At 38.1% G+C, this 72,089-nt stretch overlaps 1 protein-coding gene across 1 annotated transcript; it reads right to left on the bottom strand.

The window, feature by feature from the left end:
• Positions 1 to 33,203: 33,203 nt before the first annotated feature.
• On the bottom strand, positions 33,204 to 70,157 carry MACC1 (MET transcriptional regulator MACC1). Its single transcript, XM_042043914.1, has 5 exons — positions 69,988 to 70,157; positions 50,265 to 50,379; positions 46,162 to 48,200; positions 43,524 to 43,712; positions 33,204 to 38,081 (listed from the first exon to the last, which is right to left on the bottom strand). Exons 1-5 carry the CDS (start codon positions 69,988 to 69,990, stop codon positions 37,869 to 37,871), a joined length of 2,559 nt encoding a protein of 852 aa, XP_041899848.1. The 5' UTR covers positions 69,991 to 70,157; the 3' UTR covers positions 33,204 to 37,868.
• Between the last annotated feature and the right edge of the window lie 1,932 nt (positions 70,158 to 72,089).

Raw genomic sequence — 72,089 nt, 5'->3', positions numbered from 1 at the left:
CTTGTCCTCAGACCTCCCTATATGCTACATGCTACAGGAAAGAGGGTAGCATATGGGAATCTACATCATTTATATATAGAAGCAGACTGTCTGAAAGTCATACAGGTGCTATTAACGAATAGCATGAAAAGGTAGGTGGGTAAGATGGCGTCATCTGCCTTCTCCATGAGAAATCCAACAGCAGATTTGTAACTCCAGACTGGTTCCATAGTGGTCGGGGATCCAGGCGTCATTCTGGCACTGCTCCTGCCCTGGAGGATGAAACTGTGGGGTGTGGTGTGAGCTCACACTATAGCACAGATACCAGTTTCTCACCAGGACCTCTAATGCAGACATTTTTTTAATCTTGAAGCTCATTCCTTCTTGCTAAACATCCGATGTCAAGGAGGTTGGTACTAGATGATCTGGAAGGTCCCTTCCAACCCACATATTCTATGATTCCATGACCAGCTTCAGTGACTAGTATCCAAACTGGAAGAGACTAACTCTTACTACAGGTTTAAGACCTAGGGAGAGGATTATGGGGGAAAACTCTGAGATTTTTAAAAGCAATTTTTTACTGCCTATGCTCTAAAAATGCGTAGCTTCTAATTGTCATTTCTTATGCATAAGGAAAGTTGTTACTTCCTCACTTCTCACATATGCACACTCACACACTCTGCCACCCTGCTCCAATTCTTCAGGGAAATCTACAGTTAAAGTTGTCCCTGTGAGGAGCTGGACTAGGATGAAAAAGGAGAAATGTATTGTGTAGAGGTGCCTATCACAGACTTCTTTAAAAATCTAATATTTAGGAATATTATCAATTTAGCTGTTTGCAGGAGGGGGTTGTCTCTTTTAGCGAAGAAAATAAAAAAGTTACCAGCATTAAATTTAGTTGGGGTGCTGTGACATCTATCACAAGTCTATTCATTCCACAGCATAAATCCCATTCCCAAATCATTTTTGTCCTTCCTGGACTGGGTAGATATGATGAAATGCTTTCTGCCATCATGAGAACCGGTTAGTCCTTTCATAGCAGGACCTGTACATTCTGAAATGGAACATTTCTAGGAAAATGCTACAGCCTGCTATGGTTTGGAAGAATTACTGTGTACTCTTTTTTTTGTGATGCCTGCTAGTTAGAGGACAATGGCTTAGAGAATGAGGATTGCAAAAATATGTTGTGGGAACAGTTGGAACCAAAAAAAGCACAATCAGTGAAGTAAGGAGCTAACATCACAGCTGATTGTATCAAGAGCTGATGATAGACCTCAGTTCATCATATATTGCAGAAGTTCTGTAATTACACTGAAACAGTTGAGCAGGAGTAGCATTGAGCTAGGTCAGAAAATACTATTTCTTGTTCTCCTTGCACATATGTTAAATTTAATTCAAAACATTAAAACATTTTTTTTAAAGACTAGCAAAGAATTTGGAGAAGCCTCATAATGGTTTTAACTAGTTAACTATGAAGACACATTTAATCAAAGCGCTGTCTCAGGTAGACGTGAACTGCAGCCAGCAGGAGGACACAATGTGTTCAGTTTCCATGGAAATTTACTCAAAGGAAAAGGAAAGGTAAGCACTTCTTCTATAGATAAGGTAGTAAAATATTCTTTAAAATATTGTAAAGTCAACTAGTCTGCTATAAAAAAAAATGGAATGCAACAGAAATTTTGAAATTCCATACCTGTAAAAATAAGCAGTATGAATTTCTAGAGGCAAAAGAAGCAAGGGAAGAGTACAAAACTGTACCTGTTAATGAGTTTGCTTAGTAACAGGTGCAGTCTGCTGAGTGAACCAAAGCTGTCTTTACCAAAGTCCTATTTTTAGAAAGATCACTGCATTCTGCAAGCTCATCTATGACTTCACTAGTTAAATCAAAACATGATCTGGCCTGAAAAGAGTCAAAAATGATGATGATTTTTAGGAGTACATCTGCCAATATAAATGAGGGGCTTATGCTGTATTTTACTGATCATAATTTTATACTGGTGATATTTGGGTTTGTTTAAAAAGTCAGGAGTCAGTCTGAGAGTGAAAACAAGTGATCTTTAGTAAAGGACACAATCGCTGCTTGACTATATAAACAAAAGGGGGTTTTAATCATTTTATTCTAATCAGAGATATATGTATTTTTTGTACACTTAATATCAGTATATGTTTACTGATTTGTTTTGAAGGTCTATTCAGGCTTTTTTGTTGCCTATCTGCAGTCTGAAATACCCTAAGGGAATTAGAATTAAGTCTTTTGCAAACAAGGTCTGCATCAGCTCAGCTATTGGTCAGCATCATTCAGAAACATAAATACCTTCTTGGTAAATTAAACAGCATCAATCCAAATGCAAATGCTAAATTCCATAAGGACAAGCTGTAACAGGTGATTAATAAAACTCAGTTTAATTTCAGTGAATCACAGTCCTTCTGAAGTCACCTCTGCTGCCTGATGGCTGTACATTAAATTGCACATCTAATAGAAATCTGCCAGTGCCAGCATTGACGTATTTTAAAGGTAAATTCTTGTGAATATCTTGTTGAATAAAGGCCTTATCATGAAATTTTGATAGTTTGCACAAGTCTTGTTTCATGAAGCAAACAGGTAATTCCTGGTGATCTTAAGTCCATGGTACAAGCAGTATTGGTATAAGCCTTCCTTCACTACTTCTTTTCATTACTGAATCAAAGCAATCATTTATGCTCTATTTTCATTTCAACCCACTTATTTCCAACAAGGCTCACATGTGATAAACATCATAATTTCAGCTCTAAATGTTAACTCCTACTACTTTGTTGGCTGGAGGTTTGTTTGCCTCTCATTTTCTATCATATGAGTCCTTCATATGGGGCAAAGCTAACATAAATCCATAGTAAATAATTAGATATATAATATTCTTGCAGAGATTTTGCCATTTAGGTTAGCTACACTGGAAGTATACAAGGTCCTGAGATTTATGTAGTAATAATCTTTTGCTTTTAGGGTTTGATCCAGATTCCACCGAAGTTAATGCACATTTTGTCACACCCAGAGCAGTTGACTTAAGCCTTTAGGGGTGAACTTATTAAAATAAAAATAAAAATAATAATAAAAAATTAAAGGATCATCTTGCTTTTGTATTAAAGTAGTATCATATTAAGGAGATAATTAGGCTTGATGAAACTTTATGGGTTTGGCAGTCAAATGCAAGAACAATTTCAGAATAAAAACTCTATTTAAAAGACACACAAGATCATTGTTAGTCAAAGTAAAACAGTGCTAGGTTGAAGGAAAGGGCTGAGAGTTTGGCTGACTTCACTGGTTTTTTACCTTTTGGAAGGCACTGGAACTTGCACTAAAACAGGTCTCTCTCTACCTGAAAAATACTTTCATACAAACTTTTATAGTCATACTTTGCGACTGGACCTTTTCTTTTAGTCATACAGCAATTACAATATTAAGTAGATAAAAATAATGAATATCACATTGTTAGCATGTGTACCACATAGCAGATGTGTGAATTTGTGAAAGCATGGAGCATCCCTCATGCTAAAAAAGCATTTTATTTCATATTTACCCCAATGCTGAAATAAACTGCTGTGCAATTGTATGGCATTTGGCAAGCAAGAAGCAAAATCCCTACAATGCTGAGGATATCTTAGTTATGTTGCTACTATTTTTGATCATCCAGAATGTGTGTGTCATATTTATGCCTGAAATATTTCCTCTGAAGAACTAAACTGCTATTTTAATTACCTAATGCAAATTCCCCCCCAATCAAAAACATAAACAAACTAATCTCTCAGAAGCCGATAATGAGAACAAATCAATAATAGCATTGTAAAACAGTACTAGCTTCGGGAGACAGCTGCACAAGTAAATAGGTCCATTTGTTTTGAAATCCTTCCTGAACATCATGACTCATCTTCTGGTTCTATTTTGGGCTCTGTCGTATGTGTGTGTGGCTGAGGTCACACAAGCCAGTAATCCAAGCAACTGAAGCAGTGAGAGTTGTCAAAAAGAATAGTTTGTTATGTGGATTTGCTGTATAGAAATGTCTTTTTGTACTCTACCTGTTCATAAAAGGATATAAGCAATAGTCTACCTTGTCTGCAATGACTTAAATCTTCTTATGCAGAATTGGAATGAGCTTCAAATTCCTTCTCTAGGTAACATCAAATCTAACCCTATATTTCCAGGGAAATCAGGTAAAACCAGTTAAGAGGTTTTTTGATTTTATCTGGAAAGCAGCTTGGGAGGGGTCAGAGAAATAATATATATTTAAAGTAGAAATAGATTTCTAGGTTTAGATAGTAGCTTTTGCTGTAATAATGCCCTCAGGAAACTAAAATGGTCACTTTTTACCCATTCATCCTCTAATTAGGAAAAGTCAGTACATATGCACTTGATGAAAAGCATAATCATGAGTGTTTTTTAGCTTGGGTGTCAAATTTGAGGGCTGCAAAGAGTGCAGAAAAATGTTCACTGGCTGGGGCATCTGCACGGGGATGTCAGGCTGGAGCTTGTTCAGGGCACATGATGAGTCATCTGTGGCTGGCAGAGAGTGTTGCTCAGCAGGGTGAGCAAAGCCCCCTGGCCAGACTCTTACCCGCCTGCAGGGAGCAGATGTGCAGGGAAAGGAGGGAGAGGAGACATCCAGCATTCACATAGAAAATACTATGCTTTGTCCAGTTTTTAAGATTTTCATTTACCCTTTTGAGAGCTGGGAATACTGGTGTACTCTAATACAAACCTCTGTATGAAATGATGGTAGCTCTTAAAGTCAGTGAGAGGAATAAACCTCCACTAGTTTCAACAGAGTACTGTCACTGTGCACTCATCACTTCAAAATAATCCTTGGTTTTAGATTTGACAATTTTGGAATTCCAGGAACAGTATTGTGTTACAAACAGACACAAAGAAAAATAAAGCCTGTGAACCATACTATGCAGTAAAAATTCTGGGCAGTTTATGTCTGCCTCAGATCCGAAGTTTCAAAGAAAACTTGGTTGGCAGTTTGGTTTGGGGATTTTGTTGCTGCTACCACTGCTGATTACCTATTTAATTTTTGACTTCTTATTTTATTATTTTTTCTCCAAAGAATTCCAAAGCCTGTCACAGTATGGAGACTTACTAAATTTTCTAGCTTAATTGGGATGGGAGTGGGTGTTTTTTAAAACACTAAGACTTCAAGATCCATTAGGAAGCTTCTTTGGCCTCATCGCTAAACTTAATTATTTTCACCAGTGTCCTGGGAATAATGTCCAATGGGAAGAAAGTCATCTTATGGCTACAAACATCAGGCCCAGCACTCCATCTGCTTTCTGACCTGTTAGTTTCTCAGCACTTCTTCCAGTGATGCCTTTTCCTGGTCTTAAAGTCGAGAGTCAAACACAGTTTGAAGGGAAAAAGAGATTTTACTTTCATATTTATTTTAAGGATCCTTAGGTGCACTACATCCAGGTGGAATGCACCCCAATGCACACCACAATGCCCACCCCCAATAGATCTGGTATAACATTATAGGTCTTACTAATTAGCATATCTATCAAAGATTCCCCAATGAGAGGCTTGAATGAGCCCCTCCCTTCAAGGAACCTTCCCCTGGATGGTTCTATCTTAGTTTACAGAATGTGTTCTGGAGAGGACCTTGGGGGCTGGGGCACACTATCCTCTACCTACAAAGCTTTTATATGTTTCGTCTCCTGGCTGAAAAAACAAGTCCAAGAATGTACGCAAAAAGCACTAAGAATACAGAAGTTGTAAAAACATATAACAGGGGTATAAATGAAAAGGCAAAAAATCATCATGGCATCATCAGGACTTGCTGTAATGGACATCCTGATACTACCACAGCAAAGCTTTGAAAAAACAGAAATGATTGGCAACCAACAGTAAAATAACCAGTATAAGCTTTATGAAGAGTTCAGAACACAATGGCATCTGGACACCTCAGAGTCAGCAGATAATGTAGACAAAAAGGTATTTATCAAACAATAGCATAAAGTTCCTTATGTTTCTTTTTCTCTTATTACATGTAACCAGTACACTTTATGGTAGATGGCTTTAAAACCCTGCAAGAGTTTTTCAGACAAACTAATAAAGCAAGTGAAGGAACAGTGGTTATATTTTTCTATTCAACTGTCCAGAAAAGAGGTCTTTCCATTTCTTGAAGGAAAGGTGATATTTGCAGATTTATGCTCCACATAATCTCCCATCTCTGCCACATACAAGTGAATGTCTTCCAAATTCTGTGTAATTTGTCTCATATACAACAGTTACAAGAGACTCCAGTACCTAGAATAGTTCTGGAAATAAAGTTATCAAGGAGTCTGAACAGACAGCAAAACCTAGTAAATTCTAATTAGAACAACATATGTTGTTATTAAACTAGAGGTGCTAAACATACTCATGTTCATTCATCTGGAGGAAAGTGATCTCAGCAGCATAGCCAGCAGCATTCTAAGAAGGGAAATGTATGAAGTATCCAAATGATTATTAAGTTGTCTTCATTTTGTGGGTGTAGTACAGACATTAAATGCTGATGGAACAAGCACATTTGTCTTACGTTAAGTCAGCCGGGTAACCCCTTTCACCTGTCGGAGCTCATTGTCTAGTTTCTCTCTGATATCAATATAGACTCTGGGAAGAAGGGGTAACTTGCTCTGATTCTCTGAGATGTAGTCTTCACAGCAAAATGACTGGCTGGGATCAGTATATCCTGCTTTAAAATAAAAAATTAGAGAGAGTATACTTCTTCCAAGGTACAAAACAATTATAAAAATTATTTTGCCTAAATTCCATGTTTACCAGGCCCAAGCTGTACAGACTGACTTGTTTGTGGCACAGATGTAAAAAGCTCTAATAAGGCAAGCCAGTAGGAGCTTTTGGTTTGGCATTTGGTGAGGTTTATTTTAATCCAGACCATGGTGCTTGCCTACCTCACGGCAAAGCTCTGGCATTTTAATTAATGCAAATCATAGTCGAGTTGCAACAGATGACAATGTGCAATGGAAGCATAAAGTGCTGTTGTTGGTCGTTGCCCTCTACTATGGAAATTTGGAAGCTGCAGTACAAAGAAATCTGCTGAATTCTACAAGAAAGTGAAAAAGTAGAGATTTTTTGCAGAAATATTGGATGTCAGTTAATAGGGTCATTTTTCTCTCAAAGGAGAATAGATTTTTCTTCTGTAAAGATTTCTTTTATTTCCTCACAGTGTTCAGAACTATAAATTGTATGCAAGGGACTTGGTTGGAATTTACAAATGACTATATCCTTTTATTGTGTTTTATGCACTTGTCAAACTAGAATGGCTAGTGTAACTGAAGTAATACAGTAGTCATTTTCTAAACAGGGAAATCTAATGTCCGATGAGAACTTATTACAGGATTGAGCATTCATATTATTTCCTGCTCTTTTCTGGTTTAGTATCTCCCTTAAAACACAAAGTTCATTGACATTCTCCCGGTCACGCTCAAGGTTATTAATTATATGATCATTACTGCCTACCATCAACTCACTTTTGGGGAATTTCCAGTCTCAGACAATTCCAGTATTTGAAAAGTCCTTCAACAATTTTAAAGTTTTGCAAAAATATATAATACTTGCTTCTTCAGCACTATCCAAAGCTCTGGGTGCTATTGAGTCACGCTGTCACGCCACTCTTGCCCCACATGAGGAGCTGCAGGGGTAACCCCCAACAGCACATCTGTACCTTTGTTCCATGTCACTGATGGCAAGTGAAGTTTCCAAGTTTGCCATGGGCCTCCACACCACTCTTATCCTTTGATGTGTGACTTTTATTCCAATACACTTAAAGCTATTTCTTGAGATGGATTTGTGCTAAAAATAAGGACCATTGAACCCAAATGTGCCAGAACTCTATAGGTTTGATTTGCAGGGAACATGCCTTTCTGCACTGTCAACTTTGTGATTTTAAGATGAAGTCTCCTGACATTTGCTATTTAAGTAAATGACCTGTCTCTTGAAGATTGGTGATTGTAAGACTGTCTACTTTCATTTAGGTGAAATCTCTAGGCCTCTAACTGCATGGCAAAGTTTGAAAAGTTATTCTGAGTTCGCTTTACATTTTTGGAAACAAAGACAGAAGCCTTCAAACTAAAAAGTAAGTTAGGCTTCAGGACTATTTCGGTTTTTTCTTAATGAGTTTGCTTTTTTTCTGGTGGAATTTAGGGCTCTTTTGAGGCTCTGGATTTCTTATTTTCTTTTTGGATTGTGGCACGTTTTCTAAACACAGATCATTTGTGCTTGGCAAAAGAGCACATTACCTCTACTGTCATTTTTGTCATTGTGGTCAGTGAAACAGTGGCAACTGCTGAAAATTTCTTTGAAGGTCTCTTAGATCACTATTTCTTATTAAATCAGGCTGTAAATTATAAGAGTTAGCATAAAAGATGGATTAACCAGCTGACCCAGGGATCCCTTTGTGAAAATCAATGACATTAGATTTTTCAGAAACTGAATGAAATGAAAATGCATTAGGTTTGTCAGATTAGCTCTTTGGTCTTGGCCAAAATACCCTATCTATAACAATGTATAAGTATAAAAAACTAGTAAAAAGTGGATGTCTGACAAAATAAAAAACAGTAAGGTGTTGGAAGGGAAGGAAAGGAAAACTGAGAAAATCCAAGTAGTTTTCTTCAGGAGTATCAATTTCAGAGAGCTGATTAACATTGAGAAGTCAGAACTCTTGCTGCTGACACAAGGCAAAGACAGGCTGCCATGTTGCAATAAAATAATCTTCTGCTGCAAGGAAAACAGTTCTTTAGCTAGAGATGTTTTATTACTTCACAGAAATAAAGCAGTGGGAAGTGCAAAATACCACGCTATATAAACCCTCTCCAGCTATAGTAACTTTTGACAGACTTCCTGTAATAGTTTTCTACAACTTCCCTCATCCTAATCCCTAAACTTTGAATGCCACAAGTAGGTGAGGGATGCCTCCTGGATGGAGCAAGGGGCAGAAAGAACTCCAACCTGCTCTAAAGAGGTCAAAGAGGGAAAATTCCAAGTTTGGAGGGGAATTGCTCTATCAGAGTTATAAACCAGAATGAAATCAGTATTGAAGAACACCTCTGAGCTTGACTCTGCAGGCTAACCCTTAAGGCACTTAATTGATAAAGACCTTGTTTAAGATGCATGTTCCATGGGGGATATATGAATGTATTATGCCATCCTTGAATTTAAAAAAAAATATTATATTTATAAACACCAAACCAGACAGACGTAGGTGTTCCACATTCATCTGGGTTCCCTACTTCCTAGGTTACAAGGCTGGGATATTTAGTCTCTGATATAATTTTAGCCTTCTAACCATTAAGTTTTAGAATGTAGCCCAGATTTTTTTGGGTTAGAATCTTACATTTCATATGGTATTTCTTCTTTTTCAAGCCAACACTGAGGCTTTATCTCCTCCAGTGCTTTGTCCGAGCTCCAGTTGGCATGTCATGGCAAAGCTTACCTTGTATTGGCAACAAGTCCACACAGCTAAAGGGTAGCAAGGGGACTATTCTGTTTCAAACAGTGTCATTTTAAGCTTTCCCTGAATTTCCTTGCCTTCCTGCAGACTCCAGGAACAGCAGGGTTTCACAACCTCCTCAGTAGCTGGCTGCCACTTCATAATACCAAGAGGGTGTTCAAACAGTATATTCAGCAAGTACAAACAGCCTCATTTCAGTATTAAATTACTGCTAGCTGGTAGCTGGACAGTAACCAAGCCATGGCAATGCAGGAAAGACACAGACTTAACACTTCATGACTTTCTCCTTCATCTTGCCAGATATTTTTCTTTTTCTTTAAACAATCATTAAGGAAGCGTATGATGAAACAAAATGTAATCTAAATATTTCTTCCTCATAAAGTTTCAATCATCACTAACATCCCAATAACCACTTGTTTGAACTCAGCAGACTGTTTGTTGAAGCAGCAAAGTACATGAAGATTTTATAGCCTAACTGTAACAGTGTTTGTCATGTACTAGAAAATCACTTAGAAATGTTTTTTCTGTAAGCCTTCTGTCTTGGAGTGCAGAGGGTTTAGCATTTGCATAAGGTGTGTCAGTAGGCTTTGTAGGTCAGACCTATGTTCTTATATTCCATTAAAAATCAAAATACATTGGAAGTTTTTCTCCTTTTCATTTCATAATTATTTTCACCTTTTCATTTGGTTTTTTCCTCATATTTCCTGTGTGTTTTTCCCCTTCTCCTACTCACTTCCCTCTTTTTAACCCCCCTTTCCTGTGATTATCTAATCAGACTTGTTCTTACAATGACTTAAGCTGGAATTGGAGAACAATGTTTGCTCACTTCTTAGAAATAGAAAATGGCCAGGAAGCATGCACATTACCTGTGACCAGAAAACAATTGAAATGGTAAGAGATGTATATCTGGAGACAGGACACTCCAGGGTATCCTTACAGGTGGTGCTAAAAGACCATGTCTAAGGAAAACTCTCCTTGCACTGCCGAGAAGAAAATATTGAAACATTAACGTTCAAAAAACATTGACCATGGGAAAGGAAATACTTTGTGAATCAAACAGTAAATCTAAAGAGTGTATTGGTAGAAATGTGAAGTGGGGGAAAAGAGGGGGAATAATGTCACGTTTCATGGAAATACATCGCATGTCCGTCTAGAGACAGTCTGCATCTGGGACATCTCACCAGCACGGCACTTTCATCCTATTTCCCAGTCACCTTTTTCTTGCTCAGTCTGGGTAAGCATTGTGGGGAAATACAAAACAAATTATGCTCACTATGCCAGAAGAACCAGTTCACCAGAAATTCAAGGAAAAATTATGAGGGAGGAAAAGAAAGATGGAGCTCAGAATGTAAAAGGAACTGATTTACTAAGGAACAAGTGGAATAGGAATATCAGCATTCCTTACTGCTGATGAATGGTGACCAGCAGGCTGATTTAAAACAATTATTTTTCTAAAGTCACTTTTACAGCTAGAAGGTGACTGCTATGTATGAATCTACACCTACCTTTAAAATATGCTACTAATTCTGCAACACACATACAAGGAAGTCTTGTTTCACCATTTGAATAAACAAGAGGGGGGTTTAGTAAATGTCCCAATATATTTGTCTCAGCTCAACTTTGCTCAGCTTTGTCTCAACTGATCTGTGTGCTATAATCAAAAAATCAAATTTTTAGTGTATTATAAATATGTTTGTCTTATTTGCTCATTTATTTAAAAAAAAAGTCTTCGTGCACTGCGCATGAATAGATGTGAGAGCTATAGAAAAATAAAGTGTTTTTCCAACAGAAGTCATAAATAGTAAATTATGCAGGAAGCAGTTACTAATTCTAACATTTGAAAAAAAAAAATTGTGCTGAAAGGTGCTGGGTTTTTTTCACAAGGGCAGGTGCTTATTACTTACAGACCTGATGCTGAATCAGTGTAAAACTTATTTAAGAGATATTTTTAAAACTCCTGGTGGAACTGAGAAGCAAAGGTGGCTAAACTACAAAGTGTTCACAAGGACTGGAAAAGTGAACAGTTTGCAGAGGACCCTGCAGCAACACCGGCCCTGCCTCTGTAGCCCAGGAGGGACAGAGCCACCAGGGAGATCATTATGCAGGGGTTACTATTCAAAAGCTTCACACCACCTTATAAAGAAGTAGCAAAACAAAACTATGGCAGAGACAGATCTCTAGGACCTCAGCACAGCCGGCATTGCCTCAAAAATAGGTAATCCTTACTTTCCCAATCCCCTAAGAGATCAATTATGGAATTCTTTTGAATAATAAAACATAAGTCAAATTTCAGTCTCAGCTGCTACCTTACCTTACGTTTAAATTCAGTCCTCAGAAAGCCTAGCTTATGGCAGAGGCAATGGGGCACAGAGGGTCAGAGAAGTTTATAGCTTATAGTTTATAATTTATAATTTATATATAGCTTACAGTGCTCTAACTTGACATGAATAACGTAGGCACCTTGCACAGAAATGCTTTAAAAATCTTATGGTTACAGTGTCTGTGGTGTTACTGGTTATGGGCACATAATTTCCATCCCGTCATTTTTAGAAGATGTAACTGTGCTGCTGCAGAGACACTAACCCTGGAGGGCAGTTTGGTGTGGGAAGTCCCAAGCTGGCAGTGGCTCTCAGGCTACTCCCCTCCTCTCACTGAGGCAGTGCTCCCCACTGTCCACAGCTTGTTGCTGCCCGGGGACACCTGGCATGGGTTATACCAGCACCACACCACCCAGCCTGCAGCCCCCCTTGGTAAGGAACATTTACACATTGATTGCTGCCCAAGGACAAGCTTTTAGTTAGTGCCACTTCTTTGTAGTTGATGCATTTGCTTATTTTAACCTCCCACAGCAAGAAGTCCTTTTTCTGTAGGGCTTCCAGATAATCCTGGTTCTACCTCCAGTTTTTTCCCAAATGGTTAGTGCTGGAGCTTGCTGGTTGTTCACTTAACAGTGAGGCACAACCTGGAAAATGGGGCATCACTTTTGCATCCCTTGACACATGGAGCTTTTCCCTCACTCTGCTATGCTAAGATACTAACATAGCATGTGATCTCTACTATTATTTTTGCAAGCAGTATTTGAAAGCAATATATGTAGAAACAGCTCCTGTACCATGAAGTAAATTTAGAGTGAGAAAGCTGCAATACGAATACACAGCTTGTTTTCCAGAACATGCCTCCTTCTTGCTGTGAAATCCCTTTGCAGAATGGCTGGGCTTGCACATAGTTGCTAGAAGAAAAATGTGTACCATTGCATGCTTGGATTTTTTTTTTTAAAGGAGGGTTTGTATTTACATTGACAGAAGAGAGGCAACTCCAGCCGGCCTGGGAGACCAGTGTGATGGCACAGTAAGGGGTCCCTGCCCCAACTCCATGGACACCTGGACTCTAGCTCATGGCCAGGCACCTGGGAATCTCAAAGCAGTCCTTCAGAGCAAGGGTGTGGGATTATGGGTTTATTTCCTCTGAAATTGAAAACTTCAGCTACTAAGTTATCACCATAAATCTCATAAAGGTTTACAGAAATTTTCTAGATGAAGTATAGATGTACTTGGAGGTGTTGCTAAAAGCAAATTGACTATTTAAACCTCCTTTATGAGTAATGCTTAACCAAAACACTGTTTGGAGGTTGAGACAATTATAAGCAAGTCTGATCATGCAGAATACCGTGATGGTATTTGAAAGGTTAACATTCAGTAGTGAGAGTATCAGAAACATCTCAGCCAGAACTGACAGTTTTATAGCATCCTAGAAAATATACCTTTACTTTGCTCAGCAGCACTTCAGAGCCTTCATATATCAATCGTCCCAGAAGGAAAATGGGAACATTATTGTCTTGTCTAAACAAAACAAATCTGTTCCAGTAAACTTTCTGTCCAAATTTAATTGGGCTAAAATAACATGACAGAAACAGTGCTTAATATCAGTGTGATGTTCACTTGTTTTTGTTTGTGTCTGTACATTGGCAAACATTTACGGAATATGGAGTCCTTTTGAAGTTCCATGGTTTTGCAGCCTGTAGATAAATTCAGTAGTATAAAAATACATGTGATTTATGACCAGTACTTGAACTAATACTTCAGAAGTATTGGTAAAGGTCAGATTCTTCTATGCCCCCATTCCATCTTGTTTTCTGTGGAAAATGTCAGTCTATGTTGCTGAAGTCCCAGTGTGGCATATATGGGTCCACTTGTGTCATTGCACAGATCTTTCAAACTTATCACTGACCAAATAATTTTTCTGGAGGCCACTGAGGTTTGTGAGGAAGCTATGCCAATTCCAACCAACCAATATTAAGCTCAACAGAGAGCAAGGCATTTTTTTTTGCATTACAGCTAAAACCTCATAACCACCTCTATCCAAAAGAAATATGAGCTTTTAACAGCTTTGAGGCAAAACCTCATAATAATAACTTTTTATGTAGCATTTTTCATTTTGGGATTGCACAAAGCACTTTGATTCATGGAATTGCTTGTAAGCCAAGAGGAATCATGATTTTGGCCTCCTCAAAAACACAGACCTGTAGTTCTTCTACAGCGCCTTGTAACTTGGGACCACTGCAGTAACCTTGGGAAACCCCCATCAGACAGGTTATATCAGACTTATTTTGAAAAGAGGAAAATTGTGATATTCAGTTAACTGGCTGACTTTCAGAACACACAGCAAGAAGTGGCAGTGCTCAAAATAAATTGAGATTAATCCAGGAATTACTTGTTTTACCAGCTGCAAAATGCTTAGCTGTTTTCAGACATGCATTTCATAGGGGAAAAGCAAGTTTTGAGCACAGTCCCTTCTTTGAGTCTCAAGGACTTGTGTAAACAGAACTAACTGTATTTACCTGAAAGGTTAAAAGCAGTGATAGAAACATGCTGTTAACAATTCTGAAGTTTCATTATGGTATTTGGAGTCACAATGTAATGTAGATGAGGTCCAGTTTCTCTTCTTCATATACCAGTAACAAGCCTGCTGGTGATGCAAACAAGTCATAAGGAGTGCTTTAAGGAGATTTTATTACATTTCTCCACTCTTTTGGGGAAACTGCTGTTTCATTAATATGGACATGGCTTTTTCTTTAAATCAGTACCAAAATGATCCACTTAAAAAAAGATAATTTCTTTCTCTAGAAGTGCAATATAGCCTTTTATCTCTTTAGAAGTCTGAGAAGTGTTTCTTACACTTGGAGTCAGGTCCTGGGTATTGACTGAAAGACTCCATCCTGTTAAAGGATGTCTTTCATTGTAGCACTAAGTAGATGAAAGGGCTGTTCAAACAGGGTCACCTTGTTGTTTAGGTGGTTTCTCATCATTCCAGAAGAGACTTTTCCAGCTTTACTGAAAAAGCCAAGGAAGCAAAATAAAATTTCCCGTTTCTTCACCTTGCACACTTAGAGCCACTTGAGATCAGTCTCCTGCCTTTTATCACAGAAACATATATTGTTGCACACTCCACCAGAGGAATTTGTTAGGATTTTTCATATGAATGATAGAAATAATTAATAACTTTCTTTTTATATTAATGACATTTCTTTCAAGATGATTCTATGCTATGTTCAAACTAAAGTACCCACATCATTGTTTTTTAAGCACAAAGACATTCCTGATTTCCTGCAGATTCAATGATGTTAGGATGTTTGGGAAATGTTAGTTTATCCTGACCTCTTTTTTTCTTTCCTGATGTGTTCAAATTTTTCTTAGTTAGTGCTGTATTGATTTTAGCGCTAAGTGACCTATGATTATGGTCTCATTTTCTAACACTGGAGGGAGGAATGACTTTCTCTATATCAATTTTCTTTCTTACTCTAATGGCTAGGAAAGCACAAAAATTTGAGATAAGCTGTGTCAGTGAGATTTCAGAGACGAAATGTTGGCTTCAAAGCATTCAGTTTATTTTGAAGTATGAGATGCAACATAGCAACCTGACTTCAAACTACTGAATTCTCTCATCTACAGTCTACATTCTTTGCTAGTACTGTTAGAAAACAATGAACATGCTAAGAACAATGCAGGCTTTAATTTCAGCACTGCAGAAAGGTACACTGGAAACTATTTACACCAAGTAACATGGTAAATTTTACACTGAGCACCTGAAAAAAAGAAAATTATTTGAAGCATGCCTTTGTGTTTTACTGTGACTATAAAATTACAAATTTAGCAAATTAGAACATTGGCACAGAACAACCTCTATGGAGCTGAAGAACTATCATTAATGTGGTGCAGAATCCATTAAAACAACATATTGTTTTATGCAGGGTCTTTGATAATCTGACTGGAAAAATGATCTACCGTAGACAACAAACCTAAAGAAAACAGATGCAGTTGGCATTTTGCACAAAAACACAGGAGAACTGTTGTTATTATCTGGTATGCCTGAGGCCATTACTTGGTCTGCAGCATACTGCAAATGCTGCAGTTGGGGTTTTCATTAAAAACTCTTGTCCAAGCTGCTCAGAATCACACAGTGGAGGGCACGGACATCACCCAGATCTGCGTCTTGTATTGCCAGAATGTTACCACCTTTGCTTTTCCTGCTGCTACTGGCATAATGCTATTTCTGCATTATAGAATTACATGGCAGTTCTAGAAAATCTACTGATCAGAAACAGGACGAAAGCAAATCCTTCCTAAGGTTTCCCTCCCACTTCTGAAGTACTGGATTATCAGATACAGTCCAGAATACCAAGGACTTTGGTTGTAAGGAGACTCCGGTTGCACATGAGTCACGAACACATGGAACAGCCAATATGACTCAGATTTCCTGGTCTGAATTATGACACCTCTGGCTTTGAACCCAAAGTTTCTTGCTTCTCACCTGAATGTCCAAAGTACAAGAAAAACAGTATCTGTGATAGCTCAGTAGTTTTGACTAAAAAAAATGTTTTCAGCAACTTGAGAAATCCTTCCTAATGAAAATTGCTGAGCTTGATACCTGAAGTGTTTAATATCAAGTAACATAATAACTGCAGCTTGTTCTGCAGTTTCATTGTCCCTGCATAAGAAGACTTGAATAATGTAGAAGTTGGGGTTTGACAGATATTTTTTCTGTACTTTTCCTAAGGGGGTTGAGGGAGTGGTTCTGGGGATTTTTTTAGATTCAGATTTTATTTTATTTTTGGTCTTATCATGCATAGACACTCTGGAAAAGATAGAAGTATCCCATAAATCTCTCTCTTGCACAAATAGACTCTTCCATTCTTGTATAGATGCCCATCATATTGGAGAAACAAATTGTTTATTGTGGTCCTTGGACCTCAGCTATGATCTGTCTTCCAGAGCTCACTGCTAGAGTATTCAGACCAGTATGGAGAATGAATATAAACTATCGAGAATATGTTCCTGGGAAATGCAATGCAACTTTCTGTACTCATTTCATATCTGTGTGGGACATCCAGGAGCTAACTTACACATCTATAATGGAGACTAACTCACCATCTGCCAGTGACATGTAACCAACTAATTGATCAGAAATGGTAGGTAGCCACATATGTCAGAAATCTTACATGAGATCAAAATGTCCATAGGGCATGCAAGAGAGTTTTTAAAGTTCTCTGTGTATCTATGTCAGTTCTGGTCACAACCCATCCCATAGCTGTACCATGATATGGCAGCTCTGCTAAAGGAATATCTCTGTGCAAAGATTATCTGAGCTATAAAAAGATGAAGAAATATGTGTAATGCAGCAATCAAAGAAGATACTAAGTATGAAAATTAGACAGAGATTAGGAAAGTTGCTTACAACGTGAAAACTTCACTTAATTATCAGCTGCATTACTGAGGAACTAGTCTTGTATCTTATGGTTGCTGATCTTTGTGGCATCTAGGAAATCCAGCTATGAATGCACCAAGGCAATCAAAAACTTTATCAGATATATGATACTTGTAACAGAAATATATTCTTGTCTCAGAAGAACTAAAAATGTAATAGTTGGACATCTAAGAGACAGCAGAGGTATGGGTATAGAGAGAGCAGTCCTCAGGAATTATTATGTTTAACCTCTCACTATTCAAAAATACCAGCCAATGGGCTAGCAAAAATCCCATGTGGTGACACTTGATTCCTTATTCTTAATGTCACATCTGAAAAATCAGAAGAACAACCTGCTCTAAAGTTCTTCTGAAATGATGTTAGAGAAACAACCTTTCCCTTTCCCTGCCTAAACTACAACTTCTCTTTCAAGTTAGCTGGGAAAGTGCTTTTGGATAGTCTTTTCCTAACTACTCAAACTGCCTGCTTATATAATGAGTACAGCTTTAGAAAACAATAATTTAGTTCTTGGATTAGAGGCAAGTGGATGTTCACACCAGAGTGCCTTTGCTCATTTAAAAAAATCTAAAAGATCAGTCAATACAGTTTGCAGATTCATATGTCATGAAATCATAGGATTATGGAAAAGGCATCTTAAAAAGTCATCAACCCCATTCCTTTGCTTGAGGGTGGGGTCAGCCAGGTATGTGGCATTTTAAGAGTGGAGATTGCATACCCTCAGCAATGGTTATTCTTGACAATGTACCCCCATTTTATCTCCTGCAAGAAAAGCTCATCCACGTGGTCCGGCAGCTCCTGCCTTAGTAATATATTTCAGCACACTGTATTACAACAAAACTGAGCAATGTTCAGTAGGGGATGCACCAATTTTTAAATTATGTTCTCTTTTAATACAGTTCTTTTTTTTGCTGGTAGGATAGAAGGTGAGGAGACTGACAATGTCCTTTAAATTAACTTTTTTTTTAATTGACGTATATTTGAAAAATAGATCAGGGAAAAAGTAAATGTAGCACTTAATGGTTTCTGCTAGTACTGTTCTGCTGTGATAGTTCAGATAATTGCAGTACTCTAATTGTATTTTTTGAGTAATCAAGCAGAATTAAAGTTTTCCAAAATAATTGTTATTGGCAACAGTCATATTGTTTCCCTAAAAACAGTGCATCCAATATGTACAAATCCAATTAGAATCATATCAAATCAAACTAGACAGAATCTTTTTTTTTGGTTTTTGACAACCCCTCTATAAAATTTTTTGCAGAATGAAGGTTGGAATACTTAATGGAACATACTAGTTTGACAACTAGCAAGTTTTACCAGGTAAAATGGCTTTTATATAATACCCAAATATTTGATCTGTGGTTTTTTTCTGAATCCATTATAAATGCTTCTGCAATATTGATTTTTTACACATTCACTTCGGTGTTAAAAATTAATTTCTATTAAATAAATTATTTAGAAACATGAAAATTTAACACTGATATACAGTGCTATATAAATACTTCATTTCAGTGAAGACTACAGATCTGATACTAAAGAATCAATTTACCAAAGCATTTTAAGGATGAGCACAAAAATGTTTGATTTCGGTGGAACTTAAGATGAACTGAATTTTCTTAACACATTTGTAATTTGTTTAATACCCATTTTGCAGTGAGGAAAATAAAACTTGCCGTTTAGCTTGGCTCACTTTGTCAAGAGCAAAGGTAAATAGTTTGCTTCCTGCACCTTTCTACCATTACTGTGCTACTTCTCTAGAATAAGGGGAAAAGCTGCTGAAGGGGAAGAAGGCCACAACATCTGAACTGTCAAACGTGTGATATTCAGCCTGTACATCTGGTAACTGCAGAGATAAGGAAACAGACAGTGCCATCCTCTTGCCAGTACTCCTAGTGCAGAATGGGCAAACAATTACTGTCCCAGGCCTTAGTCTGACAGGGAAATCGGGGAGACAACTTCAATGCACTCCTCTGATCCGGCTGTCTGACCTCGGGTACATCAGTTTTCCAACTGCAAAATAAAGATGAACCTAACTCCCCATTCCTTCAAGTGTAGGGAAAAGATGAAATATCAGATGTTCAAGAAAGACTATACCGGCAATCTATAAGGATCCAAAAATATTCAGTATGATGCCTTTTAGGAGCTTAATACCAGGTGAAAATTTAACCTATCTAAAAACATTCTGAAGACTTATTGCTAGTTGGATCTTTAAGGGAAGTAATATGTCAAAAATTGAAAGAATAGTAATTAGATTTTCATTGTAATTTAACTGAAGAACAGTAGAACACTGAAGAACAGTAAATGACTTCGTGGCACCAATGTAATGTTATCAGAGTGGTCCAAACCACAGATTCTGATCAAGCTTTTAGCAGACTAAACACTTAAATTGCCAAATTTTAAAAGAACAAATTCTGAAACACGATCCTTAAAAATTGTTTTAAATTGGTGATTCAAAAAAAGACAGTTCAAGTCATTAGTATATTTTGAAAATCTCAGACTTGACTTTAGAGCAGATCATCATATTTTGACAACTCCATTTCATTCAAAGAGCTCCTTATAAGCTCTCCTTCAGAAGTGTGGGACATGATAGTTAATGTAAGCAATTTCTACAGCATAAGTCATGGGGATAGGTTTCAGCTTAGACACATTCTGGTACAGTTAAAGATCTGAAAAATGAGTACAGAATAGAAGGGCTGGCTCAGTGTTAACCTTGTGCAATTAAATCAATACTGTAATACAGACCCCTGAGCTGAGGCAGCATCACCCTTCCTGAGCAGCCCTACTTACTGCATGCTCCAAAGCACTGTGTGATTCCTGCCTTTACCATTACAGGGAACTATTTAAAAATAGAAATGAGGTGAAGTGGTTACCTTGGGTCTGGCTTTTAGAAAGTGAGGATATTGCAGACATCAGAGAAAAATCTTATCCTTTCCTTCTAAATGCACTGGCTGAGAAAGACATCTTGTGTTAGCTATGGCAACTTTATTCTGACACAATACCGGTAAACCTCCCATCTTTTTCAATTTTTTGGCAAGTTTAGAAGCCCAAAAGTAGGACCAGACCCGCATACTTGATGCAGAAGACAACAGACTGCCTTTTGGCTCTGGGATCCCCAAAATTTTTCCAGCAGTTTTGCAAATAATTCTGTGGTTTAGTTTATTGTGGTTCAGTTACTGATCAAACAAAATTATTAGGTGGACTCAAAAGACTTTTTTCTAGCTAAAACTAATAACTTAAAAAAAAAAAAAAACTGGGAAAAAAAACCCCAACAAACAAAAACTTGCATGTCCTGTTCCTTATTTTCCATTTTTGAAAGGTATTTTTCTTTAATGAATGTCTAAATTATCCAATTTGTTTCCACTTAGAAAATGTCAAAAAATATTCTGATACTTCAGGAGGTTTTTTATTATCCTTCATTGTTGTTTTTTGTGAAGTCCTCCTGAATTTTTCTCAATCTTATCCAAAAATTTTGAATAAATTGGAGAGGGGAAGACTTCTCTGTCAAAGAGATTTTGCTAAATAAATCACCCATCTTAAAGATGTGCCTATCTGTATTTAATAGTCTATTTAAAATATGTGTGTGTATTCAGTCCAGTCTTTAGAATTATAATCAGCTTAATACCACTATTAAGCAAAAAATCACTGTCAAAACTGATTCCATTGTTGGCAGTCTTGCTGAGCAGCTCAAAGACTGAATGGACTGTGGGGCTAATTAGGCATCTGGAATGGGATTATTTCTTATCTGTAAAGCTTTGCTCAACAGGACAAGACTAGGGAGGATGATGGAAGAAGAGCTTTTCTTTTTGTCACATGAGCCCACCGTGTTATTTTCCATTTCATTTCATTAAAACATAGAGATGTATTGAATGACAACCTGATGATTTGTCATTGTGAAACTAACTAGATGATCCATGATTTTAAAGATTTGAGTTAGAATTCAGCTCTGATAAGTATGGAAATCATTATACTGATTTCCAATTTGCCCTGTCAGAACTATTTTTCTAAAGGTAACTAAAAACTCAATATAATGTACTCAAATATTTTAAATATCATTACAGAAATGTAGTGATCTAATAAAACAGTATCAATAAACATTAAGGAATCTTATTTTAAATCACTGAAATTTTTTATCACTTTTGGTACTTCCACCAATAGGCACCTTTAATATGGATTTTGAATTCTCAAATTAAGTTTCTATTTTTGGCCAGAGATTCCTTCTCCTGTCTTTAATCTTATTAAAGAAAATTTTCCTGTTATTTTAAGGATTAGTTTATTAAAACTCTTCATCTCTCTGCTTACACATTCACTTCTGCTGCTTGAACTGCTACACTCCAATAAGTCAATGCTGAAATAAAATCTATTTTTCTTTATAGCTGTCAAAGTGACTGGTTTTTTGTTAGAAACAAATTGCTCATTTGCAATTATATTCTGATTTATCAGAAAGCATTCGTACAACTTTTATTTTTTAATTCCTTGCGGGGATTAATAGTCTTTGCTTGAGAAATTATTTACCATAGCTTCTAGGCAAATCTCACTTATTCTAAAAATGCAGCTGAAAGTTCACCAAAATTTTATAACAATTATGTGGCCTCTTCATAATCTTTTCTCAGCATGCAGCACAAATAGAAGATGTTTAAGAGGATATCAGGAGTGCCAAGTGTTTTCTATAAAAACACTTGCTTATTACAAGAGTTTCATAATCATAAGACAAACCTCGGAAAAGGTGAAGTTGTAAAATACCTTTTGTGTGTTTTATACTTACCCTGTGGTTTTCACTTTAAGATATGCTCTTCAGATATATTTTGCACCCTTTCCTTTGTAATCATTTGGCTCCTAAAATAAAATGCAAACTGAGATTGTCTGAATAGACCTCTAGAATGTGGAGGTTTAAAGAAGATGTAGACTGTGAGAGTTGATAACTGTGCTTTAGGATCTCACCAGTTAATATGGAAAGTGACTCTTACTGCTGAGATCTGACTACAACCCTCTAGACTGGAGACTTAGGAGGTAACTGACTTAGGTGGTTGTGATGTTTATTAATTAAGTAACACAACCACCAAGGAACTACTAATTTTCTAAACTATTTTTTATCTGAAAAGATACAGCTAGAAGTATTAAGTCACCATTGCTATGGAAAACCTGTTCAGATCCCACGCAAACATATTCTTTCCCTTTCTCCATTTAGTGTTAGGATTCAAGTCTGTCCCTGCTTGCTTTGTCCTGTCATGCCATGGTATACATTTGATGGGAAGCCCAGTGGGTTGTCTAGGGAGTTCTTCCTGGCATTCCATGGGACTTGGACGAAGTGTTGAAAGATTTTTAGTCCCTCCCTCCTCTAAACAAGTACATGGTTGTTTAGTTAAGATGATCTGCTTCTTTGCATGAAAGAAAGAAAGAAAGAAAAGAAAAATAAACTTATCCATAAGAAACATATGTGTGGCACATGGTTCTTTTTGAAAAAGTCAACATTGTGCTGAACTAAGTATTTGTTACTGGAATTCTAAATTGCTTTAGCCAAATCTGGATCTCATGCCATGATTCCTCACTGTAGAAGTCTGTCGTATTTATCTTCTTAATCATGAGTTTCTCGTCCTGTGTTCTGAAGGTGAGTGTGACGATCTTCCTGCTACAGGAGCCCTACTTTGCTTATAAGACAAAGTAGAACCCCTTTTAGAAAAAGAGGAGTGATAGAGACACTTCTAACTGAAGGGCTGGTGTTGGGCTGAGCTGCTAATCAGGGAGTACTTAAGAGAAGGTAGCTAGAATGTTTAACCAGCACAGGTCATGAAGGTGCAGTTTAAGGTGTCTTAAAACTTTTACTTTAGTCTCTGGGAATAAAATATTAATATTAAAATCTTACAGCACTTTATGTCTGTGTTGCTCAATTAACATTAGTTAATGGTAAGTCAGCACTCTAAGAAGTGGAATCTGGCTCAGTCATCTGACTTAGATTACTTGTGGTTTTAGTTAAAAGATGAGAAAAAGATACTTGTCCAAGAGTGTCGAGTTCATTGCAGATGAAGAGTGAAAACTCTAGCAAGGCCTCTTGGCTTAGTCAAAACATAAAATAATGTAGCCTCTAGTGCTTAGAAAATATCTGATCTGTGTCTAAACAACTTTACAACCCTATTTAGAATAAATAATATACAAACAATATGTTGTCCCTTGCTTTTCATTTGAATTAGGCTGGGAAGTCTTACAGGGATCAAATAGCATGTGCACAGCTAGGCATCCCTCAGCTGACTTATGGTATTTTATGGTGTAAAACTAAACCACTATTCAAAGTTCTTAAACAAAGATATTAAAATTATGCCAAACTGGACATTTCTGAAAATTGTTCTGTATTTGTTATGGTTTTTCTCTCCACAAAGGCATGTGTTTGAAGAGAGAAAGAAGTATTTTTTCCTCTTATTCAGTATTTGGCAAATGCCATCACAGAGAGTGAATTAAACACCTAAAGATTTTGAGCATCCAAGGTATAAGACAACTGTGAAAAAGACTCAGTCTGAGGCCCAGGTATCAAGTGGTTCCATTATTTTCTGCTTGGACTCCACAGTGGACTTTGTTTTATGTTCCATGAGAACCATAATCTATATACTTCAGGCAGTTAGGTAAACACTATTTTTTTTATTCCTATTTTAGACATATTTTTAGCTAATTTTACAATATAGATGTAAGAGGAGTGGAAAAGATCCCAGCACTTGAAGTTTATGATCAGTGAATATTTTCAAAAGTAAAGAGCTCACAGTCAAACAAATAGAGTGCTACTGAAAAATAATTAGAGTGTTTTTCCTCTAGGGGCATTGCTTTTAAACCTTATGCAGTTTACCCTGCTCTTGGCATCCTGCTGCTGACATCAAATGGACAAATTTTACTGTTAGTTACCTAGGCTGTCTCACGGATATGTATGTCCCAGGAGAAGGTAACCATATAAAAGTAGCTTGGCAGAACCATCAAGCCATTTAAAAAGTGTCTCCAAACACTCCCTGGCTTTTGCAATAAAATTCCAATGGCAGTTGCCACAGCTCCCAAAGAGCTGCAGAGCCTGCTTCTCATTTGGATGGCAAAGAGGGTGGCTAGCTCATTTTTGTCGCTGTTGTAATTGAAGCACACTTCCAAGAAGACTTTAAAAATTATTTTTTAAATGTTGTATGTGTGTGTATTATATTAGATAATTTGTATATATTTATTGCCACTTTACAAATTTTGGATCCAAGCCTCACTTAGTGTAAGCTTCCACTAGTGATGCTGGATTAATTATAGGTCAGATGCTGTCCATCTGACCTGTAATTAATAGTCATGTGATTTTTATATCTGTTTTATAGCCCAAAAGTTTAAGCAGAAAATTTTGAAGGTAGCCTCTGATAGTGAATGAATCACCCACAGACACATGGTGTTGTTCTAGAAGGGCTGTAACTCCTTCCTTACCCTTCCTAATATGGTGCACTCACTTTCTTACCTGTGATGCTGACATGCCTGGTGAAATATTTCTTCTCCTGTTCTGTCTGGACAACTGCTACCTCAAACCCTGAAATGATAGCAGGGTGCTTACCTATAGGCAGCTCAGCTGAGGTTTTCCAATTGATTGCTTATGATTACACACCACAATATCTACACTAGCATGCACTATGTCATCCTTAAGAGTGCTGATCACCCCAGTCCCTTTTCTTTTCCTCTTTTCCATTGTCATTTTCTCCAAATGACACCATGTTTATTTTAATTCAGAATGGAAAGACATCTCCTGGTCAAGAAACAGATTCAAGGTGGGACTTCACAAGACAGCCGAGCCCTGCTCTGACAATGAAGGTAGCTAGTCCAACTTATTGAATAAGTAGAAAACTAATTTAGGAAAACAAGGGATTGGTTTTCTTCCAGGATAGTATATTTCACATATTTGTCAGAGAATTGCAAAGGAGAGAGAAGGCATTTAGCCCTTTAAGGAGAAATTACTAATCTAGCTGGCCAGCTGGAAATCTTCTCCTTGAGCTTTAAAAAGCTAAACCTATCCACATCCCCTCAAAAAGGCATTGAAGAGTAGACTGGCTGTAAAAGTCCTTATCCCACACTGAAACAATGTGCTCTCTGATGAGGTCTGTCTAATCATTGACTCTAACAGCAGGAATTTGGGGCACACAGACCTTGGAGAAGGACGTGACAGTAGGCCATATTTATAAGAGGTGTAGAAAGAGTGATATTTCTAATTTCTTAAGTGTGTTAAGCACACTGGGTTTGTTTATTTTTTTGTTTCCAAATTTGCAGCTGTCTTGTATAAATAACAGTGTTGTCTACTTTGGAGTTTCATGAATGTGTGCATTCATTTGAATTTGACCTTGAATTGCCTTGAATGAAGTGAAAGTTCATGGTAGTAAAATAGCAGGAGGACATTCCTTATATAACAGTACTGGAGCACCCTGGGTCCCTCCAGAGGATCTGTAAAGTGAGAGCACTTTTCCAGCTGTGAGGGCCAGTTAAAGATCTGGTACCGCAGCTGTCTGAAAGAAGTTTCTTCCCACAGAAGGTGGTGAATTGAAGTTGCAGCAAGATGGTCAGATGCATGTTTGGACTCCAGTTTTTCTGCAGCAGTAACTCACAGCAGTCAGTGAAGTAGGCAGCTCTGGAAGCTGACCTAGTCAGATGACTGAGCCAGATTGTTATTCCTGATAGTTTCTACTGCCAGTTGTGTGAGTTGGGACAAGTGAATAATGAGAGCAGACACACTGATAGTGCTCAAATCAAGGTGTTTGAGTCAGTCTGAATTTTCAACTGACTGCTGTCTGTTCAATACCGCAGGAGGAGCCAATGTAAGAAATGGCTGGTGCAGTGGCTAGAACACATGATTTTCAGTTCTTTATTTCATATCAATCACCTTCACTTGTCCTGTCCAGTCAGTCATGAATATTCATGTGTGTAAAGTCCTTGTTTGCAAGAGAACTAAGTCTGTGGTTCTCAAACTGCTGTTGCAGAATCAACTGCTGTTGCAGAATCGATGGCTAATGGTATTAAAATAACACTCATGATCAAAGGGACTATGGCAGTTGAAAATTAGTGGACATCTGTGACCTTTCAGCATAGATGAAAAGCATCTCTGTGCCCTTTACAGTTAAATTCTGTGGTTGCTTCAAGGAGATCTTGACAACTGCTTTTTGCTCTGTCTTTTATGCAGTGCTTAGCATAACAGTACTGATGCTGCCTGTTTCTGGATCAGTTACTACAAATAGCACAGTAATAAAACCCTTTAAATACATTGGTCTAAATTATCTCCTGACCTTCAGCTGTGTCCTATCAGCATCAGACTACAATTCTCCACAGGCTTTTTCAACGTTTTCATCAATAGCCAAGATGTGTCAGAGGCTGAAATAGGTTTAGCTATAATAGAAGAGTAATGAAACACGAAGACAGTGTTATAGTATTATATGATGCCTTCAAAGTAATCTTAATGAGTCTTGATGTTAATATGATAGTGAAGGGGGAAAAATTAAACCAGTCTGTAAACAATACAGAACCAAACAAACCAACCAATAGCCAAAAATAAAGAACTCAATTATATGAATAGGAAAAAAAAAGGACAGAATTCTGAACGCTGAGACTTTGAATGCCATTACTTTAATTTCAGTAGGTATTTTGTAGTTACTTAAAATTTTGAAACTTTCCTATGATCCTCTCCTTCATTAATTAAGATAATTACAAATAGGAGCACAGGCAAAATTATGCAAGCTAGTGAATGGTTACTGTATTGTGTTCAGAAGTGATTGATTTTTTTGAGGAGAGTACTAGCTACAGGGGAATATTTTCCAGAACTGTATAGGAACTAAACAAGGTTAGGAAAAGGAATCCATATTTTGCTATTATTGCATTCGCGAATGAAAACTGTGAGGCTTTTCCACTGAATGAAACACAGGAAAGAGAAAAAGCTCCAGAATGATGAAGACTCACTCTGGTTTTTATTGGTCTCTGACTTGAGACAGTGGCTGACATCAGCGTTTATTTTGTTTTAAGTCATGTTGTTTTGCAAAATTTTGGTGGGCCATAACTAATAACAACATACAGGAACTCTCTAACTAACCTCAGCAATTATTTTTCTGCCTATTACTCTGTACTGTGATGGCCTCCTCTTAGCATTTTTGTAAGCACTTTTGTGCTCATTATAATCTTAGTCATGTGCTGCCAGCATTTCAAGAAGTACCTCCCACAAAAATGTTTCTTTGTACTGTGTACCAAGTGCTGCATCCTTGTGCACAGAAAAGAAGGAGAATGAGGGAAAAGAAAAATTAGATTTTTAAGTACCTTTTCTAAAAAAGAGGTTAAAAATCCCTGATGATTTGCAGTATAGGCCATTTAATATAGGTAAGTACAGAGAAATAGTGTGGGATTTAGTGACGTAATTTGTCAGCATTTGCAAGACCACTGTGTAAAATTGTAATGGTTAGTGACATAAAGCCATCAGAATACAGGCCACTGTTGTTATATAGGTATTTTAGTAGTACAGTGAAAACTATTACTGCTGCACATAATAAAGGTGCAAACCATCTTTAGCTTATGAACATCTTTTAATGCGTCCCTTCTGCCTTAATTAGAAAAAGGGAGACCTAACAGCACTATTCTAAGTTAACAGGTATTCTTGAGGACAAAAATAATTGGACTTGAGGGAAAAAAATTTATTTAAAGCCAGTACCTTACTTGGAGGCTTGTAGGTGGGTCCAGATTCTCATTTAGATTAAGTAGGCTGGGATGTTATTTTCCTATAATCAATGATATCTGTTTTGAAAGAGCCAGTCTGAGAGAAAAATCTCATCTGAAATAATACAGTTACAAGAAAACTGCTCACTTTGGGAACGGTGAAATGTGAAATAATATTTCAATTGATAAAAAGTGATCAAAAATCTCACTGCTGCCTATTCTAGAGATGTACCTGACACTATGTAAAAAATATGTCTGGATTATTTAAGTGTTGTCTTTTCTCAAGATAAACTTCCTGGTTTGGTGTTACTGTTTCTGGTGATACTTCCAGCTGAGTATTACACAGAAACAGGGGGCTCCTCTATCAGTGTCTTTGTCTGCTAAAGATATTTCCCAGCTTTTATTTTTACTGGCTACACTTGCATTGAGAAGGCTGAATAAAAGATGTACAGAAGTCACGGCTTCTACAAAACGTCCTGTCTTAGATGTCCATTAGTATATGAATAAAAACATCTCCTACATAGCTAATCTTACAGTTCATCACAGTTTTTGGCCTACAGTTGCAATGCAGGCTAGCTCCTCTCTCCTAAAGCTTCAGCCCATATCTGCATATGGTGAGTGTCCTGGGTTGCAGTGTATTCTATTACCATCCTCAGGAGCTGTTGAAACCAGGTGGGGCAGTGTTTCCTTGCCTCCCCCCCAGACTATCTTTCTGTTAATTGCCCATCATTGTCCTGCCGCCTGACTCAGAGATAACTCCCTCCGGACTATCTTCTGTTAATGAGCCTAATCAACACTTTGCCTCATGACTCGTTACCCCATTGTGAGACGTTCCACCCAGAGGGAGGAACCAAGCATCCCATCATGGATATAATCTGAGGCTGAACACCAGAGACACCGGCTTCCCACTGGATTTTGAGAGGACAGGAGCTACACAGCCACCACTGGACCTTCTGAGGAAGAGCAGACTCTTTTACTACAGGATCACTGCTTCAGAGGACTGCAGCCACCATTCTACCAGACTGCTACCACCACCCTGCCTAACAGGGACTCAGGTTGTATCTTGACTCTGTCAGTTTGACAGTGTTTTCTTTTACTTTTTTTTCCTTTTCTTTAATTTCCATTAAATTGTTATTCTGACTTGGTGCCTCCCACTGGTTTGTTTTCAAACTAGTACAGTGAGGTTTCAATGAACCCTCCCAGGAGTGACCACTAGTCAGGTGGAGGGTACTTTCTCCGGTGCAGTAAGATGCACAGATCCCATGTGCAGAGGATGCCCTCAGTTTGGCTAAGTGAAAGAATATGTGTCTTTTTGGATGACAAAAACTTGCACACTCTGAATAACCTGCAAATGCTCCTGGAAGAACCCATGAACATTGCTATGCAAAACCACAAGTATTTTTTAATATGCAGCTTCATGATAATCCACATAATTATTAAGGTAGCAATGCTTAGCAGATAAGGCCTGAGCAAGAGTTTAGAAAGGTCCTGGAGATATCCTTTGAGTGACCTTGAAAAAAAGGCTTTACTAGCTTCACTTTGCTTCTTGTTCTTTTTCTCACTTTCCATTTTTGGAGATCGTTGCACGGTACATCTTCAGCTTCAAACCAGCCATTGATGTAGTACAAATAGCTAACAATCATAATCATCCAAGTAACAATAACCTCTCTTTTTCCTCTCTCTCCTCTTTTACCTTCATCTCCTCTCCAGACATAAAGCAGGCAAAAATAAACTGAGGAAGACCTGAAATGCATGGGGCTTGAAATGTGTTGATTGGCTGTTAATATCTTGTAGTGGTTTTAATTACTGTGGCTTCCACATCCTGAATCTTGTTATATTTTCCTTCTCTGGTGAAGTAACCTGACACAAATTTCTGTAGAAATGCAATAGTCCATCAACATCAACTGCTGTTCTACTGTGCCAGCAGTGCCTACCTTTATGCAACCCAATTTCCAAAGCAAAATCCTACTTGTTAGAAGTCTTTCAAAAGGACAAAAGCCTTCTGATGTTAAAGTCGTTGCCTTAAACAGATACTGACCGTAACTACTGTGTTTCTCCTAAATATTGTGGCTTAATTAATTAAAAACGTGTAAAATAGCAAGAAACCAGAAAGCCGTGAGAAAGTGTATTTAGCCTAGGGTCAAAATTCATATTTCATCTTTGGTTTCTGTCTATTAAAGGACACAACTACCAAGTTTCTGGTTTTGCTTTTGATTTTTGTCTGGATATATTCAGCTCTCCTGCCTTTGAAGTTATCTGTGGGTAGATTTTTCAGCTGAGGCAACCTATGTCCATGTTGTTTTCAGTCTCATCAGGGGCTGGATCCTGGAGTCTATTCCTCAGCAAGGAGCCAAATAAATGGCTGTGTTCAGCCACTATGGTGCTAAGGGGAGAGCATAGCATCGACTGACCAGGGATTGAGCAACAGGTAACACAAGATTTGTGAAAATCCTGCAAGGACCTGCAGGGCTGGGATGGGGTGGACACGGGGCAAGGAAGAGCTGGAGAGAAGCTCACAGAGGTGTGTTACAGGTGGTAGAAAGCCTAGGGAGCTAAGGTTGTTGGAAGTGTTTGTCCAGCTTAGGAGGATCTTTGGAGAAAGAGGAAAGTACAGAAGACTGGGGGTCAGAGGAGATGGGTATCTCGTTTCCCAGGACCCAGAGCAGTGGGAGAAGGAGAGCAGCCGAGGTGTGAGGTGGAGTGGCAGCGTACAATGAACGACTGCCAGCTAGGCTGAGGAGAGGATGCCTCAGGGGAGAGGGGAAAGAGGGTTTGGGGACATGAGAAGGGCTGGGAAGGCAGGGTTGTAGCATGGGTTGCAAAGAGGTCTGTGCCTCCGTGGCACTAATGTGAACACTTCCAACCAGAAATCTGTGGTGGAAAATTGTATCAGACAGCCTCCACATGGATCTGCACTGTTCACTCTCATTCTCCCCATCTCAGCTACACCATCACTTTTTCTTTATGGTGCAATATAGGCCTTTTATAGGCAGATAAAAATTGAGGAAAGGATGAGGTTTTTGCCCTTTAGTTTTTCTACAGTGGTTTGTTATGTTTGATACCCTGACATGAAGGGTAAATGACTTGCCACTGAAGTCATCCTGCTGGCTGGAGGTCCCCAGGTGAAGAGACTTGTTCATATGTATGAAAATGAAGCTTCTGACCCAAAACCTTTAATGAAGCTTGCAGGCATGTGGAGCCAATTCAGATTTCTGTTTCTATGAGATAATCCCCTGGTACTAGTGGCTGAGGTCTATAATTTATTCAGCAAAATGTCCCAGCTCCTTCTTGCTGAGGCTTCAGAGCTTTGGGAGTTTTTTATCTTTTTTATTCTTTTAGATTTGATAATCCTATTTAACCCTCCTGCAAATGGGACCCCAGGGAGAGCTTTTCAGTTGCACACAATTAGTTTTATAAGCAGCGTTATTAAATCATCCATTGGCTGTTTGGTATTTTTAAATTCCTTTATTAATAGCAATAGAGGCTTTTGTATGAAGAACAGAGGGTGGCATTATATGAAATAATTTCAGACTCTAATAATAACTTTTCCTGCTTGTGAGTAGAACTAAGAAATGAGCTCTCTTGTCTAAAATTTTGTTCAAAATCTGCTACTGCTTTCCTCCACTCATCCTTCCCCCTCTTCATGATTTTCCCTCAGATTCATAAAATAGGACTATGCTGGATCCTGAGGGAGAAGAAAGTTCATGGAGCAGGGCCAGCCCTGAGGAGTCTTGGTACATTGATGTCTCCCTGCCTAAAGTTAAGGATCATGCTCCCCTATCAGGGACCCCATGGCCAGAGGCAGCATGTCAGAGGATCACAGCTCATTCCAGCTACTCTTGGCACTCAAGGCCACAGAGCTGGAGAGGTGTCATGGTTATTGCTAAATAAACTGAGGAATTGTTGCCTGAGCTGGGGCAAAAAGGAGGCAGGTGCTAGAAAGGAACCTGCTGGGATATGTGAGGACCATGTGAGTCTCATGGTTATGAGACTGCAGGAAGGGTTGGGTAAGAGCAGGCATCTGCCCACTCCAGACCCACAGTCTCCAGAGGAAATGGTGAGAAACTGGATAAGTAGAGTATAGTATTTCTCCCTGCTGCATTTTTAGTATCCAGGTCTGTGTTATATGAAGCTGGTGGCTGTAGACAAATCACCAAATCTACTAGGCACTTTTTTTTTCTCTGTAAATTTGACTGATTTTCTTTCGCACCCATGTGTCATTTTTTCTTCAACAATATCCCATAACAACACATTCCCCAATTCCTCACTGTATGAAAGGGCACTTTTGCTTATTTTTAAACCCATTGCCTGATAACATCATTGTTATGAGACAGACTGAGCAGTCATTGCATATTCACTTCCCCCTTGTCACTCCGGATTCTATTGTTCTCAGGGTATTGTATTTGACAAGGCTGTATTTTAGATCTTGTACTGAATTTAACACAAACACAATGTTTAAGGCTCTGAAGTCGTGGAGTGGAGCTGAACGCATTTCGTCTTTGTCTGCTCTCCTGGGACTATTGTGCTGCCATGCCTATTTCTGCCAGGCCACTTCATTTACATTTTAAAACCTGGGATTTAGAATAGATATGTAAATTGACCTTTCAATTCACAGGGTAACTCCTCATACTTCGTTTAAAATTTAAATCCTAACCATAAATTTAGGATTTAAGATATAGACTGTGTTCCTGTCCAATGTACACTGAAAGGATCACAAGAATTTGATTTGAGAACTGAAATAAACGTTCAATTAAAAAATTAATCAGCACTATTTTTTCCTTCTATGGAAGGTTCAGAAGCTTGTGTTAGTTCTGAATGTCCTTTTCAAATGAGGATTTATCTTTTTGAACTTACATTCATGATTCTCCAACAAAAAAAGAAAAAAGTTGAGAGCATGTCCTTGTGAGAAGGCCTGGTTTCTGCTGCAAGGTCCACAGACTGCCCTCTTCTCAAGAGTGAGATAATTCTGTTTCTGGAAGAAATATCAGCAAATTACTTTTGCTTATGAACACACTAAAAGGACTGTGAGTTCATCTTTTTAACACACAGGATTTTTAGATGAAGAGAAATGTGTATGAAAGCATTGTTCATTTCCTGGTATTTACAGAACCATTATCTTTCACCTCATGACCTCTTCCTCCACTCTTCTTAGTCTTACAAAACCAAAATATAATTCACAAATGATTCTAGTGGACAATATAATTTTGTTTATTTTGTTTAAAAATATATACTGTAAGCTAAAAAAATAATTTTTTATATATATATAGGCAAGAAATAGAAAATGGTACTTTTTGTACCAAGAATAATCACAGGTTATTTGAATGTCCCATAGTGTCTGTAGATATTTATTGGCAGCAAAACTATCAAGAACAATGATTATCACTCACACTAGACTAATATTTTCTTTACATATCTACAATTGTTCTAGGGCCTTGCCAGAGAATTTAATGGTTGGTGTCCCACACTAATGTGAAGAGTATAATTTGCTACATTCTATTCCTGGGCGTGGTGGGAAATACAACCCTTTTGCTCTCTATTTTATTCCTTTCTTTCCACAGGAAATCTTCATATCTATGACACAAACACAACAAAACAGCATAGCTTTATATTCCTATTTGGTACAGCTGTTCATAGCTGAACAAGCTATTAGATGATGACAAAGCAGGATCACTGGATTTAGCTGGGAATACAGCATTGCCATCTGCAGTTCTACACAATTGCCTTTGTTATTTAGTAGGTCACTGTCAGTTGGATCACTTACTGAGCCCAGAGATACTTAAGGAGTAGGTCTTTAGAGCCAGCTCAACATGACAAAATTGAGTTGCTCCTTTGGAGCTGCTTAGTGTTTGTTTTCCCCACACCTTAGGTTTCCAGAAAGGATTTGTGAAAAACAGACTTTTTCATGAAAAAATTACTTAATAAACACTTGACCCTTTTTCCACATTTTCTGTTCTCAGTAGGAAGAAAGATGGCTGATGTCTCCTCCCAAATTCTTCCCTAGACAATTCCACAAAGAACACCCCATAACATGTAGCTTGGTTTTGGCATCCACCCTGCTGCCTGGAGCCTGGCTTGGGGAGTAGCCCTTTACTTACATTTTAAAAGAAACTTCCTTTTCCTTCCCTAAACCTCTGCTTTCCAAAAAAAGCAAGTGAAACTTAAGAAACCAAACCCTTCCCCAACCAAACTGGAGGGCTGGAACTTCTTGGGGGAAATAATTTGCCTTTTCTCTCCAACCCTGACTGTTATTAATTCAGAAATATGTCACTGCACTGTGTCATTAAATGGCATGAAGCCTCTGCAGGGAAACATGAATGGCTTCCAACTTCACTGAAAAACCAGCATTTCTAGTACGAGTGACAGGCTTTCCTTGCCACTGCCCACCATGGAAGGTGTCTGCCCTATTCAGGTGCAGACTCAGCCAAGGGAGTCATTATTCCAGCTGTCATGGGTAGGTGGAATCATAAAGCAACAGACGCACTCACAACTTTTCCATTTGCTCATTTGCATAAGAAACACCTATGCAGAAGACAGAAGGAAGGTGAGGGGGTTTTCTGCCTACAACTTCAAAGGGAAATGGAACTGGCTGACACAGCTCTTTTCTACACAAAGAAATTAGGAAACCTGGAAACAGAGGGTCATTTAAGGCAAGGACCAGCGGCTGGTATTTTTCCTAGTCTCCTCCCAAAGAGTTGTTAATCTCATCTCACTTTGAAGAAACCCAAGAAAGTATGTGTGCAGGCTCATGGGAAAGCTGTTCTCTCTTGACAGGGTGGGAGGAAAAGAGAAAAGGTCAAGAACAGAGTGTGTTTACCTAAGCCATGTGCTCCAAGCTGTGTGTTGCTGTTGAGTACAGCTGCTTCCACTCTGAGCTGGCATTTTGTGGTTTTTGAATACTAGACCACTAAATAAAATATGGGGTTTTAATACCTGTTTTTTTTAAATATATCCAGTGTGGGCTGCTAAAGTAAACAGAATATTGCATGAGAGCACATTTCATTCATATGAGTAGAAGCTTAAAGCAGAAACAGGAGTGCAATTAGCAACCAAAACCAGCAGTAGAAGGCCCTGGAATACAGCAGAACTACAGGCAGATATAAATTTCCTTTTAAAGAAACATACTTGGAGGACCAGTTGCATAATTCTGCAAGCTAAGGAGAACACTGACTCACTGAGTCAATATTTGCTAAATTTACTGGGCCAAACTCAACTCTTGTTCAACACAGAAAAAACTTTCAAAGCAAAGAAAGGGCCTAGGCGTGATAGTTAGAGGCAGCAGCCTCTGGTCCCTGGGCCCTTCTCTTCCTGAGACCACGATCGCCGACTACCTTCTCAGGGTGGACTTTCCTTCAGCTTCAAAGATTTTGGGCAGCCTGTCCTTTATACTTGGTATTTGGTAGATGTGTGCCATTAGGAATTGGTGCTTCTTGTAGCTTTTTCCACTCTTTTGAATAGTATTCATAACAGAAAAATACAGAATTGAGTAAAGGAATTACTTCATGTCTTGTTGAAAAAGAAAGTCAACTCATATTTACTAAAGATAAGAAATTAGCATGTGGGAAAAATGGATGGAAGCACAGGCTCGTCTTCAGAAACAGATGTAGGCTGAGTTGCTTCGCTGTTGCAGCCAGGTTAACAAAAGAGGGGGAAAATAAAAAAAAGAGTTTTAAAAATTGACTTAACAGGGTTTTAAGCAAGGGAGCATGGCCTGCTGGGATACATGAAAAGCAGATGGTGAGCGAACATAGTGAAGCTGAAAGATTTGCTTTTTGAACTCCTCTGGTATTTCAGCTCTGAGGAGGCAAAAATATATTTCCCTGAGGTTTTAAGTCGATCTGGTGTGTGGCCTCTTGCACCACTGAAAAATCCTGTTCAGGTTTCACAGTCTGCTACGAGCAGGGTCTAAGGTGAAAATAGAAGCTGTCTGGGAAACCTAAAAAAAATTCTCAGGGAGTTTGCAGTGGGTTTTAATATTTTATATTTTAATATTTGAATGTGTCTTTTTACCTTTAAAGATGTCTATTAATATATTTAAAGGTATCAGTATGCACCTTTTCCTTACCTAGTAGCACAAAAGAGTAGGACAACCTGCTTTCTCACCTTCTGGGGGCTTCACTACCTGCACGAAGGAAGAACAAGCATCTCTGCACTGAAGTGCAGATCACAAGAGAATTTTATATTTTCTCTACAGCTCTTTTTTAAAACTATGTGGGGAAAGGTATAAAATAGGTGTTGGCACCTGAAACAACAGGGAGCTTTGATAAACTGACTCTTTTTTGTCCACCTTTCCTTGATCAGCAATAACAGATAGTGCTCTGTGGATCTAATTCCTCGTTGTCCTGCAAATCAAGGGCAAGTCCACTGAAGCCAGACAACTTGCATGCATGCTAATTCAGTCATGCCCTGATGCTTCTTCTGGTGAACGAATTTACCTATTACTGGGGCAACTACTCCTTCCTCAGCCTCCTTCCTGAGCTACGGGTGCTTTGGGAAAGCTTAATGAAAGTAGAAAAGAAAAGAGGTTAGAAGAAAGGAGAGGGGAAGAAAAATGTCTAAATGTACAGTTTTATTTTAGAATCACAAAACCTCCCTTTTTGGTAGAAATGCACTAAGACAACAGCGGAAGCGCAGTTTCTGGACTGAAGTGCTGTTTTGTGGTACTCCTGAAAGAATCTGGCTTTGTCTTGTCAACCACAAGTGATGGCAGAATGCCAATTTTCTTTTCAACTGGTTGTTATGAGTATTTGCTGATGTTTCTGAATTAATGTTGATCAAAGGAGCTCAAAATGGCTTTAACCTTTTAGATCTACCACTTAACTAAAAATATATTTAATATGTTAAAAAAATTATATTAAAAAATTTGGTCAGCCTGAAACTACTATTCAGCCTGTATTTTCTGTACTTACAATAAGCTACTCAGTAATTGAAAGACTTTTTACTGATATAATCTAAGCAGGGTTCTTTTTAGAACTTATGACTAGTTATAATTAATTGCTCCATAAATAAATTAATCTAAAAAGCACCCCACTGTTAAGTTTTTTTGAGAAAATAATAGTCATGTCCCATATCCAGTGAGGTAGAAGAAAACAACCAACAAATGTGGATGTTAATTGTTTCCAGCCCTTGCACTTACATAGTCTCTTTTCCCTATATACTCTTTTAAAAGCAACAGAGAAGGACTACACAAATTATCAGAGACAGTGTACATAAAGAAGGCTTCCAGAATTTTCTGGAATTTCCACTCAGCAGAATGTAGAAAAAAATTGCAGAAATATAAACAAAAATACAAAAAGAGAAAAAACCCTGTTGAGTTACATCAACAAATCAATCAAAACCAAACACTTTTGACATTTTATCTTCTGTCTCTCTTCCAGTCTTCAAAATAGACACCAGAAGCTGTTTTGGAAAAGTGCAACACACACCTATTTTTCCAGGAACTGTTGAACTCCTGTTTTGTGAGACAATTTAATTAGTTTTGTCCCAGATGAGGATGAAAGAATCTTAAATGATTTTTTGTAGGCTAACCTGAACCCATTAACTTAGATTTGAGGGGTTTGAGCACCAAATAGTATAATGTATTAAATATTTAGATTTTAATACTTTGCTGAAAACAATGTAAACTTAGGTCCCACATGCTGAACTCATCCATGAACAGTTCTGGTTTTAAATCTGGTCTCTGCCTAGAAGTCAGTGCAATCAGAAATAGCTCCTTTTAGAAAATACCCCATAGAATTCAAGTCACTTTTGTTGACCTCATTAGCTTAATCCCCCATTCTTTTCTTATTTACTCAGAAGCCGTCAGCAAGCTCTGGCAATCTGTAGTTGAGAACCACAGGGCTAGACTCAACATCAACTCAGTTAAAACAAACTTCATTCTGTCATGCTCTATAAGCATCACCGAAACACAAATATACACAAATAAACTGTACACAGCAGTATAGTTTCCTAAAAGATTTTCCAAAAACATATTTTGGCCATCTACTCTTCCTCCATTTTGGAGAAAGCACTTGCTCTTAACACCTCCATGCAATTCACAAGAATCAGAGCTCCAGTTAACTCTCGCCACTGTTTTGTTACTGGGTTTTTCATTTTATCCAAGGCTGATTGCAGATCTTGTAAGACGTCCCTGTAACCGTCTCCATAATGGGCAGCCCATGTGTAGAGAAAGTCATATGCAGGTTTCCACATCATCTGAAAACAAAGGAAAAAAATGAGGTTCAGTGTCAGAAATTTAATTATTGAGAGGAGAAAAGAAAAAAGCTAAATAGTTGAAAAGTCATAGAAAAGAAAAGCGAAAATAAGTGTTTAATCACTAGGCATGCTGAAACGCTTTATCAAAAAAGGCATATTGATATAAAAACTGCAGTAATCTTATTTACATTATGTCTATGAAACTCTCAAATTCTCAGAGAGGTAAATAATAGATAAATTCTTCATTCAGATGATTATCACCAAGTCAAAATATATCCTTGTCTGAAAATATAAGTCAAAGAACAAGGGTGGAAAGAAAACATTTTTCCCCTTGATCATCTTTTGCAGTGCATACACCCAGAAACAGTTTCCCTATTTGGTTGTGCTTTTGATGGTTACTGCCCCATTAATCAACATCCTACTGCCCCTCTACTTAGCCTGGAAATTTTAAACATGCTTTTTACCTTTCAGAAATATTTTCTGACAACAGCAGCAGGAACTTAATCTGCCTACTCTCTTAAAAGACAATAAAAAGTGTTTCTAGAAAGGCATCAGTAACAACAGAAGGATTAGGGAGAATCTCCAACCTTTATTGGATACAGGGGGCAACATAGTGATGAAGGATGAAGGAAAAGTTGAGGCTCTTAACGTCTTCCTTGCCTCAGGCTTTAATACCCAGACCAGATATTCTCTGGGTATCCATTCTGCTGAGCTGGAATACAAGGATGGAGAGCAGAATGAAACCCCCTTGATTAATTTAGATTGGATATTAGGAAAAAATTCTCCACTGAAATGTAGGTCAGGCATTGGAACAAGCTGCCCAGGGAAGTTGGTTGAGTTGCCACCCCTGAAGGTATTTAAAAGACGTGTAGGTGTGGTACTTAGGGACATAGTGCAGTGGTGGACTCGGTAGTACTGGGTTCAAGGTTGATCTAGATAATCTGACTAGCTGATCTTAGAGGTCTTTTGCAACCTTAATGATTCTATGATTCTATAAAATCTGTTTAAGAAAAAAGGGGGGGGGCAGGGGGGAAGCACCCAAACACTCTAAAACCGGCAAGTCAAAAACTTTTATAATAATTTTTTTTGATTAGGACATACAACTTAAAAATTTTCTTGCAAGAAACAAAGGAAATAAAAAGATAGGTTACCAGTGCTTTTTTGTTTTTCAAACTGCAATTTATTTGGTTTATGCCAAACAAGTAGAGCAGATCCTTAGCAGGTGTAATTCGTCATTGCTCTAATGACATTAATTAAGTTATAGCAGCATGATTCAGATACCAAGCTGGACTTACATCTTTCAATGTGCTGAGTAAATTTGCTCAGTTAACAAACAAAATAATTATTTTCCCAGCTGCTGCTTTTCCAAATGTTACTTGGGCAATCAAAATTCTAGTTTCTCTCTCCTCATTGGCAATAAAGATTTTGCAATCAGCAATTGAGTTAACAGTTGCAGGGATGATACACAAATCTGCAAAGAAACCCATGACTCTCCTAAAAGGTTTTGTCATTTACTGTTTTAACAGGAACATACTTATGCATAGTAATAAGTGTATATGGACTGATGACTGCACATATATAGATACACAGAAGTGATGAGGAAGTTGAGGTTTTTTAGCATCTTTTCCTCTTTTTTTGAAAAAACAGTTTTTATGGTTCTGAAGGATAATTCTGAAGGAAATTGGTTATTTCCTCAATATAATCTTATTAATTTACAAACAGTACACAACATAAAGCTTTACTTCCTTGACTTAAGCATTATTAACTTGCTTCCTGGAGGAACTGAGTAGGAGGAGAATTTCTTTACTCATAGTCCTGAGCTTTTGTCCATATTTTTGGGCTACAATCTTTCAGCTTACCCGAGACTGATTCTGTCATAGTTTCTATAAACATTTACCTCGACTTCTGCTGCCATGCCCAAATGGAAAAAAACATTAAACTTACACTAAACTTACTCAGCATGTCTCACAGTCTGATTAGTCTAGTTTCTACTTTGAGTTTAAGCCACAGAAAAGTGCCTATGCTTTCAGTGAAGTTTCTCATTTCAGGTCTACAGGAGGGAAAGGTATTGTCATTTACCCAAATGAATGGTGCCCACTTTGTCCTTTAAGCAAGTCTATCTTAAGTCATAACCATAACGTTACAGAAGGAGAAAAGTACAGTAGTGGTAGGTGGGAAGAAGAAGATTGACGAATTCTTTCGGGTGTTTTTAGAGATGATAAGCTGAATGTAATTTTTTAATTTACTGCTGTAAATATTAGATATTACAATATATTTTAATGAACTAAAGCAGGTCACCACTGTTGTATTTATGCTGAGACCAGAAAGTTTCTGTATTCCTATTTTTAGCTTGTTTGCCAAAGTAGCCAACAAGAAAAGCTGGTATTTCCTACAAGAGAAGCTGGTTTCCTGAAATTCTGTCACTGGTTATGCTTTTTCTGGGTCTCTTTCTTCCTTCTCTTGCATTCTTGTTAGACAAAGTTATTTAAAGGATTAGGGTATAGTCTGCTGTCTTCACTAGAATGTCAAAAGACAACGAATACGAAAAGATGCTATGCTTTGACTTATGTTGAAGGTCAGTCTGATATTGTAATAAGACAGTTGGCTGAAATATCCTTAAATACAAACCTTGGTTTCCACTAATCTATCACAACTGTTTGTTTTGGGTTTTTTTTTTAATCTAAGAGAAAAGAAAGAAGAAAAAGAAGAATGTGGGGATCAAAATCTTCACAAATTGGTCACCACTGGTGCATAATTAACTCAGCAATAATCTACACACTCGTCACATTAAACTAATACTGCAAACGCAGCAGTGGTTCTAAGGAAGATTCTTCTCCACATCCACATACTCTAATGCAATGGGTGAACTGAATTGCATTCAACATTCCTGAATTGTATCAAAGCAGAATTTCAGGAAAAATATTAAATCACTGCAGCATCCTGGTCAAGTTTCATCTCAGCTGTGTGAATGAGTTTTCCCTCTGTTCCCACTTTCTCTGCTGAGTACACAATAATGATACCTACATCCACTGCAAAATGATTTGGAATTTACTCATGAAAAACGCTTCATAATCTATACAACAACTGTATGTACCCTCAAGTTGCCCATGATCATTTGCAAGATTTCTCCCACCAAGAAAACTATGAAGTTTAAAAGCAGAAACATTTTTCAACCAATCAATTCTCCTGATAGTGGAACAGTCCTTGGTGGGGAATGAACCAGTTAATATTTTCATATAATCCTCAATAACTAGTCAAAACTTGTTATCCTTCCCCAGCTTTGCTGGGTTTCGGATTTTAAGGCAAACAACTACTATCAGTAGGAAATTTTAAGTTTAAAAAGGTTGGAAGAAAGCATTGGTATTTACTAGAAAGTACTGAAATTTAAGGTTAGATTCACAGGACATTGAGGGTACTCAGTGATCACATGAGACACCAGTGCTAGAAACCTTGTACTTTGAACTCACATCCGTGTGGACAAGCACAATTAAAAAGCTCACCCCAAACCAATAAATCTTCCATGGATCCAATTTAATCCTTGAAAAATGACACAGAAATATAGAAAAATTCTGATTTTTGCTTGTTGAATGTTCTCTGAAAAAATAGGAGTTTGACTGCACTGTGTTTTGGCAGCAGACACTGTCACAAAAGGCAGAGAATTTTGTGGGTGGTTTGCCATAAAAATAATGCAAAAAACTCTTGAAAACAAATTAGTAGGGTGTATGACGTGGAAGATAAGCTTCATGTAAAATCAAAACCCATTTAAAACAAAGTAAATGTTTGTTTATAAATTTTCTGAATATAAAAAAATAAATAGGTATGATGCTGGAAAAACAGTTATAAAATTGTTTTATTTCTGCTGCCTATTAGCAAAGGGGAAACATTTCGAAATCACATGGAGACCAGCAGAGTTCTACATTGTTCAGGTCTATAATTCCTTCTGTAGAAAGCTGGACATTTATCAGCCAAACACAGAATCTTAGTAAATAGAACAAAAGTGTAGGAAATGAGACAAGCCACTGCCTAAGAGTAAAAAAGAAAAAAAAAAAAAGAGAGTAGAAATGGGATTGGAAAGGCTGATAATTTTATGAGAAAAAATTGGAGGAAGGTGCATCCAGACTTAAGTACCCAAAAACAACTAAAAAAAAAATACACGAAATAGCTCAAAGAGAAAAACTAGATCTGAGAAGGAGGCTGTGTTTGCAAACAATTATGCAGATAATTTTGTTGAAAAGTACAGAAGCACATGAGTAAACAGGGGGAATTTTGATCAAATATTGATTGGGGAGGGAAGGCAGAGCATTCAAAAGGAATAAGAGGTAATGGTTCATGATTAGAGCAGAAATATCTTGATAGTTATCACCAAGCAGATAAAAACAAGATGACAGATTCACTGAATTCAGACAGTGGAAAGTAGAATATGTTTGGCAAGGAATAAGAAGAATCAGCTACAGGGAAACAAAAAAGAAAGAAAAAATTATCCAAGTAGTTGTGAACCTGTAAATGGGAAATAACAATTCCTTTGGCACGAAGAGGTCAGAGAGAGTGAATGCAGTCCGGATCATGTACATTACCTGCAATAATCAGGGGATGATAGTATAGGCAGAGGGAGAGCCAAGCCTGAATGTAAGCTCTCAAGTCAGAAAGATCATTCAGCAACGTTCATAAAAAAAGGAAAGAATGGGCCTACTGCATGCTTTGATGTTAGAAGAGAGAAGGCCAGGAAGTAACCTGGTTGCCCAGGCAAAGGTATGCCAGGGGCAGAGGCTGACCCTAAGCTCAGCAGTGTGGACAAGAGTCTTGTGGCATACCTGACATTGCATGGGTGCCATGAGTACCTCTGGTCACCTCAAATGTCACTAGAGATTAGTGACGTAGGCACATAAATTGCTCCTTAGATGTGTATGCACTAAAACACCTCTGAGAGGATAAATTGACTTTTATACAGAACTCAAACTTCTGTATAAGAAAAATGCTGTACAAAGGAAAAAAATCATGATCTACCTGAAAAAATATAAACTTAAAGCACAGATTTGCCGCATTCATACAACAGAAGTAGAATTGGTGTCAGAGCTTCCAACCTCTTCTCATGCTACTTAAGCTAAATGACAACAGCTATTACACCGGCATAGAAAAGTATTAATGACAGAAGTCAGCTTCCTTTTTGCGGAAAGAGCCAAAGCTGTATGGAGTGTGATCAGAAGTGGCTCCTGCAAGGACCACTGTGTCTGAAATGACAGCAGAGGTGTGAGTAAGGTTAACAAGTGGACAGGACAATAAAAAAATTTGAATGTGGCCCTGAAGCTCAAGACAGGGACCAAGATCTTCACTGGAAAGTGCAAAAGAAAAGAAGAATGAAAAACAAGGAAGAAGGAAGGTCCCTGGCTGTGTTCGTGCAGAGCAGCAAATAAATGTGCATGCACTGCTACACCAGGGCCTTACCTCCAGAGCTACTGCTCCATTTTTCCCTTGGTGAGGCACTTCATAAGCCTCTATTTGCTGCTTTGTGAGTCGGGCTAGCTTCTCTGCAAGCTCCCGCCAGCTTTTGCCAAGCTTGACTGCTGAAGTCAAGATGATGGTGTCCTGGGTAAGACGTGCCACTAATCCCTGGCAATCTATTTTCAAAAGTGCCTGCAACAATGATTTTCATTAGTGATCCTTCACCAGTAATTACAAACAGAACATTTTCATTTAATTTTATAACACTATTCTGCATTTCTATGCAAACAGGAAGATATTTTGTTACTTTTTTTGTTCTTACAAATATGTACTTTTTTCCTACAAAATGGTGTTGCCAACAGTTTCAGAGGAAAGCTGCCCACAAGCTTAAGAAAAAAATGAAGCTGGCATTCAGTTGGTTCAGCATTCCAGTGACAAATGGATCCTGCCAAGCTTACAGACCCTGAAAGAAAAACATACTTCTCCAACAAAAATATTTGAGACAAAAAAAAGTTTAACTTCTTAGAAGTATGACATGAAACTTGAAAATTAAGTTAGAGCACTATTATACTAAGGTGTGGTCCTTCATCTAGGGCTTTATTTGGAAAATCATTGATCACATTGGCCAGCACCTTTTGATTTACTCCTCCCACCAAACTCATAATTTGCTGACCACTAAGGAGAAATTCAAACATAAAACCTTTCCTCCGCCTCACCAAATAAGCATTTAATAACACTCAAAATGGTTGAAGGAGTAAAACCTTGACATGCAGATACATTGCATTATCCTTTCTTTATTTGTTTGGATAAGAGCTAATGGGTAAAACAAATGTTGGGGTTTTTTCTTCTCCTCAAATTAACACCAAAATATTACACTGAAACTGTTGAGGTTTTCAGGGAAAGATCAAGATCAAAATACAGAATTTTTACTTGTTTTCTAAATACTGATTTTTTTGTGAAATATCAAGCATTTCTGCAGAAATCAGACATATGTGTAATTTAATTTTAAAGTATAAACCATAAAAAACCCTCATAGCAAACAGAACTTTGGTAGACACACTAGGGAGAAGCTGACTACAGCGCACTGTACAAAATTCCCCTAAACTGGAGAGACAGTGGTTCAGTATGCAATTTGCTGTGATAAGCAAGAACCCTATAAAACACAAAAAATGGAGATTTCTTAAAAGTAACTGAAAATTCTACCCCAAAATTACATGGATGACATCTAGATTTATGTCTAGCTCTACAAAGACGAGGACCTGTTTTGGCACTTCCTAGCAAAAATATATAAATCTCACAAAACAGGACATTGAGCAACTTGGTCTAGTGAAAGTTGTCCTGCCCATGACAGGATGGTTGGAATGAGATGATTTTTAAGGTCCCTTCCAACCCAAACCATTCTATGCTTCTATAAGCTTAATCAAATTATGCCCCACATTTTGCCTGTTTTGTAATGAACTCTGTTTCACTGCATTCATTTGAAAGTTTAGATAATTTTCACCTTTAGGCCCCCCACTCCTTTTTGTACAGAGACATGACAGACTTTGCAATACCTCATACAGGCTCAGTTTTATTCCACATAGTTTGATGTGCTCTTAAGAATTGCAAGTGGCAACTGCTACCAAAATTTTCTGAATCCTGCTGAAGTTTCTGTCAGCACTTCAAAGGGGATAGACCAGTGATGAGGAGTAAACTTAGCTGAGGTTTACAGTTCAGGGTAATAAAAAGGCTTTAGATGAATAGCTACAATGTGAGTTTTTAAACATCCATTTTTGTAATACTTTATTTTCATATCAGAAATTTAATTATCTTTTGTTCCTTAATAGGTTGGTCAACTTTTCTGTCAGAGACAAGGAGAGTATTAAGGGACCATTAATTTCAAATTAATTTGCACACAAATCAGTAAGCGAATTAGGATTGTTAACAGTGCAACTTATTACCTGGAAGTAATTAAAATAAACTTTTGATTCACATTTGGCAGTATTTAGTCACATGGAAGTTGTCCAATGGCTTACAAATGAGGCCCATGAAAATAGATACTGAAATACTTGCAATATCCTCCTTAGGCCAATACAACATTGACTATGAAGTTGTAAGGTGTGGATAGAAAATCTTGCCTTCAACATTTGGATCAAGATGTGTCTTTTAAACATATGAAGCTAAGCTAGACATGAAACTTAGCATAGACAAATATCTATATCTATATCTATAGAGATATATAGATATATATAGATATATCTATGTACGTATAGTGGAGTTCCCACAGTATAGTAATGTTACTTAATACTTCACAACAGGAATGTGAATTTCCCAGGGAAGCAATTTACCAAGACAAAAGACAAAACTATTTCAATCATGGATATTTAAAAACAAAAAAAGTTATCTTAGTCAACCTACTAAATGAACACAGTTTCTGGAGCATTAACAGAAGACTATTCAGAATTAATTGATCAAAGTATTATTCTTCATGAGAGTTTGGATGTATTTTCCACCTATTGGTGTCTACAACTTTTAGTAATATGTTCAGGTTTGTAAAGATCCTGCAGGGATGCAGAATCAGATTTTCTTGTTCCTACATTACAACTGAGTAGTTTCTTGGCAATACATTCCCAATAAGCCGGTTAGTTCATGCAATACTTACAACAATGAGTTCATAAAGAAATAGTCTTTTTTTTTTGTTAGCATGGCAGTCTTGCTTCATCTTCTTCACAATATGTGCAACTCTTTCTGATTCTTTATCAGCATGTGCCTCATTAAAGTCATCCAGAGACATATGTGAGTATCCCAACACTTCAGCTAAAGCTCTCCAGTCATAAACACTCTCTGATACCGTAGACAGAACTACTGAGTAGATATAAGTCAATTTTTTGAATGGCAAGGCAATTTGTTCAACAAGATTCCTGGTAGTTAGCTCACTATCAGCAGTGTCCATAGCTTGTTCTTTGGAAATCACTTTTATGTTTTTGCAATGTACAAGACCAATCTTTCTTCTGAGAACTCCCACGTACCACTCTTTCATTTTGGTTTGTCCAATGGCTTTAACTTTATCTTCACCAAGAAGTGCTATTGTGTCCCCTTTAAAATATTCCAGCAAATAGTCAATCTTATTTTGACGTAACACGGTTTTCAAAGCCACTCCATAAGTATTGACACTCAAAGTTTTGTCTTGAAACTTTGGATATTTTATTGTTGGTATCAAAAGCCATGGTGCAGACTTGATTTCTTTGCGGTTTTGTAGGCGCTTTGGCCTATTAATAATTCCACTTAATTTTGGAGCTGGATCGGGAGTCGTAACATGGAACTGTGTTACTTGGCTACTTTTTAAGATTTTAATCTGAACAAGGAAAACAAAGAAATGCATCTCCCTACATCCAAGCATGGAAAACAGGAATTGCTGGCGGACCATTTCACCAGTTTTCAACTCCTCCTTTTTAATATTTTTGCTTTGATCTTCCATTTTTACTTCAAAATCTGGATCACAGGATATCAAAGAAATGTTTAGATCTTGGGGTTTTTCAAGCAGAAATGTGTGCTTTCCCCACAGCTGAAACACCACAGGAGGCATACCTTTCCCCCTTTTTTTTATATCACAAATAGTGAGTTTTGTTGGAATGTAGTTATGACCAAAGACTGTAAAAACTGCAGTAAAAGATGGATGAATATATTTGGGACCATAAATTCCAACTGAGACTGTTCTATGAACATAGTCCCACACATTAGTTGCTGGGGGCTGGATTTTGCTTGCTTGTATGGCAATCACTGCATACATCACATGACTTAGGTCAGTTAGCTTCACTTGTATGGTATCTTGATAAATATAGCAATTCTCCAACTTCTTAAAAGGTCCTTCTTTGTTGAGACTAAAAAAACACACAATATCACTCATAACTTGGCTGAGTGGATCATTCTTCACTTTAGCTGCAACTTTCACTTCTAGGAAAATGGCTTCACTTGTGTTGAGGTTGCTCAGTGTAAGTTCTATTAGAGGACTTACTGTGCTGGACAGATCATTGTTGCATGACATTGGAGGGTTAAGGATAGCCTTTAAACCAACTTCTTGGAATTCTCCTGGTAATACATGACCCACAGGGACATGAATGTTGATATCTGAGTCAGGCAGCTGCACTGAACCCCCTTCATGATTCAGTTTACAAACTACATGAATGTCTGTAGCTTGCGTTTGCGCCCATCCAGGACTGTGGCTCATGGCTTCTAAATCTAGGCAGGACCGGGTGAGCTGTCGGTGACTCAACCAAGCCATCTTGTAGGCTTCGCGGTCGTTCTGAAGCCATGTTATATCACAAGCTGTAGTTTTTTGAGGTGCTGTCTTGTGAGGATTAAATCTTTGGTTATCAACTATATCCAGGAAGTCAGAGATGCTTTTGGATCGTCCAGATCTTCTTGCTGAAGTCTTTCTTAGGAGACAGTCAATATCTAGCTCATCACCTGAGGAATCCAAAGAGTCCCTATTGCTAGAAAGTTTAGAGAGCAAATAAGGTTTTTCCTTTAAGATAGAAAGACGTTTATTATTTTCATTTCTATTGGAAGCAGCTATGTCATGTACAAAAGGGTTGGATCCTGACAGTTCATTCCAGAAAGGATTTGTCTTGGAAACAGCTTGAGCATGTTTGAATACACCAGACCAGTCAATATCCAAATCCAGTTTACTTTCATTGACATCTGTTTAAAAGAAAAAAAGAAGTATTTCCTAAAGCACAGAGGCTTGAGACATTCCGTTCATTTCCAACTGATAGTCTGTTAAATTAAGAGCTGACTAAATTTTCCTCCTGAAATACACATAGATAATTTCTATATTTCTCCTTCACGTTTTTAAACAGTATCAATGTTGATTTAATTAAGAATATTTCTTAATAGAAAGAGTGCTAACAAATTAGTGCTGAATAACAAAATAATATTGAAGGATGTAAAGCATCTTTTTTGAGGTGTTGAACATTATCAACTCTTATGAGTATTAATTGGCATTGAGTATGATAAAGTTCCATAAGGTTCAAACCATCATATTCCAGTAATCTTTGGCCTCTTACAAAATGCCATGGATTTCTTTCCTTTGTGTCTGTCTCTTTGCAAAGACTAAACAACTACAGTTTCATTTTTCAAACACTGCAGACTGTACAGATAAGTGCATTATTCAATATTCCTTTTCATGCTAGTGCATGTGCATTTAATTGATAACAGCACTCCTACAATTTATCTCCATGTGTGTGGAATTTGTTATACTAGCTTTCCATTAAAAAAAAAAAATTGATATAATTTATGAGACCTTGTACAACTTGAAGTTTGGAGAGAAATGTTTGTGTGACTACTAATTTTTTGAGATTGCATTTAAATAGACAAATATGGGTGTATAAGTGATATTTACATATCTTTTCTAATACAAATACTCATTATTAGCAGTAATATCTATTTTTTTTGGAAGAAGAGAATTCCTTACATTTTATATTAACAATTGTTCAGAGAAGCTGGTTTATAGTTGGTTGAGACTCACCCTTCTTGCAATGGAATATCCGCAACTTTTTATGCCAAGGGTTTCCATTACTTCATTTTGCCATTATTTGTTCTATATATAGAGGCTATACCATCCCTTCTTTATACATTCTTGCAAAGAGTTTAAATTTTAGAAGGAAAAGTCATAATTTCTAATTTTTTCACCATATCTATAGCTCACATTATTACACTTTCCACAGTACTCTCCATTTCCAAGGTTATTCTACATTGCTCAATTGCAAGCATTACAGTGCATACAGCCACAAAAAGAAAAAAAAAAAAACTTTTAAATGTTAGTACTTCTCTTTTTGTTTCCTTTTTCAAATTGTGATAAAAAGCCGAAACTATGAAGTCTTTCCACTGTTCCAGAAAATTCCCGGTTTGGAAGAATCAAGGTGGAATTTACCTGTTTGCCAGCTGCCTATCTACATTGCCTTGACAAGAGCTTTCCAGGTGGGCTGCCAGGGGGATTGAACCCAGGGGCAGCCTCCTTTTCCTCAAGCTCCTTGTCTTGACCAGGGTCACCAGAGGAGGTGAGGCTATTCCAGCCCCCACTAAAAAGTTCTTTTGTCTCTGCCCATAGGCCAAAAAACTTTCCTTGCACTGTGATGCTATTACAATCAGAGCATTATTGCATATTAAAATATAAACTAATTAAGCCCAAAATAAACATAAGGGGTTTGTTTGGGTTTTTCCCCCATCCTAAAGGGCATGTTTCTACAGGAAAAATACGAGCAGAAAACTCTGTCAGAGCCTGAGTCACTAGGACAGATGCTTTCTCATGCCAAGGTAACAGCACAATTACTAGAGCGCAGCATGTCAGCAAAGAAATAATTCCTGCTCCACAACTTATACAGCGTCAGGCTTGCTGTTACATCTGTTACTGGACAAGAAGCTAAGAGAATGCCTACATTGTGGAGGGCAAAGTTTTCTCAGCATTGGGGTTAAAATAGCAAGGAGATTAAATAAACTTTGCCAAGACTCCAGTTTTTAAATCGGGCTAACTTCAAAATTACCCTGCCTTCATGCTTCTTAAAACCCTAAATTAATCTAGTTTGGCTAAGAAGTCCCTCTTCTCTTCCCCGGTCTTGACCCCCAGTAAACTTACTCTAAGTAGCATTTTTTGATGTAAAGTTAAAGATTTCAACTCTTCCTCCCAATCTGCCTGATCCAGAGTTTTGCAGAAATAAAGACTTTAGTTTGAGAGCCTTAGTACAGAAAATAGCAGAAGAGTCATACTGTAGCTGTCTGAAGGTGTCCGGTCATCCATGTCAATCAAAGTCCCCTCCGACCGGCTTCGTGGAATCTCTCCACTGCTTAGGGAATCTGTTCCACTACTGGAAGAATTTTCCTCCTAGAAGACAGTTAAGCATATAAAACATCAGCAAGTATGCAATTTGAAAAAGGGGAAACTGTTGAAGAGTTATTGAGCTTTGTTCCTGTATTGTGACGTGAAAAAATAAATATGAAGATATAGATTATGACTAAATTTATTAACTCTGCCCAAGAGCATCACAGTCCTGAGTGAGTCTTACTATCTAATGTCCATCAAACCCAGCAGATGCTACAGCCGCAGTATAATGTGGTACCCCAGCCCATAGTGAAGTCCAATAACTCACAAAATTAAGTGTCTTGTAATTGGAACTGAGCCAATTATACAATAACTTCCACTCAGATGTCTTGAATAAAATGTTTGTTTAAAAAATAGACACCATAATTCCTGTTTTCAGGTTAGTTTGAGTAGAATCATTAAAGGGGAAGATCTAGACCCGTTACTTTCCATGCCAATTAATATAAAGTATTTTCTTGCCATTCTGCCTTATTATTCTTACGTTCCTCCCTGAAAGACGATCAGGTCAGATTTCCTTTTAGTCTGTCCAAGAATGACTTAAAGTACCCTTCCTTAGTGAGCACACCAGCACAGCAACAGCCCAAGAGAGGATATTCAGATCTCTTTTTCCTTGTTCCGGCTACAAGAAATTGTTTCATTTTGGTGCAGTCCCTTAGAGGCAGGCAACAGAAGGATGAGCCTCTCAAGGTAACTTGACTAATGCTGAAGAAAGTGGGAGCTGTTGTGTCTCCTAAAGAAAGAGGAATTACAGAAGTTTCAAGCAAGCATTTGGTATCCTACATGCTGAGATTACTGTATCCCAGGAACAGAAGCTAGAGGAAATAAAATAAAAGAGATTTTTTGTGGAGGGAAGCTCTTCAAGTTAGTGCTATAAACCAAGACATCACCTAGTGACTTTCCCAGAATCCTCTCACAGATCCTATATGTAGTGAGATATAAATGCTGATGACCATTAAGATATCTGGGGAAAAAATGAGCCAAAGAGACAAACAAACAAGGAAGGGAGAAGAAGAGAGAAGGAAAAAATCCAGAAGATTTTTGGATCCATACATGGGATACAAAAGTCAGCTTTGTTCAGAAGTCTGAAATACTGCAGCCTGCTACTTCTGCAGTGAACACTGCAGCCTAAGGAGGCCTCATTTTATCACTTTTAAAATAAAAAAAAAAAAAAGAGAGAGAGAAAAAGAAGAAGGATTTGGCCTGGTTTTGCTGCAGCTGTAAGAAAAATGAGTTTTCAGTTCCAGTTCTCTCCAGTTCCACTTGAGTTATGGGAAAGGACACATACCTTATATCCAAGCATTACTGCACAGAAAGCAGAAGCCAGCTGTCTGTTTTCACTGAACAATGCCATGGTTTAAGATACCTTTTTTTTCACTACACATGTAAATTGATAGTTTTTGCTCTTCCCACAAAAGGTACCTTCAGCTAATGGCAGTCTGTTCAGGCGCCGTTTTGTACACAAGCAGGGTGCAAGACTGAGGTCGGGCAAAGCTCAACAGTCACCCAGCACCTCAGAAGGCTGTATGGATTTTCAGATTCCTTTGTTACGAGAAATCTCTTTTATTTGGCCTTTGGAGTCCTGATTTTAGCTAGTAGGTAAAGCTAGCCTCCAACATCAATACATTCTGGCCTCTGCTACTAGCACCCCACCAGAACAAAACTGGAAACTAAAATGCCTCCTTAATCCCAACACCATTAATTCCAAGATATGACATTCCACATCTAGATAAAGATATCACTGTTGCTGCTGCCTCTGATAAGCAATGGTATATTTGATAATGTATACAGACTCCTTCAAAAGAAATAAATTTTGGTTTGCTACTGCATCTCAAGATGTTGAAAAACTGAATGCATTTTATAAACATGCAAGATTTTAATCTCTGGCTTCTACATATACACTATGGAGGTTTAATCACACAAGCATAAGGTATCCATAGTCTAAAATCTCAATAAATGTACAAAAAGTAAGTCTTCTTTTTACAATACCAGTGTACTTGTTGCCAGCACTAATCTCTGTCTGACAATTTACTGATAATTCACAAATGAATTTAAGAACAGTTCTTTAAATAGTTAAAACACCTACAATTATTTCAGTAGCCACACAAAGTGGGAGGTAGTAAATAAGGATGAAGAAAGGGCACGAGAGTGCATATGTACAGGGGCTAAAATAGGAAACCCATGGAGAAGGGAGAAGAAGAGAGGAAGAAAGAAAAACAATCTCTTTACGCAGTGGGATTATATTGACAGAGACATGACAACAAAATTGCTTGTGGAAGTTTTTGAAACACTAAGGACTTCTGCAAATAGAATAAACCATTTCCTAAAAGTTCCCTCTGGGAATTCCTCAAAATGTTCATCACTAGCCTGGCATAGAGATAGAAAAGGCAGATACTGAAAAGGAAAACCACTTTCAAATATAATCCTCCGCCCCCATGAAAGCATTTCTTGGTATGACAGCATGATGAGGGATCCCTTGTGACTGGGGCACATCTTCAGGCCAGCTAAAAAGAGGATGAGAGAAGGGGAGATATATAAACTTTCCTGAGCAAAAGATGACCACATTTGGCCAGCATGTCAAGGGATGTGGGAAATGCTGGGGACAAGCTGTACACACACCACTGGGTACTGGGCGATGCGCCTCTTGCACAGGGTTACATGAGCTGACACCACAGTTGGGTCCCACCTCTTCTCTGCTCCAGCCTGAGTGCTGGGAAGGCCTAAAGCCCCAGCTCCTTTCAATGAGCCTAAGAAAATAAGAAAAACAAATGCCTATCCTTTTCCATTGATACATTCTGTGATAAAATATCCCAAACTTAACTGTTGATAGGACAGACCTATTAACTTGGAACTTAGCTGAACAAATTCTGAAGCATAATCATTCACAAGAGAAGTGAGATCGATGCATGTGGGATATACAGCCATACTGATCAGCACTGAAAAGCAAAGGTATAAAAACCTTTTGCTGCAAAAAAAGGGAACTCTGTGTAGGAAGAGCCAGAGACCAAGCTTTTCATTTGCTGTAGTCACTGAATAAGAAAGATATAAACTGACAAGTGTTTAATGGTGAAAGGAATTATTTGACTGATGGCATGTCAGCTCACAGTGGGAAGTCAGGAGGGAATGAGGAAGTGAAGAGGTTGGAAAGAGATCAGCTGTGGAGGTGACCAGTGAGTGAACCTGAGTGAGTGCTGAGAGATGTGGCATTTTTTGTATGAGGGCAAGCAACAGTTAGCCAGGTGCACTCTGCTGGGGATTGCTTGACCCATAAAAGCACGTAACCCAGGAACCGGAGCACTGCTAGCAGGCACATTGCAGCACTGTTACAGAGGAAGAAAAATGCACTAGATGCTCTAGAGGAAGAAGAAAGTCTTGGGTAGAAAGTTCAGTTTCACAGAAGTCAGGGGACAGATTTGCTGCAGACAGCATTTTTGCTGCATATAATGCCTCCAGAAATTTCTTCCAGGTCTTTCAAAATTCAAGTGCACCTTTTTTTTTTTTCCCCAATCTCACTAACAAAAAAACCATATCCTGCTCTGTCTAAAACAGTGGTAACAAAGAAAATAAAAAAAGCCCAAAGGCAAATGCTTTGCCACTGCCTTTGCCTTCAAAAATAAGAGAGAACACATTCCTTTGTGCTTTTTAAGTATCAATATCTCAGAGCAAAACACTAGCAATTTATATTTCATTCTACCTTAATCCTTCTTCAAAAGCAGGTTTTGTTAAGAACAGAGCTCTCCTGCGGCCATGTCTCCCCATGGACTTCTACATGTTCCCCACACAGTGCTACCCTTATTCAAAAAGATTCATGGCCTTTGTAATCAGAGGATGAAGTTTATGCATTAGCAGTGAGAGAACAAGCAACAGAAACAGGTGAGGGTGATGTGGCTCATTCCTTGGGGTCATTTTTGGGTGACACAGGGGAAAATGACTTTCTAGTTATATAGGTTGAGTTGTTAGACTTTCAAGTTTCTTTCTGAAAAAGGAAAATTGTAAATGTAACAGAATGTTAAATAATATGTTCCTCATCTAACCAAATACTGAGTCTACTGAATTCTTGAAATTCTATTATATAGAGAGAAGAAAAAGGATTCTAAAGAGACAGCAATACACAGAAGAGGGAATGTTTCAGAAGGACTGCACATCACCAACAAACCTAAAACACTGCCCATTCTCAGCAGACTAACATATTTTTAAGCATTAGCTACAGTAATAGATCATATTTTAACTGTCTCTTGGTTCTTGTGGCTTAGAACAGCTTTATGCAGCTCAGAGTTCAGTGAGAGGCACTTGAACCCAAGTTACTAATCTTTGATTACAGAGCTGAACTGTGGTGCTTTAGCCACTGGCAGCACAGCAAATGGAACATTCTGCTGAAGTGAGGAAGCCTTCAACATATTTTAGTCTGGTGCATGCAAGGCATTCAAGGAAATCCATCTGTATCTCACTTTGTACAGAGACAAGATCGACTTTTAAAGTTCAGCAGCAACATTGATGATTTAGTATGACCCAATACCTTGCCATTTTGACTATAATTATAAAAAGGAATTTTCAATAGATTTATCTACTGGTTTACTCTATTGTCAAATAGTTGCCAAGTTTGGTACCTACTTTTTCAATGTTGTGAAAATGTATCACCCTGTGGGAACTGCAGAGCCTTTCACACTGAACCCAGGGCTTAGACTTTCTGCAGACCCAACATAGGTCTGCATGGCTGCTTGGAACTGACACAATCACTGCTTGTAATACTTCACCCAAGCCAGTGCTTAAGGGTAGAGCTGGTACTCTCAGCACAACAAAAATGGGAATTGAATTGGGTCATCCTCTCAGTAGATTCCACCACTTTGCAGGTGGGTTTTTATAGCCTCTGCTCAGCTCTGCACAACCCAGAACTTACTTTACAGCCTGTTTGGGGAACACTGTGCAAGCAAAAATAGCTATACCATAAACACTCCCTCCACAAGGCAAGTATCCTTCCCTCCATTACACACATCTATGCTTCTAAAACTGCTTGTTATGAGCATAAGTAGTAGAGCATTTATTTTCAATTATAAACTTTACATTTGGGAATATTGCTTTCCAGAAACCTCAAGGATGTGTAGTTAAGTTTTGATGTTGTCTTTTGGGTTTTAGCTACCACTCTGAAATACTCAGTGGTTTCCCTTTGGCCTCAGGAAAAAAGAAACGTTGCCTTCTACTTACTTTACCAAGTAACTTCTTCGAGAACAGGAAATGGGAAATAAAGATATCACTAACAAATTAATTAATGGATCCAACTTTGCACTATGAAATTGCAATATTTCTTCTTTTTGATGAACAGAAAAAGCTTTGCAAGTTTATCAGCCTAATTCTTCTGTGGATTTATGTCCTTACACCAGTTAAAAACAATAGTTAAAAATCTCACTGGATTCTCACTTAGTGTGTATACTTGTACATACTTTGGAAGCACAGTTCGTTTCTTCATTTTTGGAGGTTCTGTGAAAGCACTTTTGGTTCCTTCACAGAGATTAGAATACTACAAGTATTGCAGTATTGTACTTCTGACTGAAGCCAACAGCTATTCCTTCAAAGAGGATATTGAAAGTACTCTGTAAGGAGCACCTTTAATTTAGAAGTTTTATTACAAAGTAAAATTTTCGTTTCTAGGTGCTGCAAGTGTTTCAGTGTCACCATAATTAATGCATGCAACACTTCAGAGCAAGGCAAAACCTGTAGATACCATGTTCTGCATGTGAACTGGAGCCCTGCTGCTTTTCCTTAGGTACTTTTAATGCTTTCTAGGATGACACAGAAACCTCAGCTATCAACATTTTTAATCAGCCTAGAGAAGTGGGAAGTACCAGGATGATCAAAATCTCTGTTAGCTATTTATATCCCCGTGAACTATAGCTGTGATCACAGGTTTTTAAGTACATGACACCTCCAAAGTGGTCTATATATTATTTCATTACCCTGATTTCTTCTTTTTCCACTAAGTTAGACTTTTTCTCACATCCATGCTGCATGAAGGAATTACATTGGGTCTTTAACTGAGCAGCTTGCCTGTCAATGACAAGTGGAGCTAAAGGCTGAGACATCTGCCCACTAGCTTGGCTTAGAGAGCACTCCCGACTTTGCATAGCATTCATTATGTCCTTCCCTGGGAAAGGCTCATGTCTGAATATGTTAATGCCACAAGTCAGCTTTGAGCAGGATAGATATGAGCTGTGGTCTTTGAGGGCAGGAAGCAGTGGTGGGGGACAGAAATAGTGGTGGCATAAACAGAAATCCTTTGAATGCCTCAGAGTCACTGGGGCATGACCAAAAGGAGGAAAAAAAAAAAAAAAAAAGGCTTCCTCTGTCCCTAAGATTTGATTCTGGCAACATTCCTCTAGCTTTTCCAGTTATATATAGAAAATAGCACATCTACTATCCACCCAGAAAACAAGCAAAGGATCCATTTTCCAGACAATCAAACCCAGGTCAAGTAGTGAAGTAGTTCTTCAGTTCTTCCATAGAAACGGGCATTCAGGCACTTCTGAGTTACATGTGTCATAGATATAATTTTAAATTTAAGGGCTGAGCACAGGCAGGGAAGAAATCCCTCTTGACTTTCAACATTCAAATGTCTCATCTGGCCCAGTGATGTGATAAAAAAATCCTGCAAGGGCTGCACTCTCTTCACAGCATCAGGGTAAAGCAGAATACATCAAGGAAACCACCCACAGAGAAAGACCAGTGTTTTAGCTGCTTACAGCTCTAAAAGCTCTTGAAATTATTATTGTAATTAATATTAACAGCAGATTTTGAGAACCTGAATCACCTGGATTTGTTGCAAATATGTAGGATGATTTTTCTGTTATTTCAGGCCAAGAATGATATGACAAAGTGATGTGGCTGACACTATGTCGGGATCCAGTCTTGAACATCCAGCTGTGGAACTAAATTGTCAGTGTGCTGCCTGGATAGCAACATTTTATTTTGGACAGGTGTAGATTAAAGATGCATGAGCAAAATACGCAATGAGAACCTTGAAGGAAATTGAACCTGATATCCAGGCATATGAAAGGTGCCTTTAGGCTTCCGGTGTTGTGCTTTCAGCAAATTGAGGTGAGTGCCCAGAGAAGGATACAGGGGGACACTACAATGTGCTGTGGCTTTGATGAGATAAGGAAAGGTCTATCTTTCCATAAGCATGACAGAATTCTGCCTCAACACAAAGGAAAAACGTGTCAGAAAACCTGTACTATCAGGTGGACCCTTTGGTTTGGTGTTGGTTAACTTGGAGGGGGGACAAAAACTCCCAACAACATACCAACCAAAAAATGAATTAACACAGTTAACACACATGGAGAATATGCTTTGGAAGGTTTAAACTACCTCAGGCAAGCTTTCAAAATGTTTAAACTAGCAAAAAAGGTACCCCAGTTTCGTAGGACAAGAATGGCATGGTGAAGAGGGGGGAAACATGACAATCACTTGTTCCATTTCTCCTGGGAAGTATAAAGGGACATCAGTACTGAGACGGCAGAAACAATGGAAAATGGATGACAAATGATCAGATCAACATGGAAAAAAATTAATAAAAGAGGCAACTACTTGTTTGGGAAAATAATTAGATTAAATATAGTAGAAGAAAGTAAAGTCATTTGGCAAGGATTCCTCCGGTTGTAATTAGAGGTTAGTTCAGAGAGTTAATAACTGCAAGCATAACCGTTCTTCAGTGCATCCACAAATTACATTTTGCTCTACTTGACTGACCACATAACAGACACAGGGAACATGTACCAGCACAAATAGTATGTTTGATAGACTGCAATAATATCCACAAGGAAAGACTGTTACCTATTTTTTGTGTATTGACCTGTTTTGACTGAAGGACTCGTTCAATAATCCTTGACACTTTAGGAACATGGTAAAAGGAGCATCAGAAAGGGAGTCTTAATCACAGAGACAACATCCAAAATATACTGCAGAAAGTGAACTTTTCCTTTGTTGCTTTTTATGGCAACTACAGTTCCCAAAGTTTGGTTGGATCTTTCCTCCAGAAGTGAGACATCATTGCCTTTAAAGCATTTGTGCCTGTGTTGTTAATAATAGCCTGAGCTGTCCTTTAAGCTACACCTGCCAATATTATAAAGTTATTTTTGACAATGTAATTTTGAAGGGAAGAAGGGAGGAGAGTTCATAAAAATGCATTTTGTTCTCTAAAAGCCAAAAACAGCACCTCTTATTATACTGCAAACTCTCCCTTTACATAACAATCACACATGCTCTTGACAAGGAAAGGCCCATTATTTCTATCAAATGGGATACATGTTTAAATGGATAGTTTCTCTACTAATGAAGGACATTTGAACCTCTGAACTGTACTCTTAACTACTACTTTTTAATAGTACTTTTAACTGAATTCTTTCACTGAAGTAATATGACTGGCAGATAGACTCTAAAATGGTAAAGATCCAGCAACAAAAATTAAGTCAGAGGAAGATAAACTGCCATTCAGTATCAGGTTCCATTTAATAGTCCAACTCCAATTATGGAAGACTGCACATTTCAGAGGAAAAAGGAAAAAGTTCTACCTATGAAAATGAAGACTGCTAATTTCAGTATTGTTGGTAGTCTTAGAACCAAAATGGCAGTGATTATACCTTAAAAAAAAAAAAATTAAATACTGTGTACATTATCACTGTGGATCTTCTTCTAAAGGAGCAATCAAGTCTGAGAAGATTTGAGGCAACAAGTTCCCAATAAATTGCATGCCCTTATGTGTCTAAATTTAGTTTTTAAATCTAGCTGCTTTGCAGGCTCATTCATTGATCTGTCTATTCCTACGTGTTTAGAGGAGGGCATCTATAATTTTGGCTGTTAATGTTTGGTACAATAAGCAGAATAAGATGTTCAATCTCATCCACTTTTATACAGCAGTTACAATCATTCTTCAACAATTTTCTTTTTTCAGAATTGAAAGCAAGAAGTGTAAGAGATAACTTTTCCAGGTCTCTTCTTCCTCCAGTCCCTATATTCTTTAACCACCTTCATTCTCTCCACTGCACCACAGTATCCAACTGTCTTTTCAGCAGTAGTTGTCCTTCTGGTGATGTACACCATCAGCCTAGATGCAGCATTCAGTGGAAAGCCAGTTTTCCCATCCAGGAAAACCACACTATTATATTGTGATGGATAGTATTACCTACTGGAAGCATCTTAAGGCTGTGTATTCTCTTGTCCTGGCTCCCTGAACAACTCAGACATAGAAGCCATTCCTGAGGTTCTCACCAGACAGTTGGCTGATCTCCAAAATCGATCAGCGAAATGCTTGTACAACAAATTGGAGAAGCTCCCCAAGTGAGCCCAGGCATTCCTGTGCTGACTTTTATCTCACATTGTCTCTATTCCCCGCAAAAGCAACCGCAGAGCTCCAACTTGCTTTTCCTAACATCCCTGCCCGTCAGGCTGCTACCGACACCCTAGTTTCTCACTGGCTCCTGCTCTTCCTTCTGAGCCAACATCACTGAGGGCAAAATTTGATGAAGCAGCTGAGAGAGCTGTAATTGTTCAGAAATAGTATGACCTGGCACTATACACCAATGGGTGCCTAATGATGCAAGAAATCTATCTCACACAGCTCTATAACATCTTTCCATACCATTTGCCATGAAGAAATCTTAATGTTAATAATAACTTAATCCTATTTCTTTGCATTTAGTATGGCAGTGGTACAAAGAGAAAGAAGGCATAAAGCTGTTGCTTCCTTCTTTCTTATTTCCTTCCCTACCTCTATTACCATGCCCTAAGCCCTAGGGTATATCACCATGTCCTGCAGCCATAGGGAGGAGAAGATACAGCAGGCAGGAATTGTGCAGCAAGACTGATCTTATTAATTGTTTTACAAACTCTTTTATAGACTTTTTTCTTCATAGTCTAATTGGACAAGGATCAGCCACCCCTTGGGGGTGATTGGCTAAAATCCTAAAACATCCATTGTCAAAATATTTTCCTACTATACTATAAGCAAGACTTCTCAAGGATGCAGGTGTTTGGTTATTTACATAACTCTGCTACCTCTTCTGTGAGAGAGAAAAGTCTCTCACGGACTTAGACAATAGCAAGAAAATCCTTGCTAGCAGCATTTTTGTATCCACATACCTCCACACAGGTTCACTGGCTATGACACTGTGCTAGAGATTTTGAGGAAATGAGCACAGGATAGAAAGTAAGGATGTCAGTGGCCCAAGCTCTGTAATAGAGAAGACTCTCCACTCCAGTCACACGTCAAAGGGAAAAAAAAAAAACAAACTAACCCCTAAATTATCATAAATTTCATCTTTTTACATACCAGAATTAGTTAATTTAGTTGCAGAAAATTTATTTTTTGTCCCAAAAATTCTGGCTGACATCCTGAAATAAAAACAATGGCTTAAGAGATGCAGTCACAAATTGCTTAGAAAGTTGGACCGAAAGCAAACTTATCAAATTCCCAAAGATTGCCTCTAAGACACTCCTGCAGAAAATCTCCAGGAAAATGATTCAGAAATACTGTTGATTATACTCCATCAATTCAAAATATTTGCCCAGACTTTTATTTCAATGTTTCTTTTTCAGAAAGCTTTACTATTTTTCACCACAGTTGAAGTTATTGCCTTTCCAACAGAAGTGAAGGGCTGTAGATCAGTAACTTAGATAGAATCACAGCATTTCTGTATGTTATGTCCAGCTTCTCCCTTGGTCTCTCCCTGTCCCCTTCCCCCCCTTCCAAAAAAAAACCCAAAACCAAAATCCAAACCCTAAACCAAAACAAATCCACAACTCCAATCACTCTTGCACTCTTCCAAGAACTTTTAAAAGCAGAAAATTAATTTTCACCAATAAAACTGGTGAAAGAACTGGCAAATCTTAAGCTTTGTGACAATCCTAGTGTCAATACTTTGTTTTACCTCACTCCTCTCAGACACTGAGCATGTTCACCTTCCAATTTTATACAGACTAAGCAAGTTCAATATTTTATAATACTAAGTCTTTGAAAAAGCTGAAGTTACATGGTCTCACTGGCTTCCTACACAAAAAAAAAAAACCCTGGGTGTCATCAATCATCTAAACCCACCTCTGTAGGCACATGATGCTCCACTCACTAGAAAGAATAATCATCTGGTATACAAAGTGAAAATGCTCTTTAGACTATTGTCAGACTACAGAAATTACAGAAAAGTGATTTGAGACCACTCTGATGTTTAAACATCATGCAAAACCACATTAATTTCACAATTACTACTTGGAAATGAAATTTTCATGTGATGTATAGAGCTGAGGTTTTCTCTGACAGCCTGTCTTTCAGGAGGGGAAGGTAATCTCTCCCTGCTGGAGGAAACTACCAACAGTGTCCCATACAATGGCTACAGCAGATTGAAAGCAACAGACATCCATCTCAAATATCACTAAACAGCCCAGGGCAAAAGTCCCTACAGGTACCTGCACAGGCCATTTCTTTTGGGATCAATGCCTCTGGGAAGCTCGAGTTTTTCTAGCTGGCCTGTTTCAGTCTGATCAGTAAGAGCAGAGCAGTCTTTTCTTTAGACAGAAATGTATCAAATACAAGGTTACAAGTGAAATAAACTAAAACACAGACCTTACTTACAACAGCTTTCTAATGCTTTGATTTCCCTAATTAGGAACCTGGAGGCACCTGCCATGTGTTAGCTCAGAGAATTCAGCCTATTCAGCAACACCTTCCAAATGCCAGCCCTAAAGAAGAACTTTTCCTGGTCTCACCTTCGTAAGTTTATTGTCCTTGCTCCATTTGTACCACAACGTGGGAGGAAGAATTCACAGCCATTCCAAAAGGTCACTGACTTTGATGATCAAAGCATTCCCTTACCCATCTCACCTCCTTGGCAGCAAGTCTTGAGTTTTACACCTTTAACTAGCTCCTACACTTCAAGATAATAAGGTTCAAAATACGTGTTTTGTTATGTGAAATCCTGCAGAACCATATATGCAAAATTCCACAGTTTAGTTTTTCCTAACCAAATCTGTTATTTTGGGTTGGATTTTTTTTTTTTTTTACTATAGAGATCAACATATACAATACGTTTACAGTGCAGTTTAGGTCAATCAGCTCACTCTTACCATTGCACATATATCCTTGCCATCACTATCAGGGGTTCCTTGATTAAAGTGTACAAGTGTCATGATGTCCTAAATACCATAAACATCCTCTTAACATTTAGCTTACAAATAGCAAATCAAGCACACACCTTGATGTGCACCTTGATGCATGACACCAAGTAACTTTGCTTACGGCATTTTTCCTTGGCTGTAATGAGACAGGAGACTCCTGTTATTTGTTTTATCTCTATCCTACAGACACATGTAATCCTGATTGTGCAATTTATTGAACGTGTTTTTCAGCATCCCTTTAATGGAAATTATTCATCTATATTTCAGTTCACTGCTGATGACAAGCAGATATTTGCAGAGCATAAGATTCTCCAACAAATTGTTGTCTAGTACAAAAAGGGAAAGAAAAGCATGAAGTATGTGAATTGATACTCAAATATATTCTGCTTCCAAAACTTCATCTAAACTTTAATTTGGCAGGTGCTCTTGGAGGTGCATGATCCAAATATTGACCAGCACTAAGTTAGTTGAGGTCAGCTCCTGACAGACCACAGCCCAAGGTTATATTTGTATAGGTTCCTTCTTTGGTAAAAAATAGAAATATGTACAACTTTGGTCAAAACTTGCATTATTATGATCTAAATACCTTCTATGATGTGGTGTTTTTCTGTTAGCTGTTGTACAGCTATGTCACATCCACCAGAAGTGAATAGTATCACACAGGTGGTCATCAACAAGAACATAAGAAAATATTTGTCTAACATGGTACAAGTTCTGGTCTTCAGAACCTCAGGAGATTTCACTCAACTTCACACCAAGAAGAAATGATGTTATGCCCCGGCAGTCTTGATAAATGGCACTAAGCAAATTTGCTCTGTTGTGAAAACTGGTTCAGATAATTTTATTTTACAGTACAAATTAATCTCAAATTGCTGATTTTAGCAATATATTACAATGGCAGGTCAATGTCTATCATCATCATTCAGTATGCTGAATCACTAGCATCCACACAAGTAATTTCATTTTAAAGTTCTTTAGAGATTAGCATTTAAAAAAACTTGAGGCTTAACCTGTAATCCACAAGTGAACTTTTTGCCTACAGGGAAACAGAGTGAGCTTTTGCTCCACTTTCTCCATATTAGGAGAGACTTGATTTGCCACCTAGGAAACTCTTAGGTTTTTCAGCCTCCCAGACCTATTTGTGCCAAGACACAGTTTTTGGCATCACAAGCATAAAAACCTGGAAAGTCCTACAGTTGATAGTTTCAGAATCGCTAAATTTGATTTATTCATAGATTTCAAAGCAAAAAACCCAAGAAAAGCAATCATCTTCCCTCTTCCTGTGAAGAATCAAGGCCATAGAACTTTACCTAGCTGTTATTGTGACAAGTTGTGTGATTGTAACACTTTTTATTGAATTGAAATGTTAAAAAAAAATCCAATTCTATGCCTCAGAGCTTCTGTTTATATTCTGTTGTGGCCCAAATCAGGGTTTTCTTTTACTTTTTCATTGATATTCTGGTAGAACTAGAATAAATAGCATCCCTATGCAAAGCTTTGTACAAATACATAAAAAGCAGAGCCTCATAACAACAAACTGTTTAATGCACAAGATAAGGAAGGGTAGGGATGGGGGAAAATGGAGATAGACGAGTTTACATATCATAAAATCATATAATAGTTGGGTTGGAAGCTTACCTTTGAAGGTAACCTTTGACAGTTTACTAGTCCAAACCAAGATGGGAAGACTAGACCACAAAGAAAGTGATAACCATATTCCAGTGCCTTCCACCCCTACTGTAAGAATTGTGTAAACATGTGCTAACCCCTTAAAAATCCAGCTCCAAACAACTTGTCCCAGACTACTTAGAAAATCAGTGAATGGGAATAGGACTTGAAAGTGCCGTGGGAAGAGAACTGTCACCCAGACCAAAGGGATGGAAATAATCATGTAAATATGACAAGAGCCCTTCTCTGTACCCGGGCGCTCACACCCTGAAAAGGCAATTAACTGGAGAGCAAGGCAGGTATTCATAACACCTCCTGGCAGCCTTTCACTCTGCTATGTTTGTCTTCCCTTTCCAGCTATGACCAGAAACAGATAAAACTGAACTGTAGCTATGTATTACAGGTAGCAGAAAATTACTGATACACACACACACACACCCCTTTCTCTCTCCCATGTTTTCATTTATCTGGTAAAACTATTTAATAGCAGCCAAACTTAGAATTCTGATACCATTTATTATTGAAAAAAAATTTGCTGTGGTGGAAAATGCCACTTATATTAAGTTCAGACTTCCAAAATATTGTCCTTTTGTTTCTGCTACCATTTATTACATGAGATGAGGAAAGGTCTAGAGAACTTCTTACTTATCTGGGGAGCACGTGAGTAGTGCACACAATACCTTTTGCTGTGTGTTTTGTGACTACAGTACAATCATTGCCGGTTAAAATACACCAGAGAATTCCAAGGTGCAAAGGGCTCTCCTACATATTTTCCTGATTAGTTGCACTTTTCTGCTCTGCCATATTAATATCCACTGCTCAGTGCAAGCAAGAAAAGAAAAGAAAAGAAAAGAAAAGAAAAGAAAAGAAAAGAAAAGAAAAGAAGAATCCCTGAGCAGAACAATCTGTCATTACTCATGTTTGAGACATTATAATTTCACACAGAGCAACAGGTAGCAATTAGTGCTACAGGAATTAGGGCAGTACTATGAATAAATTTATACTTCTTGTCTCTCTGCGGTGTTCCACCCCTCCCACCTTTACAGAGATCCTGTTAAGGCTAGTGGATCAGGATGAACCCAAGAAGGTTATCATCACATGACAGCCTTTTCTTCAGGGCTAAGAGAAGGTATTACGTGAGATCATGTATGAATATAAACAAACCACTTCAAAGTCTTGTCAGCTGTCTCTCCCCCAAGTTATTTCAGGCAATGCCATTTCCTTTTAATTACGCAGCTTAGCGCATGTAGAAAAACAGTTTATTCTCTATGTAAATACATATCCAAACTTTAGTCCCATTTAGGATCATAGGACAGAAATTAGGCTGTAGGATTTGCCACTTATGGGTCACAAGCTTTGCATTGACTTGTGAAACTTTTGGGGTTTTTTACAGACACCGGCTCAGGTGAGAACTTGAACAATTCCTTGTCAAGTTGTTACATGAACGTTTTGCGATACAGCTTATTCAGCCAGGGGAAAGGAGCTGCTTCCTTTGGCATGATCACAGAATGAATGGCACAATGGACAAGCAAGGCTGTTGGCAATTAGTAGGTAAAGATGAAACCTCAAATAATATCATTATATCTAACTAGAGGTCAGTGCAAATTAAAGTATAAACCAATATGCTTTAGAATCAATTTAAATACTTGTGAACCCCCATTTAATGCAGGGAAATGTTAAATGCCTCCATGGAGAAAGAGAGAAAGAGATTAAAGAATTAGCTCAGAGCAAGCCTGGAATAGAAGAAGGGTCAAATCTCCCAAGTCTTCAAAGTATTAGAAAAGAGATGAGATCATATGGCACTGTGCTTGAGGCTAAGCCTGGTCTTGGGGATGCCATCTGACTGGCTGGCTGGCTGGCTGGCTGCTCCAGAAAACAGCAGTCCTGCATCTCCTTTGCATCAACCCTGGTGCTTCTCTGGTCTCACCAGGAGCTGGTCCAGGCACAATGACTCAGTGTTCTCCTGCACTGGCCTGCAGGAAGCAATGGCTAGGTATGAACAAGGGGACTACCCCATTCTGCAGCAGCGATTACCGAGCTTGAATGGAGTGCAAGAAGTTACCCAAACTAAAGTGGCAGCTCTCCCTCTCACAGGTGTGAAGCAAAGAACACAAAGATTTGTAAGTACTCTGAGTATCCAGTGAAGGCAGACTTTCTCTAATAATTCAAAAAGATCCTTTCCCCATAGAGAGAGCTGAAGAAACTGGCAAAATAGTCTACTCTTTACATTTTGGACTCAAATAATTGTCATCTAGTCTTTTGTAAATATATACCCCAAACATAACATCTCAATTATTCTTTTCTGGGCTGTGGGATTCCAGAGAATTTAAGCCTGCAGAGTCACCCACAGAGCAAGGGAAAGACAGCATACAATATAGCTTTCAGCTAAATAATCAGCCATCTTCTCCTTGATCAGGCTGGCTTACAAGGTGAAGTTCAGCTGCACAAGAAAAGGACTCCTTCTCTTACAGTAATTAATCAGTATATGCCTCCTATAAAATTCCAGGTACATCCAAACCTAAATTCTTTTTCTCATCACCAAAATGACACCGAACCAGAGCCCAAAACATCCCTTGCAACAAGCTATAAAATTTTTTTGGTTTTCTGATGTTTTCAGCGGTTCAAAGCCCTGCTTCAGCTTCACCACTGCTCCTTGGTAGGGATGTACTGCAGTACCTCCACATATTGAAGTACACAATAGGCTCTTTGAGGAAATTCTGGAGGGTGGAAAGGGAAAGCCAGTGGAAAGTGATATGACTGTGTTTGCTCACAAACCAAAATTACTGAGATTATTAACACTAGAGCAAACTATGAAGAGCTATGGAAAAGCCTAATAAATGAGACAGTGTGAGATTAGGTTTGCTGTAGATAAGAAGAGGTGCTCTCAAAGGAACAATTTCAAATTACTCACACATTGATTTCTAAACTAGTTTAGAAATTTATTAGGAAAAGTTTGAGCATGACCTTCAGCAGTTTAAAAAGGATGTGCAGAAATGCAAATGGAATATTCGTCTGTACTGAGAAGCAGATGAAAATATGGTAAAATATTGCAGAGCTAATTGAAGTACATGCTTTCCATTAGTATAGGATGTCACATTTACACTGCAATTCAGTTTCTGAAAAAAAACACCTATTTTTTCCTGAAATTACAGAGTTGAAGGAGATGAACTGAAAACAATTCCAGAAAGAGGGCAAGAGATGAGAGGAAAAGGCTTTCATAGAAGTTAACATCTGGTGATAGCAGCAGTGTATGGGACATCAAGAAAGGGATGATGTTCAAGTAGCTTTATCTTTCCAAATCATGTTTCATTTCCCATTGTGGGATCTGTGAGGTAAATTACAATTCTATGCAGTAGGAGAAGTGATAGAAGAGCCTATAGTTCCAGACAGAACTATGCTTATTGTTTTAGAAATTTTGCTACAAGTATGGACCATGTTTGTGGTGTAGAAATATGATGAACTACAGCTGCCACTACTGCAGAGCTCAGCTCTTCAGACAAGAGGACATCCTTTAGAGATCATCAGATTAGACTGACTAATTGGCTGTTCTGTCCAAAAAAATCCAGTCTTTGACTTTTACAGCAATGTGATTTATTTTCCTGGACCGTATGGGTTTTTGGTGTTTGTTCCACATATTTTGTATTCATACTTTAAGGGTGGACTTCCCTACAGGGACTTGTGCCAAAGTTTGCAGTAGCATGAACACATGTAGTTTCTCAAGGAGTTTGAGTTTATCTATTTTGAAAAATAGAGAGGAATGGCATCCAACTTCAGAGACAGTGAGCATCAAAGGTTTTTTTTTTCCTTGGATACCATTCATAGAAATCTCTCACAGATAGTCCACCAAACACAAATATTCCTGGTCCACAGGGGGAAATAGCTATGATAAAGACTTAAAATAAGTTGAATAACAAAGTGTACAATTGAACCCAATTAGCCATTCTCATAATAACAGGAGAAAGGGAAGAGAGCAGCAGAATGTAAACCAAATATTTAAATGCTAAATAAACCTTCTATTACAACTTATTGCTGTGTCAAGTCCGAGAAAAGGAAAAAAGTTGATGAAGAGTGTACAACACAGGTATTATGGGGAGCAGCTGTGGGGTTGTTTAGGCTTGAGAAAAGGAGGCTCAAGGGGGACCTTATTGCTCTCTACAGCTACCTGAGAGGAGGTTGATGTGAGGTGGGGGCTGGTCTATTTTCCCAGATAACAAGCAATAAGACAAAAGGAAATGGCCTCAAGTTGTGCCAGGGGAGGTTTAGATTGGATATTATGAAAAAATTCTTCACGAAAAGAGTTGTCAAGCCTTGGAACAGGCTGTCCAGAGAAGTGGTGGAGCCACCATCCCTGGAGGTATTTAAAAGATGTGTAGGTGTGGCTCTCAGGCACACAGTTTAGTGGCAGACGTGGCAGTGCTGGTTTAATGGTCAGACTTTATGTTCGCAGGGGTCTTTTCCAACCCAAGCAATTCTTTGATTCTATGGCTCTATGTAATTAGCCTGTTGAGCACACTCCCACAGGATATTGTTGTGTACTATGTCGTTTAGTGAATACAAATGTAAGTATTCCTTGTTTTTAATGTACCCAAGGCAAACACCATCCTCTGGCTTCTCACATGTCAATAACCAGCTTGAACTTGTGCTGTTAATCCCGTTGTGTATGTCCCACCCAACACAGACACTGTGCAACTGTTTTCAGTGTGTAAATTCAGTGTTGGAGCCTTTTATATTAACAACTGTCAAGTACATGATTTTGGGCCAGGGAAAGCGCTGCCAGTGTGGCAATTTGTGCCTCCCAAGACCTACCCAGTATGAATGATTCCCTCACTTCTTCTCTCTCTAGATCAGTTACTCAGGAGGATACCTATTTCCCTTTCAATAAAGCCAGTCAAAAACTATTCCCAAGCTGTTAAAATTTTGATCATTCTTCTTAAAAAAATAAATCCATATGGAAAAAAGAGGTATTAGCTGAGTGGTAATAACAGGTGGGAAAAGAACAAGAACTGCTGCTTTTTTTGTCTTTCACTTAAATCTTTCTATTTTTAAACAGACCGGCCAGCTCTGCTTGTTATTTTTTAGCCATAAAGGGAGTTGGTTCAAGGTATGTTAGCATGATAGGTCTTGCCTCCATTTAGGCTGGAGGTATTACCTTTCAAGGATTCTTTTAATAGAGAATGAATATTTCAGTGTTCAGAAGTGTATGTGCTCTTTAAACTCTCTTTTTCTGACTTCTTATGGCCGCCTTGTTCGTAGGGAGGATTGTTAGGAGGTGTTCACCATTCTGAGCCCCAACTGACAAAGCCGGAGGCCAACTCAACAGCTACATGTGTGGAGTGTTTTAGTTCATACAGTGCTTCAATAAAACCAAACCAACCAATCAACCAGCAAAAAAAACCAAACCGCACAGAGGTGCGTGCGCGCACACGCACACACACAGAGATCTACAGCAGCTCATCTCGCAGAAGTAAGACAGAGAAGAAGAGCTTAAGACTGACTGATTAAAAATTTTAAGAGGTTCACCATTATTTATGCTCTCAGCAAAGGCAATCACCAGCACTTAGCAAGTGCCTTTCTCCACACATCCCAAATCACCCTAGGGTACGATATCATGCAATTCAAAATGTACATAAGTTCTGCACCTTCTCCAGTAGCACTTGGAACTAGCAATGGCCAAAGATAGTATTGGACTGATGCAATAGTACTAGGCAAAAAACTGCTCTGACATTTCAGCTCCTCCAATGTATTTTAAACATAATCAGCAAAAGATACTTTAAGAAAAAGCAAACTCACCATTCTGGAAACTAGGAGGTTTTCCCTAGATCCAAACTATGGTTTTGTTCAAGACATCAGTATTGTTGAAGGAGAACTTATTCCTGCTCTGGCTTTGAAGCACTCTGGCGTGCTCAGGGTTCAGGTAGGTGCTGGAGCACACCTGGCAAGCCTCCCTCTTCAGAGTGCTGAGCAATGCCTGCTGGAATGTGCAGTCTAGCAGGAACCTGGCACCGCTTGTTCAAACAGACAGGCGTGAGCCATGGGACTACATTACCCATAATTGCCTTCAGCTGGTTTATGATTACACCTGAAACCAGTAGAGGTGGTGTGGGAGTTTCATCTTAGGGGGAGAGAGATACGAAGAGGAGGAGGAAGAAGCATGTGCTCCTTGTGTGCCACTGGAACAGACTTAGGATTTTCTACTTACATACACCATGTTGCAGATATATTGAATTGTTGGGAGGGTTTCAAAATGTGGCCTTCTGGTTAAGGTCAAGTTAGAAATAATTAGATTTACTGGCAGTGAATACAGTGACTGAAATTGCTTGAACCTGTATGACCGGTTTAGGCATCTCTGTGTATGTGAGAGAATCAGACAGCTGGGTATAAGGAAGCAAGTGAAGGAGGGGTGGCCGTGGCCTTGGATATTTACAGTGGAGGGAATACAGGGACATTGGGGAGGGTGAGGAGGAAAATGTTCCTTTTTAACCCCATGTCCTTTAGGAAATAGCAAATTTTCCGATATGTTATATTGCAGGTGGGTTTTTCAGAGATTTAAGAATTGTAGAATAAAGTTTAGAAGGACAAAGGTTACAGGCACAGAGAGAGAAGAAAAATGTGCCAGGAATGTCACAGGGACTTGGAGAAGGGATGATTTGCCTATCCTGTTTTTATTTGCTACCTGTGGGTTTATGACACTTAGAATTCACAGCTGAAACCCCCATTTCATGGAAAGAGGTTTCACAGGCTTTCTAAGCCAGCATCCAAAAAGCTGAAGTATAAATCAGACAGGATAAAAATATGGAGAAAGGCAGAATTCAGGATGTTTATGAATGAGATAGTGTGGGCAATTTCCACCAAATAAACCATCTGCCAAAATAGGTGGTTCTGTTTGATCTGACAGCAAAGTTGGGTGAATCTCAGCAAGTAGTTTCATACTGAAAAAAATGAAGTTGAAATTACCAACTATTTCAACTAAATGGTCAATCCATTACAGCACCATTCAGAGAAATGAACACTTTCCCTCCCATCCAATCCAGAAAACAGCCTTTCCTACCTCACCATATGTGAAAAAGATGAAAAAAAGATGCCCCATCTCCAAATGATTTGAACAACCAGAGAGATTGTTGAGAGAGCTTTATCCTGCTGTCAGAAGCAGGATGTTAGAGTAATACAGCATAGCTATTCACTCTGTGCTAAAACTACCAGTTACAGAAAAATTAGGTGATTTCTTCTACCACTGCTTCTCTAAAAACATAGTTTGGAAAATCAAGATCTGGAAATAGAAAATGTAGGACAGCTAAGCCCTGTCAGACACCAGGAAGAGAAGGGAAAAAATTCCAGTGACATTTAGTGGCTTACCCAGAGCTATTAAGAAAGCAAGTATTTCATTTATGTTATACTTCATTTTCTGGGTTTTTTGAGTTTTCTTGAGGTAGGTATTGTCTATCATGTGTGTCTAATACTAATGACAATGACAACCCAAACCAGTTGAAACTTACTGTCATACTTCTATAATCAAATAATAAATTAAGATCTTGGTATCCTAAACTCTAAATTTCAATCCCTTTTCTGTTATCTCAGACTACTCCTTAAAATTTCTGTTTAGGTAAGATACCTTTCCCAGGCTTCATTTCTCTGAATGGACCATTACCTCATAAAAGAAATGTTGGTTAAAAGTAGACGTACTTTCAGGGCCAGATGTTTTTAATAATCCATTCTTCTTAATAAAAGAATAATTAAAAAATGTTCGTGGTATTTTTACCTTAAGTTTAGGCTGATGATTTTTAACATCCCTTTTTATAGGGATGAATCAAAACTCAATTAAAATAATATCCCTCTTAGCTGTTTCTCAGGTAGAAAATGAGTTTAGAACCCATAAAGCTGCAGCTGGGACCCTG

The sequence above is a fragment of the Corvus kubaryi genome, unplaced genomic scaffold (assembly GCF_017639235.1).
Source record: "Corvus kubaryi isolate FWS band 111438036 unplaced genomic scaffold, C.kubaryi_AGA036_p1.0 37398, whole genome shotgun sequence".
Taxonomy (NCBI): Eukaryota; Metazoa; Chordata; class Aves; order Passeriformes; family Corvidae; genus Corvus; species Corvus kubaryi.
The sequence above is the reverse complement of the archived record's forward strand: the minus strand, read 5'-3'. Positions and strand labels throughout refer to the sequence as shown.

Bases quoted from the DNA above. Each gene is read 5' to 3' on its own strand.
- MACC1 (XM_042043914.1), bottom strand. The intron at 43,713-46,161 runs GTAAGTATTGCA...TCATTGTTGCAG, and splicing joins TTCTTTATGAACTCATTGTT to GCACTTTTGAAAATAGATTG. The intron at 38,082-43,523 runs GTAAGGCCCTGG...CTTTGTTTTCAG, and splicing joins ATGGAGCAGTAGCTCTGGAG to ATGATGTGGAAACCTGCATA.